The sequence below is a fragment of the Dendrobates tinctorius genome, unplaced genomic scaffold (assembly GCF_039654945.1).
Source record: "Dendrobates tinctorius isolate UK_male_01 unplaced genomic scaffold, ASM3965494v1 ptg000157l, whole genome shotgun sequence".
NCBI lineage: Eukaryota > Metazoa > Chordata > Amphibia > Anura > Dendrobatidae > Dendrobates > Dendrobates tinctorius.
The window spans coordinates 15,816,365-15,888,453 of record NW_027361824.1 but is presented as its reverse complement, the minus strand read 5'-3'; the positions used below and the strand labels follow the sequence as shown (position 1 = coordinate 15,888,453).

Sequence of the window (72,089 nt, the reverse complement as noted above, 5' to 3'; positions counted from 1 at the left end):
ATGACCAAGTATTCATAATGGCCGTCCCGGGTATTGAAGGCCGTCTTCCACTCGTCCCCCGCTCGGATTCGGATTAAGTTGTAAGCTCCCCGCAGATCCAACTTCGTGAAGATTCTGGCCCCCCTCAGGCGGTCTAAGAGCTCAGGAATCAGCGGGAGCGGGTACCGGTTTTTGACCGTGATGTTGTTCAGACCCCGGTAGTCAATACAGGGTCGCAGGGACCCATCTTTCTTCCGGACGAAGAAGAAACCTGCGCCCGCAGGGGACGAGGACTTTCGGATGAACCCCTTGGCCAGATTTTCCTGTATATATTCCGACATAGCCGAGGTCTCTGCTGGGGACAAAGGATATGTTCTCCCTCTGGGAGGAGTGGCACCAGGAACTAGGTCGATAGGGCAGTCATAGGAGCGATGAGGGGGTAAGGAATCCGCCTCCTTCTTGCTGAACACGTCGGCAAACGTGTGATAGGGTGCGGGTAAGCCCGGGAGGTCGGCAGGCTTCGAGCATGGACGAGGACGCGTGAGGGCCCGTAGGCAGTGCTCCTGGCAGGAGTGCCCCCAACGGAGAACTTCCCCAGAGCGCCAGTCAATCACAGGTTCGTGCCGTCTGAGCCAGGGCAGTCCTAGGAGAACCGCATGGGCTAATTGTGGCAGGACATAAAAGGCTATCTTTTCGAGGTGGAGAGCTCCGATTTGAAGATCTACTTCGACGGTAATCATGGTGATGAGTCCGGGTAAAGGTTTACCATCAACGGAGGAAATAGCGCGAGGGTTCTTCAATACCAACACCGGAATCTGGAGTTTGTCAACCTCCTCCTGGCGGATGAAATTACCGGCAGCACCCGAGTCCACATACGCCTCCACAGACCCGCGCCCCCGACCTGTAATTAGCAAAGCTGAAAGAGTAAGGGGAAGAGAGTAATTTTGATCACCTAGGGGGTCCTCTCTTACCTGACCTAGGTGGAGGCATTTCCCGACCTCTCTGGCTTCTCTGGACAGGAACGCACAAAATGGTTGGCCCCTCCACAGTACAGGCAGAGGCCCTTGGTCATCCTCTCCCTGCGGCGTTGCTCGGACAGTCTGACCCGATCAACCTGCATAGGTTCAGGAGCGGCGCTAACAGGAGATACAGGGAAACGGGGGACAGGAGCCTGATACAACCTAAAGGACCTTCTCTCTCCGACTGCCTCTCTAGCGCGCTCCTGAAAGCGTAGGTCTATGCGAGTGGCCAGCGAAATAAGGTCCTCCAGAGTGGTGGGGGTGTCTCGCCCGGCAAGCTCATCCTTGATCTTGCTGGAGAGGCCTCTCCAAAAGGCTCCCACTAGAGCCTCATTGTTCCACCCTAACTCAGAAGAGAGGGTCCGGAAGCGGATGGCGTATTGCCCCACTGTGAGGGAACCCTGGCGGAGGTTAAAAAGGGCCTCAGTGGAGGATGCTAAGCGACCCGGTTCATCGAATACCTTGCGAAAGGTTTCTAAGAAGGTCTGTAAATTTAGCACTACGGGGTCATCTCTCTCCCACAAGGGGTTCACCCAGGACAGGGCCTCACCCTCAAGATGGGACACAACGAATGCCACCTTGGCGCGGTCAGTAGGATACTGAAGGGGGGCAAGCTCAAAATGTAGCCTGCATTGATTTAAAAAACCCCGGCATAACTTGGGATCTCCGCCGTACCTGGGGGGTTTACCCAGACGGGGAGCCGGAGTAGGGGCTACATCCGGGGAGGAAGTTGCAGCGGCAGCAGAGGATTGCAGGGCCAGCAATCGGTCATCCACGGATGCCATGTAACCCAAGATGTGGGATTGGGCGTCGCGCTGCTGCGCGAGCTCCTGTTGAAGGCTGACTAAGAGAGGAGCGTGCCCGGGGTCAGAGGTCTGCAGGGCGGACAACCGGGTGTCCATAGACTTCATAAAGGACATTATCCGGTTCTGATTTTCACGAAGGAACAGCAATTCCTTTTGTGTGGCGGCTGCGGCACCGGCGGGATCCATGGCCTGATGATACTGTGACGCCTCTGGCTATTACGTCCAAGAGTGGACCCTCTGGATCGCGGATCCGGAGCCCCTGGGCCGAGCACACCTGGTGAAGACCGACCCCTATACAGGGATCGTTAGGGGCAAGACCGCAGGGGGCGGAACCGCGACAGCCGGAGCCAGCAGGGACGACTCGGAGGACAGGCAGACAGAGCAGGAGTAGCGAAGTGGAGGCCAGTAGAAAGAGGCTGGAAGCCCACAGGAAAGGTACAGCGAGGACCACAGGAAGGAGGCAGGCAGACAGACACGGACCAGGAACAGGGCAGACAAAGGAACAGCAAGGGTAGGCAGGGTACACAGAAGAAGGTAGGGCCGATGGGTGCTGCGAGTCACAAACAATCATCAGGCGCCCTCAGAATAGAGCGGACGCCTGATATATGCGGAGACCGGAAGTGCGCCCTACAGACCCTCCCCTAGCGACGCCCCCTGCCAACGGAAGAAGCCGGGGGAACGCGCGTGCGCGGCCTAAGGCCGCCGCGGTCACCCGCAGCAGAGCGGCAAGCAGCGCGGAGGAACGCGCGAACCGGAGGGCGCAGGTGAGAGGAAGCTGCGGCGGGCGCCGTCGCTAAAGGGGCATCGGCGGGCACGGCCGCCGATGTCACAGATTGCACGTCATTACAGAAAGGTTAGAAGGGGTACCGTATCCCTGGATAACATGTATGGATAGCGTACACATTCAAAATATATGTCTATACAGCATGAGGCAGGCTCAGACGGTGTTATGCCCAGTATGGATTGCACGTCATTGCACAAAGGTTAGAAAGGGTACCGTATCCCTGGATAACATGTATGGATAGCGTACACATTCAAAATATATGTCTATACAGCATGAGGCAGGCTCAGACGGTGTTAGGCCCAGTATGGATTGCACGTGATTGCACAAAGGTTAGAAAGGGTACCGTATCCCTGGATAACATGTATGGATAGCGTACACATTCAAAATATATGTCTATACAGCATGAGGCAGGCTCAGACGGTGTTAGGCCCAGTATGGATTGCACGTCATTGCACAAAGGTTAGAAGGGGTACCGTATCCCCGGATAACATGTATGGATAGCGTACACATTCAAAATATATGTCTATACAGCATGAGGCAGGCTCAGACGGTGTTAGGCCCAGTATGGATTGCACGTCATTGCACAAAGGTTAGAAGGGGTACCGTATCCCCGGATAACATGTATGGATAGCGTACACATTCAAAATATATGTCTATACAGCATGAGGCAGGCTCAGACTGTGTTAGGCCCAGTATGGATTGCACGTCATTGCACAAAGGTTAGAAAGGGTACCGTATCCCCGGATAACATGTATGGATAGCGTACACATTCAAAATATATGTCTATACAGCATGAGGCAGGCTCAGACGGTGTTAGGCCCAGTATGGATTGCACGTCATTGCACAAAGGTTAGAAAGGGTACCGTATCCCCGGATAACATGTATGTATAGCGTACACATTCAAAATATATGTCTATACAGCATGAGGCAGGCTCAGACGGTGTTAGGCCCAGTATGGATTGCACGTCATTGCACAAAGGTTAGAAAGGGTACCGTATCCCTGGATAACATGTATGGATAGCGTACACATTCAAAATATATGTCTATACAGCATGAGGCAGGCTCAGACGGTGTTAGGCCCAGTATGGATTGCACGTCATTGCACAAAGGTTAGAAAGGGTACCGTATCCCCGGATAACATGTATGGATAGCGTACACATTCAAAATATATGTCTATACAGCATGAGGCAGGCTCAGACGGTGTTAGGCCCAGTATGGATTGCACGTCATTGCACAAAGGTTAGAAGGGGTACCGTATCCCCGGATAACATGTATGGATAGCGTACACATTCAAAATATATGTCTATACAGCATGAGGCAGGCTCAGACGGTGTTAGGCCCAGTATGGATTGCACGTCATTGCACAAAGGTTAGAAAGGGTACCGTATCCCTGGATAACATGTATGGATAGCGTACACATTCAAAATATATGTCTATACAGCATGAGGCAGGCTCAGACGGTGTTAGGCCCAGTATGGATTTGACGGCCCAGATTACACAGCGGAGGAGCAGGGAGAGGTAAAGATTGCAAATGCTGGGGCCCTGGCCAAGCAAGGGGGGCCCACTCGTGGGCGTCGGTACTGGCACTGGGCCCCTCATAGTACAGCGGTGTGTCTGACGGCGGGTGTGCACCACCACCGTCAGAGACACTTGATTGCACTATGAGGGACCCTGTGCCAGTGCCCGCGCCCAAGAGTCGGCCTACCCACCTGTCCAGGGCAACGGCACTCGCACGGTGTCGTGCGCTAGGTGGTGACCCCGGCCATGGGGGGGGAGGCAGCACAGTTAGGGAGTTTTAGAAAGTGGCATATGTTGATGTTGGACATTCAACTGATGCAAAAGGCGAAATAGGTGAAGTACCAGGAAGAGGTGGACCAAAGCAAGCCATTTTTCTGTCACCCTATGTGTCATCAGGGGAAGGTGGGACAAAATCCTTGGAAACCCATGCGTGGTTCATTTTAATGAAGGTTAGATCATCCACATTTTGGGTTGACAGACGGGTCCTTTTTTCTGTCAGGATTGATCCAGCTGCACTGAAGACTCTTTCCGATAGCACACTTGCAGCTGGGCAAGCGAGCTCCTGTAAGGCATATTGGGCCAATTCAGGCCAGGTGTCCAGTTTAGCGGCCCAATAGTCAAAGGGGAATGACCTGTGTGGGAGAACATCGATATGGGAGGAAAAGTAGTTTGTAACCATAGTTGACAACTGCTGTCTCCTGTCACTTTCCATCGATGCAGTATTACCAGTTGTGTGAGCGGTATTTGAAAAATCAGTCCACAACATTGTCATGAAACCCCTGTCTCCAACGCCACTTCTGCTGTGTGCACCACGAACACCTCTGCCAAGCTGCCCCCGGCCCGTACGGCTCGTGTTAGAACCATCACCGCTGCTGTGTGCTGGGAATGCCTCAAGCAACCGATTTACCAGAGTTGCTTGTTTATTAGCCAATATTAGGTCAAGGTTCTCCTGTGGCATGATGTTTTGTAATTTGCCTTTATAGCGTGGATTCAGGATGCTGGCCAACCAGTAGTCGTCATCGTTCATCATTTTGGCAATGCGGGGGGTCCCTTTTTAGGATCCGCAAGGCATAATCTGACATGTGGGCCAATGTTCCCGGTGTCAATGATGCACTGCGAGTGCTGGGTGGAGGAGCACTTTCTGGCAAATCCACATCCCTCCAGTCACGCACAAACCCTGTACCAGACCTTGCCACGCCAACATTTTCACTTGCCCCACGAGATGCATCCTCCTCCCCTAAGTAATCATCCCCATCATCCTCCTCCTCCTCTTCTTCCTCCACCTCGTCCAGGAGAGGTCCCTGAGCAGACAATGGCTGAATGTCATCAAGGATTCCCTCCTCCTCTTCCTCCTCATCAACATTGGCTGCAGACGCCTGCTCCTTAAGGTGCGTCAAAGTTTGCATGAGCAGACGCATAAGTGGGATGCTCATGCTTAGGATGGCGTCGTCTGCGCTTACCAGCCGTGTGCATTCCTCAAAACACTGAAGGACTTTACAAAGGTCTTTCAGCTTCGACCACTGCATGCCTGTCAACTCCATGTCTGCTCTCAAAGTGCCTGGCCGTGTATCCTCCCACAAATGCATTATGGCCTGCCTCTGCTCGCACAGCCGCTCCACCATGTGCAGGGTGGAGTTCCACCTTGTTGCAATGTCGATAATGAGGCGGTGGTTGGGAAGGTGGAGCAATCGCGGCAGCTTCTGCATACGAACGGAGTGTACAGGCGACCGGCGGATGTGCACGCACAGTCTTCGCACCTTCTGGAGCAGGGCTGTTAACTCCGGATAATTTTTGAGGAAGCACTGCACCACCAGGTTCAAGGTGTGAGCCAAGCAAGGTATGTGGCTGAGTTTTGGAAGGGCTATGGCTGCCACAAAATTACGGCCGTTATCACTAACTACCTTGCCTGCCTCAAGATGTACACTGCCCAGCCATGACTCAGTTTGTCGCTTCAAGTACTCGGCCAGCACCTCGGCGGTGTGTCTGTCGCCCAAACACATCATCTGCAACACAGCCTGCTGACGCTTTCCACTAGCTGCTCGATAGGGGGACACATCGTGTGCAACAGTGGCAGCTGCAGATGGAGTGCTCGTACGACTGCGCTCTGTGGACGAGCTTTCGCTTCTGGAGGAGGAGGAGGAGGAGGAGGGTCGAACGCCTACAGCCAACTGTTTCCTATACCGTGGGCTAGGCAGCACTGTCCCACCACCGCTGTCCCCTGTGGACCCTGCATCCACCACATTAACCCAGTGCGCAGTGATGGACACGTAACGGCCCTGGCCATGCCGACTGGACCATGCATCAGTTGTGAGGTGCACCTTTCCGCTCACTGACTGCTTGAGTGCATGGACAATGCGGTCTTTCACATGATGGTGGAGGGCTGGGATGGCTTTGCGAGAGAAGAAGTGGCGACTGGGTAGGTCATAGCTTGGTACTGCATAGGCCATGAGTTCGCGGAAAGCTGTGCTTTCCACCAACCGAAAGGGCATCATCTCAAACGAGATTAGTTTGGCAATGTGGGCGTTCAAACCCAGTGTACGCGGATGAGAGACTGAGTACTTTCTTGACCTACTCACTCATAGTGTCTGGGAGGGTGAGCTGGACTTGAGAGCTGCATATGGTGGAAGTAGCAGTGGACAGGGCGGACTGAGAGAGGGTTGATGATGGTGATGGAGTTGGTGTTCTTTCTGATGGCCTAGAATCAGTCTTTCGTTGATATAACAGTGGGATTCCCTGACTGCTGTGGCCTTGCAACGACACCTCAACATTTGCTGCTGTGCTAACCGGTGTGCTTACAGTGGGGGAAACAATGTAGCGTTGCTGACTACCTTCGTTGTGATCAGTTGCACATGTGGCACTTGAGGTTTGGTGTTGTGTCCACGCTTGCAAGTGCATGCTGGTTAAATGTCTAAGCATGCAACTGGTATTCAAATTTTTCAGATTTTTCCCTCGGCTAAAGGTCTTTGCGCACTTCTTACAGATAACCTTGGCCTGATCATGAGGATTTTGTTCAAAAAAGTGCCACACTGCACTCTTCCTACTTTGGCAGACATTTTGCGGCCTAGCACGCTGTGATCTTTTGACCCTCTGGACAAGCTGTCCAGCAACTCTTTTGATGTTTGGAACCTGTCTTTGGAGTGCTCCGGGCCTGCCAGATAACAGCTGTTGCGATGTCGATGTCTGCTGTGGATGCTCCTCATCTGAGCTATTGGAAGCAGCACCCTCTTCCCCCAATGGATGCCAATCTGGGTCAACAACTGGGTCATCCATCACCTCCTCTTCTATGTCATGTGCACCTTTCTCTGTGTCACCGTGTATGGTGGTATAGTGTGCGGGAAGGGGCACCTGAGTCTCATCAGGGTCAGAATCTGGCTCTGTACACTGCGAGGACAATGTAGTGCTCTGAGTGAATGTACCAGCAGAATCATCCATCAGCGGCTGTGCATCAGTGCACTCCATGTCAGATTCATCTTGGCCTGGGTAATTCACCATTTGACTTGATAATCCAGGCATGGTATGTGAAAACAGCTCCATGGAGTAATCAGTAGTATGGCCTGCGTCATCCTTCAATCTTGGTTGGGGTGAAGGACACAAGGAAAGGTGTGGTTCATGAACATGAGCCTCCAATGACGACTCAGTGCTTTTACTTTTTACAACTGAAGAAGAGGAGGCGATAGAGCTGGAGGCTGAGTCAGCAATGTAAGACAAAACTTTTTCCTGATGCTCTGCCTTTAAAAGCGGTTTGCCAACTCCTAGAAAACTAAGCGTTCGAGGCCTTATGTAGACAGACGATGACGCAGGGTCAGCACCTCCTGCATTTGGTCCTATTTTGCTCTTGCCACTACCATCAGATCCACCACCAACACCATCATTACCAGCTGCCAACCCCCGCCCAATTCCACTGCCTCTTCCACCAGCCTTCCTCATTTTTGGTAGAAATGTAGACAAAATCCAACAAACTATATAGTAATGTAAAACAAGGTACAAGGTGTCTATAGGACAGGGGAGTTTTAGAATTTCTGCACACACTTGTGGACAGTGGACACTTGTGGATTGTGTGCGGCCCACTGATATCTGAGCGCTATGTGACACGCTCGATGGCACAGCTGCCTGTGACCAAAGTGACGAGAGGATAATGGAGATTTTGAATCTCTGCGTACACTTTTGGACACTGGACACTTGTGGATTGTGTGCGGCCCACTGATATCTGAGCGCTATGTGACACGCTCGATGGCACAGCTGCCTGTGACCAAAGTGACGAGAGGATAATGGAGATTTTGAATCTCTGCGTACACTTGTGGACAGTGGACAATTGTGGATTGTGTGCGGCCCACTGATATCTGAGCGCTATGTGACACGCTCGATGGCACAGCTGCCTGTGACCAAAGTGACGAGAGGATAATGGAGATTTTGAATCTCTGCGTACACTTGTGGACACTGGACACTTGTGGATTGTGTGCGGCCCACTGATATCTGAGCGCTATGTGACACGCTCGATGGCACAGCTGCCTGTGACCAAAGTGACGAGAGGATAATGGAGATTTTGAATCTCTGCGTACACTTTTGGACACTGGACACTTGTGGATTGTGTGCGGCCCACTGATATCTGAGCGCTATGTGACACGCTCGATGGCACAGCTGCCTGTGACCAAAGTGACGAGAGGATAATGGAGATTTTGAATCTATGCGTACACTTGTGGACAGTGGACACTTGTGGATTGTGTGCGGCCCACTGATATCTGAGCGCTATGTGACACGCTCGATGGCACAGCTGCCTGTGACCAAAGTGACGAGAGGATAATGGAGATTTTGAATCTCTGCGTACACTTTTGGACACTGGACACTTGTGGATTGTGTGCGGCCCACTGATATCTGAGCGCTATGTGACACGCTCGATGGCACAGCTGCCTGTGACCAAAGTGACGAGAGGATAATGGAGATTTTGAATCTCTGCGTACACTTTTGGAAACTGGACACTTGTGGATTGTGTGCGGCCCACTGATATCTGAGCGCTATGTGACACGCTCGATGGCACAGCTGCCTGTGACCAAAGTGACGAGAGGATAATGGAGATTTTGAATCTCTGCGTACACTTTTGGACACTGGACACTTGTGGATTGTGTGCGGCCCACTGATATCTGAGCGCTATGTGACACGCTCGATGGCACAGCTGCCTGTGACCAAAGTGACGAGAGGATAAGGGAGATTGGATTGCTTTTAAAAAAGCAGTTTGCGGAGCAGTGGGTAAACAGCAATGCCAGCGTGTCAGGAAGCCTTAGAAGGCAGCCCAACAACCAACACCACTGATACACCACAATATAGCCTCCCCTTGCACTGCACACACAGTGACTTGTGTGTTGTGCAGGCCAAATCGCTAGCAGCAGAAGCAGTTTTTTTGTCTTCTTCCCTGCCTAACGCTCTCCCTACAGAATCAGCAGCAACCTCTCCCTATACTAAGATCGGCAGAAGTAAGATGGCGGTCGGCGTGCACGCCCTTTTATACCCCCTGTGACGCCCACCAAAGCAAGCCAATCACTTGTATGCCCTTCTGAAAGATGGTGGTGACCCGTGCCTATGTCATCACGTTGCCCACAGTGTCCGTGGATCCTGATTGGCTGAAAAAGAGCGCAAAACAAACTTTTGAAACGCGACTTTGGCGCGTAAGTCGCCGACCTCGTGGCCGACCTCATCCTAGGGTCGGGTTTCGTTTCATGAAACCCGACTTTGCCAAAAGTTGGCGACTTTTGAATTTTTTCGACCCGTTTCGCTCAACTCTAAAGACCACCAATTGTGTGGTAAAACGCGCTAATATCGTGTCTTAATTATGTAGCAGGGGTTGGGGTAGTCCCTTCATAGAATATAATGTAGCCTCCCTCATGGAAAATAATGCACACCCCTCATAGAATATAATGCAAATCCCTCATAAGGTATAATGTAGCCCTCAAGGAATATAATGTAGCACCCTCATAGGGTATAATACAGCCACTCCACAGAATATAATGTAGCCCCCTCAGAGTATAATTCAACCCCCCTCATAAGGCTGCCCCCCATAGAATATACGGTAGTCCTCTCATATGACATAATGCAGCCCACCTCATATAATATGATGTAGCCCACTGAGAGAATAATGCAGCCCCCCACAGAATATAATGTAGCCCCCTCATAGGGTATAATGCAGCCCCCTCATAGGGTATAATGCAGCCCCCCTCATCGGGTATAATACAGTCCCCCTCCACCTCCATAATTGTTCTCCCCCTCCACCCCATCATTGTCCTCATCACCACCTCCATCATTGCTTTCTCACCCACCACCCCTATCATTGCCTTTTCCACTACTTTCATCATTGCTCATTCCACCATCTCCATCATTGCCTTCTTCCCCACCACCATTGTCCTTTCCACCACAACCATCATTGCTTTCTCACTCACCACCCCCATCATTGCCCATTCCAACACTTCATCATTGGCTCCCCCCACCACCATCGCTGCCCTATCCACCACAACCATCATTGCCTTCTCCCTCACCACCCCATCATTACCCATTCCACCACCTCCATTATTGCTTCCTCCCCCACGACCCTATCGTCCTTTCCACCACCAACATTGCCTTCTCCCCCACCACCCCATCACTGCTCTCTCCATCACCCACATCATTGCCAATCTCCAATACACACATTCAGCAACTCTCTCACACACACAGCACAACACCACTCTCTCTCACACTCACACAAAGCACCGCACTGCACGCAGCCAGATAGACACACGCACACAGGACCACTCACCTCTCCACACGTTCCCTGCAGCCCCCGCACATCCCGGCAGCTTTCTCTCTGAAACAGCCGCACTGAATGATGATGTCATTCAGCTGCACTATGTCAGACAGGAAGTGCCGGACAGGAAGCAGGACTACATCGGATCCCTGAAGCTCCACTCTGCTGCTAAGCTGCAGGGATCACTCCCTGCCCGGCGATTGTCCTCAAGGTTAGCCGCTCTGCAGGGGCCCACCTCCGGGGTATATCACATGCGGTATGTCCGCTCCTGGGGGCAGTGATAGCCTCAGCCTGTGGCTAACACTACCTGCTATTAAAGTGATATGGTATTTAATCCTCTCCATGCCCATAGGGGTGTGGGGAAGCGTGAATATTAATTTATCTTTAGCAGCGGGGACAGACTCCTGTCTCCAGCTGCTACTCTGCTGGCACCGGGAGGGACCCCCTTACTTAGGGGCCCCATAGCAGCTGGGTGTGCAACACGTCACTGGCTAGGGGCCCCTGGAGCAATGGGGGCCATAGGCAAATGCTGGCCAGTATGCCAGTAGGTGTCCAACCCTGCTTCCAGTACCATCTTTACACTGATGACACTCAGAGCTACTTCTCCGGCCCAGACATCACCTCTCTGCTGTCCAGAATCCCAGAGCATCCATCAGCCATATCCTCCGTCTTCTCCTCTCACTACCTAATTCTCATTGTGGACTAAACAGAACTTACCATCTTTCCTCCATCTCACCTAGTCCCCTACCTAATCTATCACAATCAATGACATAATGCTTTCATCTGTAACTCAAGTCCACTGCCTCAGAGTAACCCTCTCGCCACCTCCTGCCGCCTCCAACTCAAAAATATTTCCAGAATGCATCCTTTCCTCAACCCTGAATCATCTCCCGAGGCAGCAGCATCCTCCTCTGTGACCTCCTTGCTAACACTCTCACACCTCGCAATTCCATCCTTAACTCTGCTGCCTGACTTATCCAACTCTCTCCTCGCTACTCCTTTGCTTCTCCCCTCTGCAAATCCCTTCATTGTCTCCCATTTCCTCTACTAATCCTACACTGCTTAAAAAAATAAAGGGAACACTTGCATTGTGTTGTTTAACTCCAAGTCAATCACACTTTCAATTTCTCCTGCTGTTCTGCAAATGGAGCAGACAGCAGGTAGAAATGATAGACAAATAGCAAGACAACCCCTATAAAGGAGTGGTTCTGCAGGGGCTGACCACAGACCATTTCTCTGTTCTCATCCTTTTTGGCTGTTTTGGTCATTTTTGCTTTTTGTCTTTGTTCCTACCCCTAGAGGTACTGTACAGTAGGATGAGGCGGTATCTACAACCCACAGAAGTGGCTCAGGTAGTGCAGCTCATCCAGGATGGCACATCAATGGGAGCTATGGCATGAAGGGTAGCTGTGTCTGTCAGCAGTGTCCAGAGCATGGAGCAGATACCAGGAGACGTGGAGGGGGTCATAGGTGGGCAACAACCCAGCAGTTGGGCCACTACCTCACCACTATCAGAGCTGCCGCAACCACCCAACTGCTGTTTCCTTCCCCATTATCTTGTAGTCTGTAATCCCCAGAGGGCAGGAGCCTCTTCCCTCTGTACCAGTCTGTCACTATCAGTTTGTTCACCGTACAGCACCATGGAATCAATGCTGCTCTAAAAATAAATAATAATAATATCCATACATAGAATACTACAACCCCCAACATGACAGATCAGAAGTGTCCATGTGACGGCCTCACCAGCCCTGCTGGGTGTAGAGCGAATATCTCACATATCTGCCCTAATCTGTTTCTGTATAAAGATGAGCACATAATTGAGGAACAGAGAGCGGGCGATCTCCTGATGCATCGCTGACCGCAGAATAAAGATGGCGGCAGGAAACATAAGAATGGAACTAAAAGAGATGAACGTCATCCGATTATCTGCAGATATCCAGAAATGTTTGGATCAGTGAATATTATACACTTGTATCAACAGGAATTACAAATAAATTACATATGGTCAAATCGCTGCCGTGTCACAGCGATGCGTCCTTGATACTTTACACTGCAGGCTGTATCCAGAAAACAGTGCAAAATAGAAACAATGTTTATCTTACAATGTTTGGGTTTGGGGTTTTTTTTTACCAATTTTATGATGAGCAGCTTTACTTTTTTTGGGGGGGGGCCACAAGAATGAAGTAAAACTATGTGAGTTTAAAAAAAATATATTATTTTGTCGGAAAAGGATGAAAATCTTAATGAAGTTCAGGAGTTGATACATGAAATCATTGGTTAGGAAGTCACAGGGGACCGGTGCTGAGGTCACGCTTCCAGTAACTAAGTGCTGATTACCAGACATACTGGGGGAAGAAATCTGTAAAATGAGTCATGAGGGACCCCACCGGGGGAGGAAATCAAGTCTGGAGCCCCAAATACCACGCAGCGAGCTATAGGAGCTTGTTCACACGGAGAATTTTGGCAGCATTTTTCCTTGCTCTTTGCAGAGTTGTCATGGACATTGCAGCCACAAGATGCCTCATTGTAGTTCCCATATTGTAGCAGTGACTGCAGAGCGCACAGGGGTACACGGTGCAGGTGAGGGGTCTCCATTATTACAGCAGAGCCCCCACATGTATCAGATCTCACACAACATATAATCACCGCACACAAGAAATGCTTTGCCGCTGTTTATTACTGCTGTGCTATTCCCGCTGCTCATCTACACCCGGAGGTCCCGCGGGAAGATCAGGAAATCCACCGGGTCCAGATTTCTGGTGCAGGTCTTCACCGGTGTCCATCAGCGACTAATGATTGTCAGCAGCGGGTTCTGTGCATCTATCCCAGCACTCTAGTAATAGTAGACACGTTGTCTCCTCCCTGCAAAAAATAAGACAATGTCCAGTGAGAGATGTAGCAGAGCCGGATATGTGATAAGGCCGTAGGCTTCCTTGCAGTCCTATGTAAAAGTGACACATGATGACGTGATAATGACTAACGCCAGATACATTGAGAATAGTTATCTGTAGACAAGAGGCGGCCGTATAAGACTCATATCATACTGTATTAAGGGAAAGTGGGAGCCATTGTACTGTATAGAAGGAACAGCGGGGTGCATAATACTGTATATAAGGAACAGTGGGGACCATCATACTGTATATAGGGAATAGTGGGGACCATCATACTGTATATAGGGAATAGTGGGGACCATCATACTGTATATGGGGAACAGTGGGGACCATTATACTGTATATAGGGAACAGTGGGGACCATCATACTGTATATAGGGAACAGTGGGGACCATCATACTGTATATGGGGAACAGTGGGGACCATTATACTGTATATAGGGAACAGTGGGGACCATCATACTGTATATAGGGAACAGTGGGGACCATCATACTGTATATGGGGAACAGTGGGGACCATCATACTGTATATGGGGAACAGTGGGGACCATTATACTGTATATAGGGAACAGTGGGGACCATCATACTGTATATAGGGAACAGTGGGGACCTTCATACTGTATATGAGGAACAGTGGGGACCATCATACTGTATATGGGGAACAGTGGGGACCATTATACTGTATATAGGGAACAGTGGGGACCATCATACTGTATATGGGGAACAGTGGGGACCATCATACTGTATATGGGGAACAGTGGGGACCATTATACTGTATATAGGGAACAGTGGGGACCATCATACTGTATATGGGGAACAGTGGGGACCTTCATACTGTATATAGGGAACAGTGGGGACCATCATACTGTATATGGGGAACAGTGGGGACCATCATACTGTATATGGGGAACAGTGGGGACCATCATACTGTATATGGGGAACAGTGGGGACCATTATACTGTATATGGGGAACAGTGGGGACCATCATACTGTATATAGGGAACAGTGGGGACCATTATACTGTATATAGGGAACAGTGGGGACCATCATACTGTATATAGGGAACAGTGGGGACCATCATACTGTATATGGGGAACAGTGGGGACCATCATACTGTATATGGGGAACAGTGGGGACCATTATACTGTATATAGGGAACAGTGGGGACCATTATACTGTATATAGGGAACAGTGGGGACCATCATACTGTATATAAGGAACAGTGGGGACCATCATACTGTATATAGGGAATAATGGGGACCATTATACTGTATATAGGGAACAGTGGGGACCATCATACTGTATATGGGGAACAGTGGGGACCATTATACTGTATATAGGGAACAGTGGGGACCATCATACTGTATATGGGGAACAGTGGGGACCATCATACTGTATATAGGGACCAGTGGGGACCATCATACTGTATATGGGGAACAGTGGGGACCATTATACTGTATATAGGGAACAGTGGGGACCATCATACTGTATATAGGGAACAGTGGGGACCATCATACTGTATATGGGGAACAGTGGGGACCATCATACTGTATATGGGGAACAGTGGGGACCATTATACTGTATATAGGGAACAGTGGGGACCATCATACTATATATAGGGAACAGTGGGGACCTTCATACTGTATATGAGGAACAGTGGGGACCATCATACTGTATATGGGGAACAGTGGGGACCATTATACTGTATATAGGGAACAGTGGGGACCATCATACTGTATATGGGGAACAGTGGGGACCATCATACTGTATATGGGGAACAGTGGGGACCATTATACTGTATATAGGGAACAGTGGGGACCATCATACTGTATATGGGGAACAGTGGGGACCATCATACTGTATATGGGGAACAGTGGGGACCATTATACTGTATATAGGGAACAGTGGGGACCATCATACTGTATATAAGGAACAGTGGGGACCATCATACTGTATATAGGGAATAGTGGGGACCATTATACTGTATATAGGGAACAGTGGGGACCATCATACTGTATCGGGAACAGTGGGGACCATTATACTGTATATAGGGAACAGTGGGGACCATCATACTGTATATGGGGAACAGTGGGGACCATCATACTATATATAGGGAACAGTGGGGACTATCATACTGTATATAGGGAACAGTGGGGACCATCATACTATATATAGGGAACAGTGGGGACTATCATACTGTATAGAAGGAACAGTGGGGACTATCATACTGTATATGGGGAACAGTGGGGACCATCATACTATATATAGGGAACAGTGGGGACCATAATACAGTATATAGGGAACAGTGGGGACTATCATACTGTATATAGGGAATAGTGGGGACCATAATACAGTATATAGGGAACAGTGGGTGTGGGGAAGGTGATTTGACAGACAGACGTGACTGGTAGAAGGAGGGGACGGTTTGTGCACTAGTGACAGAGATTGACAGGTTAGAAAGGTAACAGCAGGGAAAGACAGAAAAGGGAGTGCAGTACTGTGAAATGACCACAAGATGGCAGGGGAGAGTAGTACGGGACTAAACATCAGCTTAGGGCTTAGGAATTCGCTTAGTCATGGGGGGCGGGGAGATAGGAGCCCGGGTGGGAAATTCCCCTGTGAGAGAGGGGATAAATAGAAGAAGGCGGGGCTCCAAGAGAGTTTTAGTCCCGGGAGGAGCTCAGAAGAAGATGGAGAAAGTGAGAAGAGCTCGGCCAGAGGGACGGACAAAGGAGAGCCAGTCAGGGGGGTGGCCCTGACCCGACGGACTGCAGGACAGGCAAGGAGAAGAGGCAGCCAGGGGGGAGACACTGACTCGACATACCGCAAGACAGACGAGGCCCCGGGGGTACCGATTGGAAGACGACCTCGGGCAGGTGAAGCGCTGGGGGTAGATTGGTCTAGGACAGACCCCAGTGAAAGATCCGCGAGGTGCGTTACTGCAACTGGAGCTGAAGAATAGGTAGCCGGGCCTGGCGATACAGTGGTGTAAAGAAGCTGCGGTGCGTGTTTGGTGGTCGTCAGGAGGACGAGAAATAAATCTGGAACTGTTACAAGTGGAAGCTGTCTCCGTCTCGTCTTTGCCTCGTCTGGTAAGCAGTGGTCCACCCCCCTAGCCCGGCCCCCTACCACATGGGGACCATCGGACTATATATAGGGAACAGTAAATTAATGTGTATGCACAATGTAAGTGCATATTAACACATGTCCATTAACCAGAGAAAACAAAAAGCAAAAAACACAAATAAAAAGTAAAAACTAAACTGCAAATAATGCATAAAGGTAATAATAATAATAATAAGGGCATTTAGTAAACATAATTTTGATCAAAATAATGTTCAAGCCATCCCGCCATGTCACGGCAACCCTTGTGGGACAGTCCTACTCTAGTATTTAAAACCTTTTCACTTGCCAAGTGACGTGAATGTGAACAAGGATCGAGGGACTGACCCACTAGTAAAAGCATAGGCCAGACAGGATGGTTTTCCCAGCTCAGAAAGAGGGCGGTCACACCCATATATGCACTGAATGCACAATGAAATAGATAAAAAAAAAACCTGAAGTCTGAACTGAGAAAAATGCTTTTACTAGTGGGTCAGTCCCTCGATCCTTGTTCACATTCACGTCAATTGGCAAGTGATAAGGTTTTAAACACTAGAGTAGGGACTGTCCCACAAGGGTTGCCGTGACGTGGCGGGATGGCTTGTACATTTATTTTGTATATTATTAGACTTAGGGGAGACCTAATATATATGTACAAGTATATCAGAGGGCAATACAGAGATCTCTCCAATGAACTGTTTGTACCAAGGACTGTGACAAGAACAAGGGGGCAGTCTCTTCGCTTGGAGGAAAGACAATTTCTGCACCAGCATAGAAGAGGGTTCTTCACGGTAAGAGCAGTGAGGCTCTGGAATTCTCTTCCTGAGGAAGTGGTGATGGCCAACTCACTGAATGAATTTAAGAAAGGAATGGATGCTTTTCTTGTGAGTAACAGTATAGAAGGTTACGAATAACAGAATATTATAGGTAGATGGTTGACCCAGCTTAGGGGAAGGAATTTTTTTCCCTATGGAGAAAATTGGCTTCTACTCTGCGGATTTTTTGCCTTCCCCAGGATCAACAATGCAGAACAGCTGCACTAAAAATAGGCTGAACTAGATGGACCTAAGGTCTTCCTTCAGCCTTCAAAACTATGTTACTATGTTGATCAAAATTATGTTTACTAAATACCCTTATTATTATTACCTTTATGCATTATTTGCAGTTTAGTTTTTACTTTTTATTTGTGTTTTTTGCTTTTTGCTTTTTATATAGGGAACAGTGGGGACCATCATACTGTATATAGGGAACAGTGGGGACCATAATTTAAATTTATGTCTTTGGGGTGAGATGCTAATTGCATTAAAGTCCCCTCACACGGTTCAGGTTCTGTCCCTTAGATTGACCTGAAGCCAAAATGGGATTTATCAGAACCTTTGTTCTCAGGTCATTCTGTCTGGAGATAAGCGGACAGCAGTTGGTTACCTCTCCTCCAGTGTACTCTGTGTTCTCGCCTCCTCCTGGTTGGAGATCTCCTTCTGCGTTCTTGTCCATGTCTTCTCTGCCTGCGGGCCATTCTAGAGATGGTACTGGCCAACACGAAAGAGCGGGGAGAAATGACTGATGGGGCCTCACCACTGACTGATAGGTTCTAGGGCTCTGTGACGTCATCGTATGATATCATCAGTGTTCTAAATTCCATCATTATATATCCAATATATTTTTTTTTCTTTATTTTTTCATGTTTTAAAGCCATTTTACATTTTGTGCAAATTCTTTTCAGTTGCTCCTACTTTAAAGTCCGTTTCCCACTTGTTTGTTCTTTACATTCTTCATCGTAGCTGAGATTTTTGTAATCCAGATAATTACAACATATCTGCTGTATCCCCCACCCCAGCCGTGTATAGGTCAGAGGAGTGATATACTGCAGCCAGGGACTGTATATACTGTATGTTGTATGGATTGTAGACGAATGTTAGAGGTCTGTGCAATATTTTAATGGATCATCCAAGTTATCCTCTAAAAAGGTTTAAAGTGAAAATGAAGAAATTTTTTTTGTTTCACCCAAAATTCATGAACACGTGTGCAGTGCACCATTCTGGAGAATTTGGCTGTAAAATTGAGAATGAATTCCACAAAATAAAAAGAAAATTAAAGATTAAAAAATCCTGCAAATGATGGAACATCCGGCCCCATGGCCCTTAGTGAATAACATCAGGTTCCACTGCCCGCGGTGTATAATATCTGGCCCTCCACACCTCCCAAATGTAAATCATTCAGCCCCATTGCCCCCGAGTGTATAACATTCAGCCCCATTGCCCCAGGAGTATCACATCTGACCCCATTGTCCCCGGTATAGAACATCTGACCCCATTGTCCCCGGTATAGAACATCTGACCCCATTGTCCCCGGTGTAGAACATCTGACCCCATTGTCCCTGGTATAGAACATCTGACCCCATTGTCCCCGGTATAGAACATCTGACCCCATTGTCCCCGGTGTAGAACATCTGACCCCATTGTCCCCTGGTTTATAACATCTAGCCCCTCACCCCCAGTGTATATCATCTTTCTCTATTACCCTCAGTGTATAACATCCGACCCCTGTTACCCTCGGTGTATAATATCCGACCCCTTGATCCTGGTGTAGAAGATACGGCTCCATCCAGTGTGAGACATGTAGATCAGTACTGGTAACTCTCCCTATAATTTGTAATAATCTTTGGAGGCAGATTAGCGCCATTTCTAGCAGTGATGGCCATATGTTAATTTCAATCCCTGACCAAATGGTGAAAATCTCCCTCTTCACAGACCTAAATGGCTCCGATGAATGAGTCCTGTAAGACAAGTGGAGGGTTTTCTCACTGTAAGGAAAAGTGTCTCCCCCTTGTGTTCAGTAGTGGTGAAGTACAGAGAACGTGCTCCATATTCTGGATATATGGTGTCACCTCTCTCCATATTCTGGATACTCTGTGTCACTTCTCTCCATATTCTGGATACACTGTGTTACTTCTCTCCATATTCTGAATACAGTGTCACCTCTCTCCATATTCTGGATACACTGTGTCACTTCTCTCCATATTCTGGATAGTGTCACCTCTCTCCATATTCTGGATACACGGTATCACTTCTCTCCATATTCTGCATACATTGTGTCACTTCTCTCCATATTCTGGATACACAGTGTCACCTCTCTCCATATTCTGGATACACAGTGTCACCTCTCTCCATATTCTGGATGCACAGTGTCACTTTTCACCATATTCTGGATACACGGTGTCACTTTTCACCATATTCTGGATACACGGTGTCACTTTTCACCATATTCTGGATACACGGTGTCACTTTTCACCATATTCTGGATACACGGTGTCACTTTTCACCATATTCTGGATACACGGTGTCACTTTTCACCATATTCTGGATACACGGTGTCACTTTTCACCATATTCTGGATACACGGTGTCACTTTTCACCATATTTTGGATACACGGTGTCACTTTTCACCATATTTTGGATACACGGTGTCACTTCTCTCCATATTCTGGATACACGGTGTCAAATCTCCATATTCTGGATACACGGTGTCACTTCTCTCCATATTCTGGATACACGGTGTAACGTCTCTCCATATCCTGGACACATTGTGTCACTTCTCTCCATATTCTGGATACACAGTGTCACCTCTCTCCATATTCTGGATACACGGCGTCACTTCTCTCCATATTCTGAATACACGGTGTCACCTCTCCATATTCTGGATTGTGTCACTTCTCTCCATATTCTGGATGCACGGTGTCACCTCTCTCCATATTCTGGATACACGGTGTCAAATCTCCATATTCTGGATACACAGTGTCACTTCTCTCCATATTCTGGATGCACGGTGTCACCTCTCTCCATATTCTGGATACACTGTGTCACCTCTCTCCATATTCTGGATACACTGTGTCACCTCTCTCCATATTCTGGATGCACGGTGTCACTTTTCACCATATTCTGGATGCACAGTGTCACTTTTCACCATATTCTGGATGCACGGTGTCACTTTTCACCATATTCTGGATACACGGTGTCACTTTTCACCATATTCTGGATACACGGTGTCACCTCTCTCCATATTCTGGATACACGGTGTCAAATCTCCATATTCTGGATACACGGTGTCACTTCTCTCCATATTCTGGATACACGGTGTAACTTCTCTCCATATCCTGGACACATTGTGTCACTTCTCTCCATATTCTGGATACACAGTGTCACCTCTCTCCATATTCTGGATACACGGCGTCACTTCTCTCTATATTCTGAATACACGGTGTCACCTCTCCATATTCTGGATTCTGTCACTTCTCTCCATATTCTGGATGCACGGTGTCACCTCTCTCCATATTCTGGATACACGGTGTCAAATCTCCATATTCTGGATACACAGTGTCACTTCTCTCCATATTCTGGATGCACGGTGTCACCTCTCTCCATATTCTGGATACACTGTGTCACTTTTCTCCATATTCTGGATGCACGGTGTCACTTTTCACCATATTCTGGATGCACAGTGTCACGTTTCACCATATTCTGGATACACGGTGTCACCTCTCTCCATATTCTGGATACAAAGTGTCACCTCTCTCCATATTCTGGATGCACGGTGTCACTTTTCTCCATATTCTGGATACATTGTGTCACCTCTCTCCATATTCTGGATACAAGGTGTCACCTCTCTCCATATTCTGGATACATTGTGTCACTTCTCTCCATATTCTGGATGCACGGTGTCACCTCTCTCCATATTCTGGATACACGGTGTCACTTTTCTCCATATTCTGGATACACAGTGTCACTTCTCTCCATATCCTGGACACATTGTGTCACTTCTCTCCATATTCTGGATACACGGTGTCACCTCTCTCCATATTCTGGATACGCAGTGTCACTTCTCTCCATATTCTGCATACATTGTGTCACTTCTCTCCATATTCTGGATGCACGGTGTCACCTCTATCCATATTCTGGATACACGGTGTCAAATCTCCATATTCTGGATACACGGTGTCACTTCTCTCCATATTCTGGATACACAGTGTAACTTCTCTCCATATCCTGGACACATTGTGTCACTTCTCTCCATATTCTGGATACACGGTGTCACCTCTCTCCATATTCTGGATACACGGCGTCACTTCTCTCCATATTCTGAATACACGGTGTCACTTCTCTCCATATTCTGGATTGTGTCACTTCTCTCCATATTCTGGATGCACGGTGTCACCTCTCTCCATATTCTGGATACACGGTGTCAAATCTCCATATTCTGGATACACGGTGTCACTTCTCTCCATATTCTGGATGCACGGTGTCACCTCTCTCCATATTCTGGATACTGTGTCACCTCTCTCCATATTCTGGATGCACAGTGTCACTTTTCACCATATTCTGGATGCAGTGTGTCACTTTTCACCATATTCTGAATGCACAGTGTCACTTTTCACCATATTCTGGATGCACAGTGTCACTTTTCACCATATTCTGGATGCACAGTGTCACTTTTCACCATATTCTGGATGCACAGTGTCACTTTTCACCATATTCTGGATGCACAGTGTCACTTTTCACCATATTCTGGATGCACAGTGTCACTTTTCACCATATTCTGGATGCACAGTGTCACTTCTCTCCATATTCTGGATACACGGTGTCACATCTCCATATTCTGGATACACGGCGTTACTTCTCTCCATATTCTGGATACATTTTGTCTCTTCTTAGGAAACATTTTCCAGAATCATGTGTCATGTAAGCCCCCTGACCCCGTTGTATACTGGTCTTATGTAGCTGCCTCTCCTCTATTATTATTCTCAATGTATCGGGCGTTTGTCATTATCATGTCACCATGACTCAATTTTACATAGGACTGCAGGGAAACCTACGGTCTTATCACATATCCACCTCTGCTACATCTCTCTCCGGACTTTGTCTTATTTTTTTCAGAGAGAGGTTTCCACTATTACTACAGAGTGTTGGGATAGATGCACAGAACCCGCTGCTGACAATCATTAGTCGCTGATGGACACCGGTGAAGACCTGCACCAGAAAACTGGACCTGGTGGATTTCCTGATCTTCTCGTGGGACCACCGGGTGTAGATGAGCAGCTGGAATAACACAGCAGTAATAAACAGCGGCGATTATATTGGGTGAGGCTTGATATATGTGGGGGCTCTGCTGTAATATTGGAGACCCCTCACCTGCACCGTGTCCCCCTGTGCGCTCTGCAGTCACTTCTACAATATGGGATCTACAACGTAGCAACTCGTGGCTGCAATGTCTGTGACATCCCTGTTCCCGCAGGAGCAAATAGTTGTCAGACTTTACTCGCTCGTGTCTCCCGGATGATCGGTCGCTGCACAGAAAATTAAATAAAGTCACCCCTCACAACTAATTCATTTCCACAGGTCTTGATGAAAAATCTACCGTTTCGGGTTTACAGTTCCCATTCAAAATTCTATATCTCCATGGAAACAAATAAACCCAATGTGGCCTGATCCCTACAGTCATGTTCCCTTCTGTCTGACCCAGACATACAATGGGTGTGGTAAGAAAAGGCGGAAGGCAAGTGGAACCGCGGGATCTGACTACACAGAGGCTGGCTGTAGTCTGTTACCATGGAGACACAAATCTAAATGGGAGCTGCAGCCAGTAAACGCTTGGAGTATTTTTGTAAGGAGTAACATAAAAAAAAATGAATAAAAAAAATAAAATACTACGAGGGTAGACTTTTAAAAATTATATATAATAAAGGATCTTGTTCACATCCAATTGCTTAAAATCCATCCTAATCCATTACTTCTCACTGCTAAATTAGTTTCATATATTCCAGGTAAGTAGGCGACCGATTTCCTCCCTCCCCGATAGTAACATTATACATAGAATGTCTAGAACGAATGCAACTGTAACGAAGCAAAAGCTGTGAGTAGTTCAGTACAGATTACCATCCTCTACTCCATCGAGGTCTAAGTGCAAAATTAGACAAACTAAAAAATAAATAAATGTATACTCAAGACAGAAAAAAAAGTAATAAAGACAGCATCATTTCTTTTATGGTGACGGATCTTTAATATTCTGCATCCACAATGGTTTTCCGGGGTTTGGGATGTGATGATGGATTCCGTCTCTAGGAGGAAATCGTAGCAAGTTCTTCTCTTCTCCGGCTCTTGTGCTCAGGTACCGGTGGGGAGGGGGATGTGGATGGGGAGGGTCTGACCTATATACAGATAATATACAATACAAAGCTCCGCGAGCGATCAGGAAACCGTTATTTATAATCTCTGTACAAAAACAGCTGCAAAAAAAACGGCAGTCCACATATATATTATATACACGCACACGCTAAAAACGGAATTAAATAGTCGCACCGCCTCAATGGTTGGTTTTAAAAAGTCTCAAGAAAGTTCAGAGAAGTTTCAGCAGCCGGGAACAAAGCGGAAAAAAAAAAAAAATACAAAAGTTTTTGAAATGTCCGACTGTCGCCTTAATTAGTAACGTCCATTTACTTCCTTGTAGAAATACAAGTTCTGCACCTAAAGCCGATTGTGAATCCAAACATTTCCAACCAATCAGATGAGCCGCAAAATACAGATTCCAGAAGTTTCCCTTCACACTAACAAAGCGAAATTGCGATGATTTTTGTTTTGTTTTTTTTGCTGATTCCAATATGACGCTGTCACCACAAACATCTCTCTGCCTTCATGAATGACAATTCTGCAGCATCTTTCTAGTCCTGGGGACCCTGTTTAACCCTTTCCAGATCTCAAGACCGAGCAATATTTTTAGCTTCCCCCAACCTATTTAAAATTATATGTCTATCCACAACTTATGTAAAAAAAATTTTTATATATATATATATATATATATATATATATACACACACACACACACACACATATACATACACACTTTTTTTTTTTTTTACAGTTGCAGATATTTTGATTTTTTTTTTTATAGAGGATTTCTCTGCCCTTAAGGAAAAACTATTTTTCTTACACTTGCAAAATTTAATTTTAACCAAGAATATATTTTTTAATTGGGTTATATTACAAATTTTGCATTATTGGGAGTTCTGCACCATCTCTGTTCTGATATCTAATCTCTTGTTGCATGATGAGTTAACTGAGAATCTGTCAGTGACCGCCTCCTTCTAGTTTTTCTGAGCTCCTCTCACAGCCGATTTATGACCACATCAACATTTTTAACAAAGGCCAATAGCAAAAATTATTTTAGCCCCAAATACATTCATTTAAATAAAAAAAAAAGTGCCCAAAAGGTGGACAGCCCGCTACTCCATATACCGATACTTGTCTTCAGATCTTTCACTGTTCCTTCCTTCTGGCAGTGCCCTCTCTAGTCTCCACTTTCCATGTGGTCTGTGTGTGTGTGTGACCACTGCAGTCAATCAGTGGTTGGCAGTGATTGGCTGCAGCTATCAAACTTGAAGACCCAGAGGGGGACAGGAGATCAGAGGGGATACAGCCAAAGAAAACATAAGAGTGGTGGAGGATAGGCGGAAGGTAAGCATTTTCTATGTCTTATTTTTTACATCACTGCTGCCATATGTAGGTTTTAAAAGGCAGAAAACGCCTTTATATTATTTGTAAAATTGCATTGTATGGTCTTGCTCTGCCATGAATTTATTTTTATTTTAAGAATTATTGCCTGCTAGGCCAGTTTCATGGGTCAGTTCTTCTGGTACATGTGCCATCTATTATTTAACAGACAAACAAGTTATTCTTTTTTTTCTTTTTGTGTCCGCAAAAAATAAAGACAAGAAAAAAAAAAGAAAAAAAAAAAAAAAAGAATAAGAAAAAAAAGAAAAGGAAAATAAAAAAAGGGGGAAAAAAAAAAAAGGAAAAAGGCATAAAGAGAAAAAAAAAAAAAAAAAGTTTAACCGGTAGAAGCTATAAATGTATTTTTCTTTGTCCAAAAAGAACATAAACAAAAATTGCAAAAAAATTGACAAAAAGCGGGTCCAGCATGCTGAGAAAACAGCCGGACTGCTTTTCATGTACGAGAAAAAATACTGATGCGTGAAAGCGGCCTTAAGCATCACACTCCCCGTAGATACCACTGAACGCAACACCTAACGGGGTTAATTGATCGGTGGCCAATTTACAGCGATATGGGACAATGAGACTCGGCAGCGCAAAGGACCCTTAACTGCGGCGGCTATAAAATCTCTGTACAGCGGTGATAAAAAGGTGAAGACGATCACAATGGATCCTGTTTGATCAGCTGTAATCTATAAAAGAACCCGGATGCAAAAGCCCAATTTCCCTGCAGCGCTCCCTACAGGCAAAAAAAAAAATAAAAAAAATGGAGCATGACACAACTCATCAGTCCACATGATGAACAGCCCAGGGTGGGTAATGGTTACATGGTACAGATACCTGGCGCCCGCTCCTGTCACAAATGGCGGCTAAAAGCAATATTTGTGAATCTGCACGGCCGCCGTCACAATGCAGAAGTCGGCATCATGATTTTCGGACACAGGGCTGTCCAACCTCATGTGACGTCTGGGAGCGAATAAGACGTCTGTTAGGCAGGTTGCACCTTAGCGCTTTTTTGCGCAGCGCATACGTCATGCGCCCCTATGTTTAACATGGGGGGGCGTATGGTCTTGCGTTTGCAGGCGTTCGTATGAGTTTTTGTGCGCATGCGTTTTTTTGTGTGCACCTAGGCGCGCCAGACGCAACCTGTCGCATTTTTGGGTTTGCCGAAAGGCGTCAAAAAACGCATGCGGCATGCTTGCGCATGGAATGCGTCAAAATAACGCATTACAGGCTATGGGAACACAGGCGAATGGACATGCGCTCATCTGCGTTTTAGTGCTCATGCGTTTTTGGCGTAAAAATGTGTAGACACTGGTTATGACCCCTAGAGAACAACAAATGTGCATAAAAACCGCAAAACGACGCGTTTTGGCGCACGATGCGCTGTGCAAAAAAGAGCTAATGTGAAAGTAGCCTAAGGAGAGAAAAAAAACTCAAAAAACGGACATTTCTGATGATGACAGGACTGAGCTGCAGTACCGGCCACAACCCACAGACTGATGTGGAGCTGTTTCTGCAATAAATAAAAAAATAAGCAAGCATAATTTCCTAATACTCAGCCCCTTTTTATTACAGTTGTCCTTTAAGGTGATATTAATAAAGTTTATTGAAGCAACAGGACGTGCTCAAAATTTGCGTTGTGTGAACTGACGCAGTTTGGGTGTCAAATCTCTTATCCGAGAGACTGATGAATATTGGTACGAACGCGGAAACAAATATGGCGGCTCTCATAACTCCGCCTCTTACGGGCGCGGCACTTGAGCGCGTCCTGCATTGACCTCAATAAAACTATTCTAATTCGGATTTGGGCTTCTTTTTTCAGATTCTGCTGGAACATAAAGAAAAATAAGATTTCCAATACGTAACTAGGATATGTTCGCATTACATGAGACCCGAGACGCCATGATGGCTGCGGGCTCGGCCCCTACCACTGGCTCTGATCTGCTCTCAGTTTAGGATTTCTCTAGACGGCCCGTTGCTACAGACTCAGTAATCACTATAAAATATTTCTGCTTTCACCACATTTTTTTTCTTGCACTGTAAAAACCCTCCTCACTAGGCTTCATTGAAAATGAAGGCCTCGTTGCCCATAGCAACCAATCACAGCACAGCTTTCATTTCAAAATCTTCAGTGAAAACAGGAAAGCGGAGCTCTGATTGGTCATTTGGATGAAGATGCCGGGTTCATGTTGGTTGCTATGACCAACACGGTCTACATGTCTGAAGTAATTCAGGCAAACAAGGCCCAAGAAGCTGCACTGTAAATAAGACACGGAAGACAGAACTTGTTCCCTTGATATTCACTCCAAGCCTCCGCATCTATCAGGGGTAACACCCGCGTGGACTGGAGGCAGCCATTATGGATTTTACTCTGATTGGATAAAATATTTCAAAGAAAAATGGTTCCTGTGAAATGTGCGGATCCCGATGCCTTTCCATGATCAGTCGGGGTGGATCTTGGTCAAAAGAGTTTCCTCACTGGCATAAAGAAAAATACTGTGCTCATAGAGAAAGTAGTCCTGCGGCGTGAAACGTGACGGTGTCCTGGTGTCCCCACATAGGTGGCGGCATGTCGCTATGCATGCTCAATATTCCGGGATGGTTTACACTGTGTCCTCTCATCCGTGATGTCGTCATGTATGATCACCGTGTCTTCATCTCCGAGCCGCTGGCTGGTGAAGTTATTCATCTCTAAGAGGCCGCTCGGCTCCACCACCACATTAGAGCTGGAGTGACAGGGGATGGGATACTGCGGGATGGTCTGCAAGGAAAACCATGGACGGAAATGTAACACAGAAGGTACTAGACTCATAGTAAACAAACTACACAGATATCTCTGTACACCGGGGCAGTATTATAGTAGTTATATTCCTGTATATAGGGAGCAGTATTATAGTAGTTATATTCTTGTACATAGGGGCAGTATTATAGTAGTTATATTCTTGTACATAGGAGCAGTATTATAGTAGTTATATTCTTGTATATAGGGGCAGTATTATAGTAGTTATATTCTTGTACATAGGAGCAGTATTATAGTAGTTATATTCTTGTATATAGGGGCAGTATTATAGTACTTATATTCTTGTACATAGGGGGCAGTATTATAGTAGTTATATTCTTGTACATGGGGGCAGTATTATAGTAGTTATATTCTTGTACATAGGAGCAGTATTATAGTAGTTATATTCTTGTACATAGGGGCAGTATTATAGTAGTTATATTCTTGTACATAGGGGGCAGTATTATAGTAGTTATATTCTTGTACATAGGAGGCAGTATTATAGTAGTTATATTCTTGAATATAGGGGCAGTATTATAGTAGTTATATTCTTGTACATAGGAGCAGTATTATAGTAGTTATATTCTTGTACATAGGAGGCAGTATTATAGTAGTTATATTCTTGAATATAGGGGCAGTATTATAGTAGTTATATTCTTGTGCATAGGGGGCAGTATTATAGTAGTTATATTCTTGTACATAGGAGCAGTATTATAGTAGTTATATTCTTGTACATAGGGGCAGTATTATAGTAGTTATATTCTTGTACATAGGGGGCAGTATTATAGTAGTTATATTCTTGCATAAAGGAAGCAGTATTATAGTAGTTATATTCTTGTACATAGGAGCAGTATTATAGTAGTTTTATTCTTGTACATAGGGAGCAGTATTATAGTAGTTATATTCTTGTACATAGGAGCAGTATTATAGTAGTTATATTCTTGTATATAGGGGACAGTATTATAGTAGTTATATTCTTGTACATAGGAGCAGTATTATAGTAGTTATATTCTTGTACATAGGGGCAGTATTATAGTAGTTATATTCTTGTACATAGGGGCAGTATTATAGTAGTTATATTCTTGTACATAGGGGCAGTATTATAGTAGTTATATTCTTGTACATAGGAGCAGTATTATAGTAGTTATATTCTTGTACATAGAGGCAGTATTATAGTAGTTATATTCTTGTACATAGGGGCAGTATTATAGTAGTTATATTCTTGTACATAGGGGCAGTATTATAGTAGTTATATTCTTGTACATAGGAGCAGTATTATAGTAGTTATATTCTTGTACATAGGGGGCAGTATTATAGTAGTTATATTCTTGTACATAGGAGCAGTATTATAGTAGTTATATTCTTGTACATAGAGGCAGTATTATAGTAGTTATATTCTTGTACATAGGGGCAGTATTATAGTAGTTATATTCTTGTACATAGGGAGCAGTATTATAGTAGTTATATTCTTGTACATAGGGGCAGTATTATAGTAGTTACCGTATATTCTTGTACATAGGGGACAGTATTATAGTAGTTATATTCTTGTACATAGGAGCAGTATTATAGTAGTTATATTCTTGTACATAGGGGGGCAATATTATAGTAGTTATATTCTTGTACATAGGGAGCAGTATTATAGTAGTTACCGTATATTCTTGTACATAGGGGACAGTATTATAGTAGTTATATTCTTGTACATAGGGGCAGTATTATAGTAGTTATATTCTTGTACATAGGGGCAGTATTATAGTAGTTACCATATATTCTTGTACATAGGGGGTCAATATTATAGTAGTTATATTCTTGTACATAGAGGCAGTATTCTAGTAGTTACATTCCGATACATAGGGGGCAGTATTATAGTAGTTATATTCCTGTACATAGGGGGCAGTATTATAGTAGTTATATTCCTGTACATAGGGGGAAGTATTATAGTAGTTATATTCTTGTACATAGGGGCACTATTATAGTCGTTATATTCTTGTACATAGGGAGCAGTATTATAGTAGTTATATTCTTGTACATAGAGAGCAGTATTATAGTAGTTATATTCTTGTACATAGAGGCAGTATTATAGTAGTTATATTCTTGTACATGGGGGCAGTATTATAGTAGTTATATTCTTGTACATAGGGAGCAGTATTATAGTAGCTATATTCCTGTATATAGGGAGCAGTATTAAAGTAGTTATATTCTTGTACATAGGGAGCAGTATTATAGTAGTTACCATATATTCTTGTACATAGGGGGGCAATATTATAGTAGTTATATTCTTGTACATAGGGGCAGTATTATAGTAGTTACCATATATTCTTGTACATAGGGGGTCAATATTATAGTAGTTATATTCTTGTACATAGGAGCAGTATTATAGTAGTTATATTCTTGTACATAGGGGCAGTATTATAGTAGTTATATTCTTGTACATAGGAGCAGTATTAGTAGTTATATTCTTATACATAGGAGCAGCATTATAGTAGTTATATTCCGATACATAGGGGGCAGTATTATAGTAGTTATATTCCTGTACATAGGGGGCAGTATTATAGTAGTTATATTCCTGTACATAGGGGGCAGTATTATAGTAGTTATATTCTTGTACATAGGGGGCAGTATTATAGTAGTTATATTCTTGTACATAGGAGCAGTATTATAGTAGTTATATTCTTGTACATAGGAGCAGTATTATAGTAGTTACATTCTTGTACAAAGGAGCAGTATTATAGTAGTTATATTCTTGTACATAGGAGCAGTATTATAGTAGTTATATTCTTGTACATAGGAGCAGTATTATAGTAGTTACATTCTTGTACAAAGGAGCAGTATTATAGTAGTTATATTCTTGTACATAGAGGGCAGTATTATAGTAGTTATATTCTTGTACATAGGGGCAGTATTATAGTAGCTATATTCTTGTACATAGAGGGCAGTATTATAGTAGTTATATTCTTGTACATAGGAGCAGTATTATAGTAGTTATATTCTTGTACATAGCGGCAGTATTATAGTAGTTATATTCTTGTTCATAGGGGCAGTATTACAGTAGTTATATTCTTGTACATAGGGGCAGTATTTTAGTAGTTATATTCTTGTACATAGGAGCAGTATTATAGTAGTTATATTCTTGTACATAGGGAGCAGTATTATAGTAGTTATATTCTTGTACATAGGGGCAGTATTATAGTAGTTATTCTTGTACATAGGGGGCAGTATTATAGTAGTTATATTCTTGTACATAGGGGGCAGTATTATAGTAGTTATATTCCTGTACATAGGGGCAGTATAGTAGTTATAGTTATGTTTACCTGTATGATGATTTCAGAAGGCATTTCTTCCACTCTCTTTGTGGGCTGTGGGACATTCTGGATCTGTATAATCTGACTGGCAACTGGAACATCTACCTTTCTTGTAAGCGGAGGTGGCGGTGGCAATGGTACTGGTAGAGCAGTGGAAGATGTTGCGGTAATGATGGGAGCTGGGAAGCATTTAGGAAGTGGTGGTACGGTTGAAGTCACTGAACTTGGTATACATAGCCTCTGCACCTGAGGGGGTATGGCCGCTTCTGTCAACACTGGCATAGGTTTAATAAGAGGAGTTACTTTAATTGGGGGATCCACAATCATGGGTTCAATGTTCGGATCTATGTCAGCTTCCATCATGGACATTTTTAATATATCCGCAACAGCCTTGTCTGTCACTGACATGCTGGGGACGATATTGGTCAAAGCAGGAGTGAGTTTCGGCAGACATTCACTTAATGTTGCTTTTGAAACAATGGGCGGCTGATGGCCCTCAAATGTGATCTTCGTAACCGCTGAACCCGACGTTACAAGGGGCTGCGACAAAGAAGAAGAGGAAAAAAAACAAGTGTAAGTGATGTAGCATGAGGAAAAAAAAGCACACAAGCCCTATATAACTCATGCTATACTTGAGTAGAATAGTGAGTGCAGCTCTGAAGTATAATACAGGATCAATACAGGATCAGTAACGTATGTACACAGTGACTGCACCAGCAGAATAGTGAGTGCCGCTCTGGGGTATAATACAGGATCAGCACAGGATCAGTAAAGTGTGTACAGAGTGACTGCACCAGCAGAATAGTGAGTGCAGCTCTGGAGTATAATACAGGATGTAACTCGGGATCAGTAATGTAATGTATGTACACAGTGACTGCACCAGCAGAATAGTGAGTGCAGCTCTGGAGTATAATACAGGATGTAACTCGGGATCAGTAATGTAATGTATGTACACAGAGACTGCACCAGCAGAATAGTGAGAGCAGCTCTGGAGTGTAATACAGGAGGTAACTCAGGATCAGTAATGTAATATATGTACACTGTGACTGCACCAGCAGAATAGTGAGTGCAGCTCTGGAATATAATACAGGATGTAACTAAGGATCAGTAATGTAATGTATGTACACTGTGACTGCACCAGCAGAATAGTGAGTGCAGCTCTGGAATATAATACAGGATGTAACTCAGGATCAGTAATGTAATGTATGTACACTGTGACTGCACCAGCAGAATAGTGAGTGAAGCTCAGGGGTATAATACAGGATGTAAGTCAGGATCAGTATTGTAATGTATGTACACAGTGGCTGCACCAACAGAATAGTGAGTGCAGCTCTGGAGTATAATACAGGATGTAACTCAGGATCAGTAATGTATGTACACAGTGACTGCACCAGCAGAATAGTGAGTGCAGCTCTGGAGTATAACACAGGATGTAACTCAGGATCAGTAAAGTAATGTATGTACACTGTGACTGCACCAGCAGAATAGTGAGTGCCGCTCTGGGGTATAATACAGGATGTAAGTCAGGATCAGTAATGTAATGTATGTACACAGTGGCTGCACCAGCAGAATAGTGAGTGCAGCTCTGGAGTATAATACAGGATGTAACTCAGGATCAGTAATGTATGTACACAGTGACTGCACCAGCAGAATAGTGAGTGCAGCTCTGGGGTATAATACAGGATGTAACTCAGGATCAGGAATGTAATGTATGTACACAGTGACTGCACCAGCAGAATAATGAGTGCAGCTCTGGAGTATAATACAGGATGTAACTCAGGATCTGTAATGTAATGTATGTACACAGTGACTGCACCAGCAGAATAGTGAGTGCAGCTCTGGGGTATAATACAGGATCAGTACAGGATCAGTAATGTAATGTATGTACACAGTAACTCCACCAGCAGAACAGAGAGTGTCGTTCTGGAGTAAGATGAAGCATATTTCCCAAGCATTTACTGAATCTATTTAAAACTGTATAAAAGATACATGTAAATATCAGCGGTCACTTAACACTAGAATTGAGCCCACCCTTTCCGGCATGCTTACCTGGCTGATGGTCTGCTTCTCAGAGATTGGGATGTGTATTGGGGTCTGGGAGAGCTGGGACTGCATGTAGATCTTCTGCTGACTCGGTACCTGCTGCAGTTTGGGTAGCTGCTGGGTTGTTTTCACGGCCAGCACCTGCACCACTGTCTGTTGCGGCTGAGACATTAGTGACGGGATGTGGCGCTCTTTCACCAGCATGTGGCGCTGTGTGTGCTGCTGGAGGTTCTCTTGCTGCAGGGGAGTGATTTTCTGCTGTCTGATTGACAGCTGGGCCGTCTGCTGAATCTTGTGCTGGATCTGCTCCGGCTGGAGCTGGATGATCTGCTTCTGTTTGGTCTGCAGGGACTGGACCGTCTTCACTTGGAGGTGCGCCCCCTCCTGGTGCAGGTGGATCTGTTTCTGCTGCCTTTGAGCCAAAGCAGATCTGTAAAAAAGACCAGTCTGGGGGTCCAACGTGTCCATTTCTTCCACTTCGCCCTCTTCCGTCACGGTCTCCTCTGTTCTCTTGAACGCAGTGTGGCTGCTCAACGCCTGCAAGTTTATCATCAAAAGGGGTCAAAATGCCTGTGCGAGTAGCTGTATGGGGGTGTAAGCCCCCCATACAGCCCGGGCTACCATGCACATACGCCAAGGTAATGGCGGGCCAAGCTCTGGTGAACATACCTGATGCATTAGGTGAGTAATCGCCCCGCTGGAGGACATGGGGAGCGACTTTACCACCACGGATGTCTGTGCCGCGCTCTGAGACTGGGAGACGTGCTGCAGCAGAGCGCGAGAGGACTGCGATGTCTGCAGCTGGTGGTGCTGCTGCGACGGGTGGCTGACCTGGAGGAGAGAAGTGAGGGGGACGTCGCCAGAACCCACGGTGGTGGAAGATGCCACGGGCCTCGCTTTACCTGTAGAGACAGAAAAAAAACTAAATAAAATGGCAACCCTTCTTGATAGAACCAGACTTTTACGTACGAGGTGATACCAAATAAGTTTGTTTCGTTTGCTACTTCTATAATTTCATTAAAAAAAAATTTTTACTTAATGAAATAATATGTAATTATAAAATAAAGTTATAAAAAATATATACTGCTCAAAAAAAATAAACAAATAAAAGGAACACATTACAGGCTGACCCAACTTTTAGTGTTCCCTTTATTGTTTTCAGCTGTATATACACAGTGGGTACGGAAAGTATTCAGACCCCTTTAAATTTTTCACTCTTGGTTATATTGCAGCCATTTGGTAAATTTAAAAAAAAAAGTTCATTTTTTTTCTCATCAATGTACACTCTGCCCCCCATCTTGACTGAAAAAAAAAAAAAAAACAGAAATGTAAAAATTTTGCAAATTTATTGAAAAATAAAAACTGAAATATCACATGGTGATAAGTATTCAGACCAGCGTCCAACTGGTCTGTAGGAGCCAGAACTGTTAAGGCTGCGTTGACACGTTGCGTCTTTTTCGCGTTTTCTAACGCGCGATTTTGCCGCAAAAACGCAAAAAACAGCATCCCATGCCTTCCTATGGGATTCCGCAATGCTGTGCTAATGCTGCGGATTTTCCCGCAGGGGAATCGCATCGAGGAAAAATACGCAGCAGGCTCATTAATTTGCGGAATCGCGGCGATCCCGCACCCATAGGAATGCATTGTTCTGCTTACTTTCCGCAAGTGGCTGTGCACACCATACAAAAAGTAAGCAGAACATTTACGGATGGTACCCACGGTCCGGAGGAGAGGAGACTGTCCTCCGGGTACCATATCCCTGTAAAAAATAGAATTAAAATAAAAAAATCGTCATATTCTCACCTTCCGACGTCCCTCGCAGCGTCACCAGGCTTTAGTGATGCTCCGGCTGGTCCCGTTCCCGTGGGACGTCGGAAGGTGAGAAAAATACGATTTTTTATTTTTTAATTATTTTTAACATTAGATCTTTTTACTACTGATGCCGCATAGGCGGCCTCAATAGTAAAAAGGTGGTCACACTCGTCAAACACTATGAGTGTGACCTACCTGTCAATCAGTTTTCCAAGCGATGCTACAGATCGCTAGTTTTTCCGCGGGAAATTCGCGGGAATTTAAAATGCGGTTTTCCCACGGAATGGAATTGCTGAATTCCCGAGGTCACTTCCGCAGGAATTCCGCAACGTGTGCACATAGCCTAATGGTTGGTGGGAGATCAAATACTTATTTCCTTCACTGTACACTCACTGGCCACTTTATTAGGTACACCATGCTAGTAAGGGGTTGGACCCCCTTTTGCCTTCAGAACTGCCTCAATTCTTCGTGGCAGAGATTCAACAAGGTGCTGGAAGCATTCCTCAGAGATTTTGGACCATATTGACATGATGGCATCACACAGTTGGCGCAGATTTGTCGGCTGCACATCCCTGATGCGAATCTCCCGTTCCACCACATCCCAAAGATGCTCTATTGGATTGAGATCTGGTGACTGAGGAGGCCATTTGAGTACAGTAAACTCATTGTCATGTTCAAGAAACCAATCTGAGATGATTCGAGCTTTATGACATGGCGCATTATCCTGCTGAAAGTAGCCATCAGATGTTGGGTACATTGTGGTCATAAAGGGATGGACATGGTCAGCAACAATACTCAGGTAGGCTGTGGCGTTGCAACGATGCTCAATTGGTACCAAGGGGCCCAAAGAGTGCCCAGAAAAAATTCCCCACACCATGACACCACCACCACCAGCCTGAACCGTTGATACAAGGCAGGATGGATCCATGCTTTCATGTTGTTTACGCCAAATTCTGACCCTACCATCCGAATGTCGCAGCAGAAATCGAGACTCATCAGACCAGGCAACGTTTTTCCAATCTTCTACTGTCCAATTTCGATGAGCTTGTGCAAATTGTAGCCTCAGTTTCCTGTTCTTAGCTGAGAGGAGTGGTACCCAGTGTGGTCTTCTGCTGCTGTAGCCCATCTGCCTCAAAGTTCGACGCACTGTGCGTTCAGAGATGCTCTTCTGCCTACCTTGGTTGTAACGGGTGGCAATTTGAGTCACTGTTGCCTTTCTATCAGCTCGAACCAGTCTGCCCATTCTCCTCTGACCTCTGGCATCAACAAGGCATTTCCGGCCACAGAACTGCCGCTCACTGGATTTTTTTTCTTTTTCGGACCATTCTCTGTAAACCCTAGAGATGGTTGTGCGTGAAAATCCCAGTAGATCAGCAGTTTCTGAAATTCTCAGACCAGCCCTTCTGGCACCAACAATCATGCCACGTTCAAAGGCACTCAAATCACCTTTCTTCCCCATACTGATGCTCGGTTTGAACTGCAGGAGATTGTCTTGACCATGTCTACATGCCTAAATGCACTGAGTTGCCGCCATGTGATTGGCTGATTAGAAATTAAGTCTTAACACACAGTTGGACAGGTGTACCTAATAAAGTGGCCAGTGAGTGTATATTACATATAGTAAGAATATAGACTTAATCTTAACCTCCTTTAGGGAACGTGAATACGTCATTATCTGATCGCCGATAATACTGTCAGTAATACCAGAGTATTGCAATATAAGCTCTCATAATAAACCCAGCACGTGGCAGAGCTCCACAGGAGGACCAAGATGGCAGTGAAGATGCCTCCGAGCAACGACAACCACGCCATTTAAGCACCCCTGTCTTTGTCAGCTGCATTTCTATCGTTCACAGCAGCGTTCGGAGCTCTGCACCAGCCGCCAGGGTCTAGCACATAGAGAGGGCAGCGTGGGTCCTCTCCACACACGGGTACCTAGAAATCACGGACGTTTACAACAATTTGCATTTAGAAGTTAGAGCAGTTCTGCACTTTGGACAATCAATACTTGTTAGAAGGGTCACCTACACAAAGGTCAATCACAAAGTATCACCCTAGTGTGACCTCCCGCAATCAGCGGTGGTTGGTAGGGAAACCTGGTATTAAGTCTTCCTTTTCCACACAGCGCCTCTGCAGGAGAAATGAAGCATTACACGGTATCCATTCAGATTAATAGGCAGTGTACGGAACATAAGGCTGCTCCGAAAAACATGCTTTATGATCGCTCTACACTCAGAATCCCCCTCCTATTCATTAACTCCTGTCATAGGATAAATGAATTTGAATTTTAGAAACCAGATAAAGCACAAATTCTGAAAGAACCATAAATCACTGTCTATTCCAATAAATAAGAGAAATAAAAAACACATTTCCCACTGACTAATTTCACTGAGTTATAAATCTAGAAATGGGGAAAGTGCAACCACAGGAATGAGCCAAGTCTGAAGTCACAGCACCACAGTCACGGGATGTGGGCAGGTTATATGGGAAGACGGCAACATAACCCAGCCAAGACTTCACAGCTACCCAGAAGGGTGCAATCACCGGGTACAGACATTACTCATCCTAGGCTGTGTGCGCATGTTGCGGATTTGCTTGTGGAAATTTCTGCGCAGTTTCTGCCTCTCTTGGCAGAAAACGCAGTTGAAATCCCACGAGGTTTTGATGCGGATTTTCAAGTGGATTTGTATGCGTTTTGGAAGCTAAATAAAGATATATTTAAAAAAAAAAAGAAAGAATTGTGATGTAATTTCCTTGTTCAACCTCTTCCTTTTCATTCTCCATTGAAGACCATAATATCATTACATACCATGTTCAAATATATATTATATATATATATATATATACACGAGAATATATAATAAAATGGTATATAAAGAGTTAAAGATAGACACCCACACAATATGTTAATTTTTAAAGTAAATAAAAACAAAATAAAAAATTGCGTGGGCTCCTGTGTATTTTTCATAACCAGCAGAGGGAAAGTCGATGGCTGGGGACTGATGTTAATATTCTGGGAAGGAGCTAATAGCCATAAAGGTTTGCAGGCTATTAATATCAGCCCACAGATGTTTGCTTAGCCTTTACTGGCTAGTTTACAGGTGAACCCCAGAAAAAAATAAAATGACATTGGGTCCCCCTATAAAATTGAATCAGCAAAGACTAGGCAGACAGCTGCGGGCTGATATTAATAGCCTCCGAAGAGGTCATGGATATTGGCACCCCCCAGGCTAAAAACATTAGCTCTCAGCCGCCCCAGAAATGGCACATCTTATAGATGGGCGAATTCTGGCATTTAGCCTCGCTCTTCTCACTTGCCCTGTAGCGGTGGCAAGTGTGGTAATATTTGTAGAGTTGACAATACCAAGGTGACAACAAGCCCACGGCTTAGTAACGGAGAGACGTCTGTAAGACACCTATCCATTACTAATTATATAGTTTTAAGGTAAATAAAGACACAGCCAGAATAAAGTCTTTTATTAGAAATAATCACACAAGCTCCCTTTATTGAATCTTAATTAATCATACTTACTGAACGCCTAATCCTCAACGCCCTCGTCTCCTGCAACAAAAATAAACCATACAATACTCCCTATCCACCGTAGTCCATTTACAGAGTGTCCCACGGCGATCTCACGTGTAGAACAGTCACATGGGGAGATGTGACTGCTCTACCCGGCAACTGGTGATACACTGACAGGAAGTAATTGCTTCCACAGCGCTGCTGCCGTCAGAGTTCTCCGGAGTTCATGAGCTCCTGTGCTCTCATTTAAAGTACTACTGCTGTGTGAGAACTTTCCCACGCAGCAGTGCCAAAAGTGAGAGCACCGGGGCTGATCAGCTGATGTACTCTGAATTCTCACGGCGGCTCAGTGATTACCTCCTGTCAGTGTATCACTGGCGGCCGGGTGACATCAACGTGGGACACTCGGTATAAATGGACTATGTTGTTTTATTATTTTTGATTGCTTGGAGGAGACGCAGGCGTCGGGGATTAGGTGTTTGGCGAGTTTGTATATCTTATGTGATTATGGCAATGTTTTTTTTTTTTTTACAATTGAACTCAGGCGCCGGATGATGAGACGACTCTCCCATCATCGGCTCATGCTGTCACTGTTATTTGCGACAGCAGACATAGCCGGATGGGAGTAGTAGTCCCATCATATGACGCCTAAGTACAATCACTATGTCACTATCGTAGCATGGGTACACACGCATACAGACATCCGCAGACAGACACACGCACACTCTCTGCCCACACTCTTCCTCTTTCTGACATCATTTCCTTTTCTGCAACGTTTTTGGCAGCAAATCCGCAAACCTTTTGACACCTGTGGTTTTGCTGCGGATTTGACTGACTGCTGGTGCAGTCACTGTGTACATACATTACATTACTGATCCTGAGTTACCTCCTGTATTATACTCCAGAGCTGCACTCACTATTCTGCTGGTGCAGTCACTGTGTACATACATTACATTACTGATCCTGAGTTACCTCCTGTATTATACTCCAGAGCTGCACTCACTATTCTGCTGGTGCAGTCACTGTGTACATACATTACTGATCCTGAGTTACATCCTGTATTATACTCCAGAGCTGCACTCACTATTCTGCTGGTGCAGTCACTATGTACATACAGTTATGGCCAAAAGTATTGACACCCCTGCAATTCTGTCAGATAATACTCAGTTTCTTCCTGAAAATGATTGCAAACACAAATTCTTTGGTATTATTATCTTCATTTAATTTGTCTTAAATGAAAAAACACAAAAAGAATTGTCCTAAAGCCAAATTGGATATAATTCCACACCAAACATAAAAAAAGAGGGTGGACAAAAGTATTGGCACTGTTTAAAAAATCACGTGATGCTTCTCTAATTTGTGTAATTAACAGCACCTGTAACTTACCTGTGGCACCTAACAGGTGTTGGCAATAACTAAATCACACTTGCAGCCAGTTGACATGGATTAAAGTTGACTCAACCTCTGTCCTGTGTCCTTGTGTGGACCACATTGAGCATGGAGAAAAGAAATGAGACCAAAGAACTGTCTGAGGACTTGAGAAACCAAATTGTGAGGAAGCATGAGCAATCTCAAGGCTACAAGTCCATCTCCAAAGACCTGAATGTTCCTGGGTCTACCGTGTGCAGTGTCATCAAGAAGTGTAAAGCCCATGGCACTGTGGCTAACCTCCCTAGATGTGGACAGAAAAGAAAAATTGACAAGAGATTTCAACGCAAGATTGTGCGGATGTTGGATAAAGAACCTCGACGGCAAATCAGCAAAAAGAGAAAAAATATAAAACATAACTTTTAATGTTGTGTAAAAGCTACCAAACGATAAAGTGCAATTAAAATAAACCACTAAATCGATTGCCACAGACTATACGATAGAGTGTCTGTCTATGTTAGCACCACAGATCACCCAAGGTACATACATGTGGCTAATTCCATGTCCAAAAAGTAACATACCTGGACAGACCAATACAAGACAATGTAAATAACAACTGTAGTCTTGTCACAAATGGTTATTTAAGGGGAGGCATATGTAGCCCCTATCATATTTAGCTAAAATAAATAACTCATTCATGTATAAAGGAGGGGCATCAAAATATCAGAACAGTGGTCCAAAAAAAGTGCTCAATAAAGGAAGGATCTCACCCAAATGTCTGAAAGATGCCAATAATCAGATGTCCATCGGAGTTGAGACGAGTCAGGAAGAGGGAATAACCCTAATCAAACCCTGTAAGGGCTAACAAACCTGACACCCATAGCTCCCGCCCTAACAAGGGCAGTCCACATCTGACCCTCACAAAAATAGCCCTGCAATGTCCCTATTTGTTATCAAATTACTTCGATTCTGCCTTACTAGGAATTTTTTCATATTTGACCGGAAGATCTACCACCAGCTCAGGGGCACCGCCATGGGGAGCCCGTGTGCCCCGGCGTATGCAAACTTGTTCCTGGGCTGGTGGGAGGAGACTATTATCTTTAGGAGCGGCATTGAGGCCATGGGTTGCATTGAACTATGGGTTCGATATATAGACGATATCCTGATATTATGGAGGGGCTCCACCGACAGTTTTCTGGAATTTGTCAGTTTATTGAACCACAATGATTGCGGTCTTTTCTTTACCTCAGTGTTTGATTCGTGTTCTTTATCTTTTCTTGACATCTTGATTGAGAGGGGCAATGATGGTATTATCTCGACACGTACTTATAGGAAACCCACTGCTACAAATGCTCTCTTGAAGTGGGACAGTAGTCATCCGGTGCATCTTAAACGTGGTGTACCGAAAGGTCAATATCTAAGAATTCGCAGAAACTGTTCCACAGAAGAATCTTTTGAGAGGCAGGCGAAGGAGCTGAGAGATAGATTTCTGGATAGGGGTTACCCACTTGAGGTTTTGAAACGAGCATATAAAAATGCGAAGGGTAGAAATAGATTAGAACTCCTGAAATCTAGACCACTGACTTAGAATAAAAGTGAAATGAGACTAATTACTACTTTTGACAACGGGTCCGAGGAAGTACGGGCCATCCTTGCTAAGCATTGGCCTATCTTGCTGATGGATAAAGATATTGGAAGAGAACTGTCTACACGACCTTTAATTACATATAGAAAAGGCCGCTCATTGAAAGACCGTCTGGTCAACAGTCATTTCTCCAGACCCACTAATACTACCTGGCTGTCTACGAATGTTAAAGGCTGTTATAGATGTGGTCATTGTGTTGTTTGTCCTCACATTGCTATTGGCAGTGACTTTGTTGGTAATGTCACAGGACAGCAATTTGAAATCAGAGAATTTATTAACTGTAGCAGCAAAGGAGTTATATATAAAGCCACCTGTTTGTGTGGTAAGGAATATGTGGGTAAAACTATCAGGGAGTTTAAACGTAGGGTGGGGGAACATATTGGGGACATTACCCATAAAAGAGATACCCCCATTTCGCGTCACATTCATCAGTGCCAGGGTGGAAACATTAACTCTATTCAGTTTTTGGGTATCGAAAGAGTTAAAAAACAACCTAGAGGCGGTAATTGGGATCGTATTGTGTTACAAAAGGAGACAAAATGGATTTTTTGCCTAGACACCATGACCCCAAGGGGGCTTAATGATCAACTTAATTATAGCTGCTATATCTAGGATGTATACATATACGTGTGGATTGTGTGATTTTATCTTCTTTGTATATACTGTGAAATACCCTTTAAATCTTTGTTTGGCTACTGAAATATTCTATGTTTGAAGGTTTAATCCTCCCACTTCAAATCGCTTTACCCTTTATTCTGCCGCACTGTTATTTGTTTAGCAGGTTTGCGCATAATAGAATCATAGAATCGTAGAGTTGGAAGGGACCTCCTGGGCCATCTGGTCCAACCCCCTGCTCAAAGCAGGATTCGCTAAATCATCCCAGTCAGATGTCTGTCCAGCCTCTGTTTGAAGACTTCCATTGAAGGAGAACTCACCACTTCTCGTGGCAGCCTGTTCCACTCATTGATCACTCTGTCAAAAAGTTTTTTCTAATATCTAATCTGTGTCTCCTCCCATTCAGTTTCATCCCATTGCTTCTAGTCTTTCCTTGTGCAAATGAGAATAAAGTTGATCCTTCTACAATGTGACAGCCCTTTAGATATTTGTAGACAGCTATTAAGTCTCCTCTCAGTCTTCTCTTTTGCAAACTAAACATTCCCAAATCCTGCAACCTTTCCTCATAAGACAGGGTTTGCAGACCGGTCACCATTCTGGTCGCTCTTTTCTGAACTTGCTCCAGTTTGTTGATGTCTTTTTTAAAATGTGGTGCCCAAAACTGGACACAATATTCCAGATGAGGTCTGACCAAAGAGGAGTAGAGGGAAATAATGACTTCACGTGATCTAGACTGTATGCTTCTGTTAATACATCCTAGAACTGCATTTGCCTTTTTTGCTGCTGCATCACACTGTTGACTCATATTCAGTCTGTGATCTATTAGTATACCCAAGTCTTTTTCACATGTGCTGTCACTCTACGATCCTATTCACATTAAATATGATGGATATATTCTATGTCCATCTTATTGCGCATGACCAGAGGTCCGGCGGCCATCTTAGTTCCGGGCATAATGAGTGGACCGGAAGGATGATGGCGTAATATGTAGTTCATGGAACTGCACATGACCGGAAGTCCCCGCGGCCATTTTGGTCTCGGGTGTAGTGTGTAGACCGGAAGTGTGGCAGCTGGGACTACGGCGTCCATGATGTTGTGCACCATGAGTGAAGTAGGTGCCCATGTGATTGCGCATGACCGGAATTCCCCGCGGCCATTTTGGTTTTGGGTATAGCGTGCAAACCGGAAGTATGGCAGCTGGGACCGCGGCGTCTGTGATGGTATACACGCCATGAGTGGAACAGATATGGCAGTCGTGGCGTCTAATATCAGCTACCACAGGTGGCGTTTTGAGGTTGAGTGATTTTCGGGTGGGTGTGTTTTATCCTGATTAACAGGCTATATTTAGCCCATTGTTACAAGCTGTCTCACTCCACTGTCACCTAGGAGGGAGCCTAGTTACTATGTCTTAAGTCCAGCATTTGCAGTTAGATCCCCTGAAGAGTCAGTAAATGACGAAACGCGTTGGGATGCATAGGGACATTGCAGGGCTATCTTTGTGAGGGTCAGATGTGGACTGCCCTTGTTAGGGCGGGAGCTATGGGTGTCAGGTTTGTTAGCCCTTACAGGGTTTGATTAGGGTTATTCCCTCTTCCTGACTCGTCTCCACTCCGTTGGACATCTGATTATTGGCATCTTTCAGACATTTGGGTGAGATCCTTCCTTTATTGAGCACTTTTTTTGGACCACTGTTCTGATATTTTGATGCCCCTCCTTTATACATGAATGAGTTATTTGTTTTAGCTAAATATGATAGGGGCTACATATGCCTCCCCTTAAATAACCATTTGTGACAAGACTACAGTTGTTATTTACATTGTCTTGTATTGGTCTGTCCAGGTATGTTACTTTTTGGACATGGAATTAGCCACATGTATGTACCTTGGGTGATCTGTGGTGCCAACATAGACAGACACTCTATCGTATAGTCTGTGGCAATCGATTTAGTGGTTTATTTTAATTGCACTTTATCGTTTGGTAGCTTTTACACAACATTAAAAGTTATGTTTTATATTTTTTCTCTTTTTGCTGATTTGCCATTTATGTTATGAGAGATTGTGGATTTGTATTCCACTAGATGCTGTTTTTTCTCTTAATAAAGAACCTCGACTAACATCCAAACAAGTTCAAGCTGCCCTGCAGTCCGAGGGTACAACAGTGTCAACCCGTACTATCCGTCGGCGTCTGAATGAAAAGGGACTGTATGGTAGGAGACCCAGGAAGACCCCACTTCTTACCCCGAGACATAAAAAAGCCAGGCTGGAGTTTGCCAAAACTTACCTGAAAAAGCCTAAAACGTTTTGGAAGAATGTTCTCTGGTCAGATGAGACAAAAGTAGAGCTTTTTGGGCAAAGGCATCAACATAGAGTTTACAGGAGAAAAAAAGAGGCATTCAAAGAAAAGAACATGGTCCCTACAGTCAAACATGGCGGAGGTTCCCTGATGTTTTGGGGTTGCTTTGCTGCCTCTGGCAGTGGACTGCTTGACTGTGTGCATGGCATTATGAAGTCTGAAGACTACCAACAAATTTTGCAGCATAATGTAGGGCCCAGTGTGAGAAAGCTGGGTCTCCCTCAGAGGTCATGGGTCTTCCAGCAGGACAATGACCCAAAACACACTTCAAAAAGCACTAGAAAATGGTTTGAGAGAAAGCACTGGAGACTTCTAAGGTGGCCAGCAATGAGTCCAGACCTGAATCCCATAGAACACCTGTGGAGAGATCTAAAAATGGCAGTTTGGAGAAGGCACCCTTCTAATATCAGAGACCTGGAGCAGTTTGCCAAAGAAGAATGGTCTAAAATTCCAGCAGAGCATTGTAAGAAACTCATTGATGGTTACCGGAAGCGGTTGGTCAACCAAGTATTAGGCTGAGGGTGCCAATACTTTTGTCTGGCCCATTTTTGGAGTTGTGTGTGAAATGATCAATGTTTTGCTTTTTGCTTCATTCTCTTTTGTGTTTTTTCATTTAAGACAAATTAAATGAAGATAATAATACCAAAGAATTTGTGTTTGCAGTCATTTTCAGGAAGAAACTGAGTATTATCTGACAGAATTGCAGGGGTGTCAATACTTTTGGCCACAATTGTACATTACATTACTGATCCTGAGTTACATCCTGTATTATACTCCAGAGCTGCACTCACTATTCTGCTGGTGCAGTCACTGTGTACATACATTACATTACTGATCCTGAGTTACATCCTGTATTATACCCCAGAGCTGCACTCACTATTCTGCTGGTGCAGTCACTGTGTACAGACATTACATTACTGATCCTGAGTTACATCCTGTATAATACTCCAGAGCTGCACTCACTATTCTGCTGGTGCAGTCACTGTGTACATACATTACATTACTGATCCTGAGTTACATCCTGTATTATACCCCAGAGCTGCACTCACTATTCTGCTGGTGCAGTCACTGTGTACATACATTACTGATCCTGAGTTACATCCAGTATTATACTCCAGAGCTGCACTCACTATTCTGCTGGTGCAGTCACTGTGTACAGACATTACTGATCCTGAGTTACATCCTGTATTATACTCCAGAGCTGCACTCACTATTCTGCTGGTGCAGTCACTGTGTACATACATTACATTACTGATCCTGAGTTACATTCTGTATCATACTCCAGAGCCGAACGCACAAAATTATCAGTTTCTACTGCAAACAGTCACCAAGCTTGACGTCAGACACTCCCCCTAGTAAATTGGGTCATCAATATGAATGGACTTTGTGTAATGCTCTCATTGCCCTGTAGAGGCAGTGCAGGGGAGTTGAGAACAAGCTGTCACACTCCTGTAGATTAGCGCAGATTGCGGGGGCACAGGTATCTCCAATGCTGCAGTGGGATGAGCCCGTGAGTGATGAGGATGGCGGATGTTCATATTCCGCTGAAGCCTCTTTAAAGATATATGGCGCCGTGAACTTAAAGGGGATGTCATGTGCACATGGAGGTGGCATCAGACTGCGAAGATTAGTGATGGCGCCAGGAACCATTATCTATGTGGAAATGGTATAGAAAGCAGGATGATCCTATCAGGAGGTCGGGCCATGATGGGGGTGGTAGTGTCCTGTGAGTAAAGCATATAAGGATTGTATTGCGGTCATATCTAGAGGTCGGGCCATGCTGGGGGTTGTAGTGACCTATGAGTTAAGTATAAGGACTGTATTGTGGTCATATCCAGAGGTCGGGCCATGCTGGGGGTTGTAGTGACCTATGAGTAAAGTATAAGGACTGTATTGCGGTCATATCAAGAGGTCGGGCCATGCTGGAGGTTGTAGTGACCTATGAGTAAAGTATAAGGACTGTATTGCGGTCATATCCAGAGGTCGGGCCATGCTGGGGGTTGTAGTGACCTATAAGTTAAGTATAAGGACTGTATTGTGGTCATATCCAGAGGTCGGGCCATGCTGGGGGTTGTAGTGTCCTATGAGTAAAGTATAAGGACTGTATTGCGGTCATATCCAGAGGTCGGGCCATGCTGGAGGTTGTAGTGACCTATGAGTAAAGTATAAGGACTGTATTGCGGTCATATCCAGAGGTCGGGCCATGCTGGAGGTTGTAGTGACCTATGAGTAAAGTATAAGGACTGTATTGCGGTCATATCTAGAGGTCGGGCCATGCTGGGGGTTGTAGTGACCTATGAGTAAAGTATAAGGACTGTATTGCGGTCATATCCAGAGGTCAGGCCATGCTGGGGGTTGTAGTGACCTATGAGTAAAGTATAAGGACTGTATTGCGGTCATATCTAGAGGTCGGGCCATGCTGGGGGTTGTAGTGACCTATGAGTAAAGTATAAGGACTGTATTGCGGTCATATCCAGAGGTCGGGCCATGCTGGGGGTTGTAGTGACCTATGAGTAAAGTATAAGGACTGTATTGCGGTCATATCCAGAGGTCGGGCCATGCTGGGGGTTGTAGTGACCTATGAGTAAAGTATAAGGACTGTATTGCGGTCATATCTAGAGGTCGGGCCATGCTGGGGGTTGTAGTGACCTATGAGTAAAGTATAAGGACTGTATTGCGGTCATATCCAGAGGTCGGGCCATGCTGGGGATTGTAGTGACCTATGAGTAAAGTATAAGGACTGTATTGCGGTCATATCTAGAGGTCGGGCCATGCTGGGGATTGTAGTGACCTATGAGTAAAGTATAAGGACTGTATTGCGGTCATATCTAGAGGTCGGACCATGCTGGGGGTTGTAGTGACCTATGAGTAAAGTATAAGGATTGTATTGCGGTCATATCTAGAGGTCGGGCCATGCTGGGGGTTGTAGTGACCTATGAGTAAAGTATAAGGACTGTATTGCGGTCATATCTAGAGGTCGGGCCATGCTGGGGATTGTAGTGACCTATGAGTAAAGTATAAGGATTGTATTGCGGTCATATCTAGAGGTCGGGCCATGCTGGGGGTTGTAGTGTCCTATGAGTAAAGTATAAGGACTGTATTGCGGTCATATCCAGAGGTCGGGCCATGCTGGGGGTTGTAGTGTCCTATGAGTAAAGTATAAGGATTGTATTGCGGTCATATCTAGAGGTCGGGCCATGCTGGGGGTTGTAGTGTCCTATGAGTAAAGTATAAGGATTGTATTGCGGTCATATCCAGAGGTCGGGCCATGCTGGGGGTTGTAGTGTCCTATGAGTAAAGTATAAGGATTGTATTGTGGTCATATCTAGAGGTCGGGCCATGCTGGGGGTTGTAGTGACCTATGAGTAAAGTATAAGGACTGTATTGCGGTCATATCCAGAGGTCGGGCCATGCTGGGGATTGTAGTGACCTATGAGTAAAGTATAAGGACTGTATTGCGGTCATATCTAGAGGTCGGGCCATGCTGGGGGTTGTAGTGACCTATGAGTAAAGTATAAGGATTGTATTGCGGTCATATCTAGAGGTCGGGCCATGCTGGGGGTTGTAGTGACCTATGAGTAAAGTATAAGGACTGTATTGCGGTCATATCTAGAGGTCGGGCCATGCTGGGGGTTGTAGTGACCTATGAGTAAAGTATAAGGACTGTATTGCGGTCATATCTAAAGGTCGGGCCATGCTGGGGGTTGTAGTGGCAGCTAGATGTGGCTACTACCCCTGACAATCACATCAGTGGTCATAGGAGCGGTCGCTTTATTACAGGATGGTAACATATCTGCTTGCGCCCCCTACCTGTTGAAATGTATTCTGCCACCAATTCTGACTCCACCACAGCGATGGAAGCAGCTCCGGCCTGATGCTTATCTGGGGCCAGCTGGATGGGAACGGCCATCTGACTGAGGTCAATAGTCGCCTGTCGGGGCTTATACTCCACCTTCTCCTTCACTGAAGAATAAAAGGGCAATGATGAACAGAATGGCCGGCCCTAGGAACAGCTGGGGGGGTCCCTGAGGATCGCGGGGGGCTTGTATGTACAAAGAGGAATGTACAGGACTGATAACGACAGCCCGATTGTAAACTACGATGAGAAATGTATGGAAGTAGTGACATGCAGATCTGTGGACAGCAGCTCCACAACTGGGGGGTACGGATGCCCCCCAATCCCAGGAGGGTGAAAACTGACATGAAGAAGAAGAGGAGGAGGAGTGCCTGAGCATTACACTCCAGTCACATCCAGAGCTGCATCCAACTGCCTCAGTCTTCAACTCTGAGATTGGGCAGCACAACCTCCAAGAATACTGTCATCATCAAAGCAGTGTATGAAGGGGGCTAGCTTAGCTATATGAATGAGCAGCCACTCAGCCCCATCACACACAGAAGGGGGCTGGCTTAGCTATATGAATGAGAAGTCATTCAGGCCCATCACACACAGAAGGGGGCTGGCTTAGCTATACGAATGAGCAGCTAATCAGGCCCATCACACACAGAAGGGGGCTGGCTTACCTATATGAAAGAGCAGTCACTCAGCCCCATCACACACAGAAGGAGGCTGGCTTAGCTATATGAATGAGCAGCTACTCAGGTCGATCACACACAGAAGGGGGCTGGCTCTGTCCCATCACACACACAGAAGTCTGCAGGCTTAGCTATATGAATGAGCAGCTACTCAGGTCGATCACACACAGATGGAGGCAGGCTTAGATATATGAATGATCAGCCAAACAGCCCCATCACACACAGAAGGGGAGCTGGCTTCTTTCATTAGCTAAGTAAGCCCCCTTCTATGAGACTCCACTAATAAAATGATCACTCATCCCCCTTCACAGAGAAGGGGGCTGGCTTCAATATTAGAATTTACAAGCAGCCAGCCCCCTTCACATAAAGTTCTGATAACGTGGAAACACAGGAAACACAAATAGAATGCGGAGCTGTCCGGTGACAGAGGGCATATCTGGGATGATTGAAGCATAGCAGTAAGTTATATATATTACGGACAACCCCTTTAAATTCTTAATATCTACTGTATAACTGCCTGCGTCTACCGCTCCCTACAGAAACTGAATCAGCAGGAGATAGGAAAGGAGTGCTAGCTCAGAAACCAGCAAACGCTAGCCAAGTGTCTGTGCAGCACTGTCCAATCCAAACAGCAGAACTCGGAATGCAGCTCTGGATTTGAGTGAAGTCTATGAGCAGCAGACCATTACATGTTATAATGACTGACGAGCTTTATGTCGCCGCTCAGCACTCACCACTTGTTTGCTGCAGCTCCATCAGGGCCTTGATGGTGGACGTTGCAGACTGGGACTCCCCGACGAGGTCTTGGTAGATGATTGTGGGGGTGGTGTCCATCGCTAGTTCATGCTCTGACCAGTCTTGACCCCGAGATGCAATGACATGGACCACCGGCTGGGAATCTGAAGGGGCCAAGAAAAATGGAATAATTGTCAATCAACCCAAAACAGATGATCTAAGGGCAAAAGAAACCCCTCCATAATGGTGACAGTGGGGGATTTATCCATGATTAGATCTGGTGTGTAATACCCCAAATTTCCTCAAGTGGCCACTGCAGGGAAAACCTACGCTCTGCCCACTGATCGGAGCCAATCAGCAGATTTATGAAGCCGGACCTGTGGGTTTTCTTTTTTTAAAGATTACTCAAGTCTTCAGCCACTTAATTAAGGGTAGAGAATCGTCTAGAATCCCCCTTCAAGGAGGATTTAGGGGGGAGAATGTTGAAAGCGTGCTTTGTTTCTTGGCTTAACTTGACATGTAGACAACGGCACCTTGGGAGCTTTGGGAGGACTCAGTCGAGGACGAGCTGCTCTCAGTGTCTTCTTTCACTTCTTGGATGGTGGCACTCGAGGTCTCCACCACCCGAGACGCCTGCTGCAGGGTTTCCGTAACCAGTTGTCGGGTCTGTTCACTCATCACCGTGGCCTGAAACGTCACCGGCTTTGGCTTTATAAGGACCTAAAAAAGGAAGGAAACACAATCTTCAGCCAAAGACATGGCTGCTTCCTCCACACTCATCCATAGAAAGTGCGTGGTAACAACACCTCAGCTCTATTCACTTCATAAGTGAGTGCAGCTCTGGAGCATAATACAGGATGTAACTCAGGCTCAGTAATGTAATGTATGTACACAGTGACTGCACCAGCAGAATAGTGAGTGCAGCTCTGGGGTATAATACAGGATGTAACTCAGGATCAGTAATGTAATGTATGTACACAGTGACTGCACCAGCAGAATAGTGAGTGCAGCTCTGGAGGATAATACAGGAGGTAACTCAGGATCAGTAATGTAATGTATGTACACAGTGATTGCACCAGCAGAATAGTGAGTGCAGCTCTGGGGTAGAATACAGGATGTAACTCAGGATCAGTAATGTAATGTATGTACACAGTGACTGCACCAGCAGAACAGTGAGTGCAGCTCTGGAGTATAATACAGGATGTAACTCAGGCTCAGTAATGTAATGTATGTACACAGTGACTGCACCAGCAGAATAGTGAGTGCAGCTCTGGAGTATAATAGAGGATGTAACTCAGGATCAGTAATGTAATGTATGTACACAGTGACTGCACCAGCAGAATAGTGAGTGCAGCTCTGGAGTATAATAGAGGATGTAACTCAGGATCAGTAATGTAATGTATGTACACAGTGACTGCACCAGCAGAATAGTGAGTGCAGCTCTGGAGTATAATAGAGGATGTAACTCAGGATCAGTAATGTAATGTATGTACACAGTGACTGCACCAGCAGAATAGTGAGTGCAGCTCTGGGGTATAATACAGGAGGTAACTCAGGATCAGTAATGTAATGCATGCACACAGTGACTGCACCAGCAGAATAGTGAGTGCAGCTCTGGAGTATAATACAGGATGTAACTCAGGATCAGTAATGTAATGTATGCACACAGTGACTGCACCAGCAGAATAGTGAGTGCAGCTCTGGAGTATAATACAGGATGTAACTCAGGATCAGTAATGTAATGTATGTACACAGTGACTGCACCAGCAGAATAGTGAGTGCAGCTCTGGAGTATAATACAGGATGTAACTCAGGATCAGTAATGTAATGTATGCACACAGTGACTGCACCAGCAGAATAGTGAGTGCAGCTCTGGGGTATAATATAGAATATAACTCCAGATCAGATTTAATGATTGTAGGGACTTTTACCATACATGTGAGAAGGAGCAGATGATGAGCAGCTCTGTACCTGGGTTTTCCCCTGCTGCCCGTACACTATTTTGGTGGGGATGATCTTGGTTGTTGGCTGCACGGCCGAGCTGATGCCCTTGGGCTGTGTGACGATCATCTTGGTGATGGGCCGGGTGGCGGTAATGATTGCCGGCTTTGTGCCCGCTGGCATGGCCTGGAGAGCTTTTTCACCCTAGAACAGTAAAACAATCGTTTCCATTATGTACGGCACTTGCTTTCTTCCTTTGCTTTGGTGATGACGACAAGCAGAGAGCGGAACCACTTTCCCCAATTTTTCATCTGCTGTAGGACACTTAAGATCATTTTGGCAAATGATAAATTTTGTAAAATTGTCCAGGCCTTGTCCTGTTTGCACAGCTGAGATTTTGCAACAATGTGTTAGCATTGAACAGAGGAGCACAATCCTCTCTGCCCTCAGATCAACCATCTGCTCCATCTGGAAACAGTGAGCATGACACCCCGGTGCAAAATATACCCTCTGCTCCATTCTGGAGGCAGTGACGAGACCCCTGATGCAAGATAAATCCTCTGCTCCATCTGGAAGCAGTGACAACGAGACCCCCGATGCAAGATAAATCCTCTGCTCCATCTGGAAGCAGTGACAACGAGACCCCCGATGCAAGATAAATCCTCTGCTCCATCTGGAAGCCGTGACCACAAGACCCCAGTGCACTTACCCCTGCATTCAGCAGCGTTGTCACCACGTTTTTCCCCGGGATCCCTTGTATGGTTGTGCCTTTGCCGGTTGTTTTTTGCACCACGATGACATTCGGTTTAGAAGTCATAGGGATGGTGGTGATCTTTGTGGTTGTACCTGTAAGAAAAAAAAGTGACAGGTTACCACATGTGAGTCGCCTGGCTATGTATTATATTACTAGATCAGGCGAGGATCCCATCACTGACACTTTATAATGGGGATGCAGAGGATTTACAGGGACCCCACAAAACTGACCGGAGCAAAGGTTTGTGCCACTGATATGTTTACCCTAATGGATTACGGTTGTAACAAACTGTCTGCCCCCGCAGACCAACACGTGCCCCCCCCTCCCTCCCCCGCAGACCAACACGTGCCCCCCCCTCCCTCCCCCGCAGACCAACACGTGCCCCCCCTCCCTCCCCCGCAGACCAACACGAGCCCCCCTCCTCTCCCCCGCAGACCAACACGAGCCCCCCTCCTCTCCCCCGCAGACCAACACGAGCCCCTCTCCCTCCTCTCCCCCGCAGACCAACACGAGCCCCCCTCCCCTCCCCTCCCCCGCGGACCTACACGAGCCCCCCTCCCTCCCCCACAGACCAACACGAGCCCCTCTCCCTCCTCTCCCCCGCAGACCAACACGAGCCCCCCTCCCTCCCCTCCCCCGCGGACCAACACGAGCCCCTCTCCCTCCCTGGACCAACACGAGCACCCCTCCTCCCCTCCCCCCGCGGACTAACACAAGCCCCTCTCCCTCCCCTGACCAACACGAGCACCCCCTCCTCTGCGGACCAACACGAGCCCCCCACCCCCCGCGGACCTACACGAGCCCCCCTCCCCTTAGCCCCCTCATGGACCTACACGAGCCCGCTCCTCCCCCTGCACACATACACGAGCCCTCTCCTTTCCTTGCACATACCTGAGACCCGGCGCGCACCCTCCTCCACACAAGCGAGCAAAAAACAGACAGACACACTCACTCCCAATACTCACCAGATACAATGTTGCTGCTGATGATCTTCCCTCCCAGTGTAGCCAGCGACTTTGGCACCACGGTGATAATACTTCCACTGGTGGTCTTCACATACGTGGCACCTGGCGTAGCCGCCATACGAGCCCCGAGAGCTGAGCTGACAGCCGGACGCGTGTATGTGGCCTGTGTCCCTGCAGATAGAAGGTATACAGAGTAGAGTGCAGCATTTCCAGTTCTAGGGGATCTATCAGCCGCTCCTTGTGCAAGACCACACCTGGTGGGCTCCCAACATATGTACACGCAGCTTAGTGCGAGAGCGGTCTAATAAGCCAAATTCCGGCTTCTATCACGAGCTCACAGGTGCTCAAACTCATCATAAACCTGCTCCGGGGAGTCACACTCCAGATCTCACACACACGCCATGGTGTCCCAGGACAGTTATCTCGTGTAGCCCTCCCGTGATCCATTCAGGGCCAGACTTTACCAGACCTGGGGGTGTCCTAATTATCATGACCTCTGCAAAGGAGAAGTGGACACTTACCGCTGGGGGTGGTGACCAGCTTGGTGGTCATTATCGCCCCATTGCTGCTGACCACCATGATCGGGGTGTTGCTGCTGTTCGGCAGCGAGGCAGACATTGGTTTAGGGAGGATCTTACTGGGCTGGACTTGTTGTGTGATTATTTTGACACCTAAAGAAGAATAAAAAAAGAAAAGTAAAATTAAAAATGTCTGTTGAGTAGGCGGCCATCACTGGTACAGAGCCCGGAGATAAGATCCTTCCTTTTGCTGAAACGCCAATATACTGCAATTTCATCCCTCTCTTCTCCCCTCCCATGAACACGTTTCATCCCCCCCTTCCCCCCCCACCATTTACTCGTTTCATTCCCCTTTTCCCCCCCCTACCATGTACTGGTTTCATCCCCCTCTTCTCCCCTACCATGTACTGGTTTCATCCCCCTCTTCTCCCCTCCCATGTACTCATTTCATCCCCATCTTCTCCCCTCCCATGTACTCGTTTCATCCCCCTCTTCCCCCTCCCATGTACTCGTTTCATCCCCCTCTTCCCCCCACTCATGTACTCGTTTCATCCCCCTCTTCCCCCCCATTTACTCATTTCATCCCCCTACCATTTACTCGCTTCATCCCCCTCTTCTCCCCTACCATGTACTGGTTTCATCCCCCTCTTCTCCCCTCCCATGTACACGTTCCATCCCCTTCTTCTCCCCACTCATGTACTCGTTCATCCCCCTCTATCCCCCTACCATTTACTCGTTTCATCGCCCTCTTCTCCCCTACCATGTACTCGTTTCATCCCCCTCTTCTCCCCTACCATGTACTCGTTTCATCCCCCTCTTCTCCCCTACCATGTACTCGTTTCATCCCCCTCTTCTCCCCTACCATGTACACGTTTCATCCCCCTCTTCTCCCCTACCATGTACACGTTTCATCCTCCTCTTCTCCCCTACCATGTACACGTTTCATCCTCCTCTTCTCCCCTACCATGTACACGTTTCATCCCCCTCTTCTCCCCTTCCATGTACACGTTTCATCCCCCTCTTCTCCCCTACCATGTACACGTTTCATCCCCCTCTTCTCCCCTACCATGTACACGTTTCATCCCCCTCTTCTCCCCTACCATGTACACGTTTCATCCCCCTCTTCTCCCCTACCATGTACACGTTTCATCCCCCTCTTCTCCCCTACCATGTACACGTTTCATCCCCCTCTTCCCCCCCCTACCATGTACACGTTTCATCCCCCTCTTCCCCCCCCTACCATGTACACGTTTCATCCCCCTCTTCCCCCCCCTACCATGTACACGTTTCATCCCCCTCTTCTCCCCTACCATGTACACGTTTCATCCCCCTCTTCTCCCCTACCATGTACACGTTTCATCCCCCTCTTCTCCACTACCATGTACACGTTTCATCCCCCTCTTCTCCACTACCATGTACACGTTTCATCCCCCTCTTCTCCCCTACCATGTACACGTTTCATCCCCCTCTTCCCCCCCTACCATGTACACGTTTCATCCCCCTCTTCTCCCCTACCATGTACACGTTTCATCCCCCTCTTCTCCCCTACCATGTACACGTTTCATCCTCCTCTTCTCCCCTACCATGTACACGTTTCATCCTCCTCTTCTCCCCTACCATGTACAAGTTTCATCCCCCTCTTCTCCCCTACCATGTACTCGTTTCATCCTCCTCTTCTCCCCTACCATGTACACGTTTCATCCCCCTCTTCTCCCCTACCATGTACACGTTTCATCCCCCTCTTCTCCCCACCCATGTACTCGTTTCATCCCCTTCTTCTCCCCTACCATGGACACGTTTCATCCCCCTCTTCTCCCCTATCATGAACTCGTTTCATCCCCCTCTTCTCCCCCAATTTACTGCAATTTAATCCTCCTCCTCACCCCATTTTAATGCAGTTCAATCCCCCTCTTCTCCCCTCCCATTTACTGCAGCTGTACCCCCCCACTACTCTGCTTCTCCCCTATTTGCTGTAGTTACATCCACCGTAATGTAGCCGAATCCCTCCCACCAGTTGGCTGCAGCTCCATCCCCTTCCTCTCCCCTCCTTTATCATGTACTATTTTACACCACATGTTTTTGCTGACCGAGGAAGTTTCCATGTAGCACAAGATGAATTAGTACTCACCGGACTCCTGCTTAATCTGTATAGTGGGTTTGAGCCCCGGGGGCATCTGCTGCTGTGAGGATGGAGCCGGGTGGGACAAGGCGGATGGCTGTGCCAGCGGAGGAGCCTGCTGTGATATCTGATGGATCTGGTGTTTTGGCGACTGCTGGTATTGCTTGGGAAACTGTGCAAGGATTTGGCCGGGAGCCGCTATCAGGCTCTTTGGGGAGGGAAGTCTGTTGGACGCGGCTTTTACTGTGGACGTTGAGACACCTGATCCATAAAGGTAACATGTCAGTGGTCGTATTGCGTCCATGTCCGCCAGTTTAGATACAGGACAATATCCCGCCGGCCTTACAAGCTGCTGATAACGAACTCTAATAATTCTGCGATCTACAAGTAACTCAGGTCCTTCTCTACAAGTAACTCTCCCAGTGTTACTATGTCTGCCGAGCACCGAATGCCTGCAGAGACAGTTATTCGATACATTTCTGATCCTCAGCAGTCAACACTAGAGGGCGCTCCGGAGATTTCTGCACAATATTATATCAAGGTCACTTGGGGTCCTGGTTGCAGTGCTCGCCCCCCGCCCCCCCGACATATCCGGCTGCTACCCATCTACTGTGAACCACCTGACCTAACAAGTTCTACTACATCGCTGTATTCTGCTCCATTGCTAGTGACCCCCCAGATCTACTCAACTCTGCTGAATCTTTGGGCACTGTACATTGCTACAATGAAGTCTCCTGACCTACGCAGCTCTGCTACATCACTACAGTCAAGTCTCCTACCCTACTAAGCTCTGCTACATCTCTTCAGTGATGTCTCCTGACCTTCCCAGTTCTGATACATCCCTAAAGTGAAGTCTACTACCCTACTAAGCTCTGCTACTTCACTAGTGAGGTCTCCTGACCTACCCATACCTGCTACATCACTACAGTAAGGTCTCCCGACCTAATCAGTTTTGCTATATCACTACCGTGAAGTCTCCTGACCTACCCATCTCTACTAAATCGCTACAGTGAAGTCTCCCGACCTATGCAGCTCTGCTATGTTGCTACAGTGAAGTCCCCTATCTCACTAAGCTTAACTATATCAAAACATTAAGGCCTCCAGACCTACTCAGTTACGCTACATCCCTACAGTGAAGTCTCCTGACCTACCCAGCTCTGCTATGTTGCTACAGTGAAGTCTCCTATCCTACTAAGCTCGTCTGCATCACTACAGTGAGGCCTCCTGATCTACTCAACTCTGCTACATTGCCATCTTCTGACCTGCCCAACTTCGCTACATCTCTACAGTGAGGTCTTGTAACGTACTCAGCTCTGCTACATTACTGGACAGTACTACTCAAGACCTGCTCATCCCTGCTATATCAACACAGCGAGTCTCCAGACCTACTCCATTTTGCTACATTGCCGTTCAGTGCTACTCAGAACTCTTGACATATTCCGCCCTGCTACACCACCGAGTCTTCTCTGCTGTGCTGTTCACTTGACTCTGCGTCATCTGTCTCACTTTGCTGGGCCTCTGAGGTCACATTTCCATTGCCGTTCAGTCACTACAGCCTCCCCTCTGCTTCCACCTATTAGCCTCATCTAGACTGGGGGCTTCCAGGATCCACCCCACCAGGCGAGACATAGCAATAACCCGTCTGCAGCCAGCGCCCCCTAGTGGCGGCTGCAGGGAACCAAATCTTAGCATGTCACTATAATTATGTAGGCGAGACGTCAGCTCCTAGAAGGACGCATTTCTAAGCGAGTCAGCAGAGAACGACAGCCGGTCGGGGTGGACGGTCACATCTAGGAGCAGAGGTAACGGTGCCTCGTACCTTGCGCCATGGTGGACATGACGAGGGATGGGGTTGAAGACACCACGGTGGTGACGGCGATGCTTCCTGTGGACGCCGCTGTGGAGGTGCCACCGCTGCTGCTGGTGGTGCTGGTGAGAGCCGAGAAATGGGCCGCGGTGGCCACCACCGCCGGCTTCTGCGTGGTGGAGGTGATGACGGAGGTGGGGACCAGTTTTGTGACCGCCGCGTAGTTGTGAGACTTGGATAAAATGTTCGGGACAAACGTGGAGCTGGGGGAGGTTGTAACGATGATCACCTGTCATGGAGGGAAAGAAGAACGGTCAGAAGAGCAAGAAGCGCCAACATCTCTGCTCGCTGTCAGCGCCTTTCCTTATTGCATAAAGAGAAATCATACATCTCACTGCTGAAGGTTCGTTACAATTGTATCCACCGCAGAAGAACCATCTGTCACAAGGGCTGATCGTTTCCTACAATGTGTCGGTCTGATCCGTTACTGGACAATTTTGAGGTCCTAGTCAGGGAGGGTCTTAGCCTTTATTCTATTCACTGCCACGTAACAGCACACAGACTTAACCCCTTGGAAACGTGGCCTTTTTCCATTCAAGAGCCATAACGCTGCACTTCACAGGTGTGCCCTGTCAGGTTTAGTAAGTGGGATTTCTTGCCTTATCAATGGGGTTGGGACCATCAGTTGTTGTGCAGAAGTCTGGTGGATACACAGCTGAGAGTCCTACTGAATAGACTGTTAGAATTTGTATTATGGCAAGAAAAAAGCAGCTGAGTAAAGAAAAACAAGTGGCCTTCATTACTTTAAGAAATTAAGGTTAGTCAGTCCGAAAAATTGGGAAAACTTTGAAAGTGTCCCCAAGTGCAGTGGCAAAAACCATCAAGCACTACAAAGAAACTGGCTCACATGAGGACCGGCCCAGAAAAGGAAGACCAAGAGTCACCTCTGCTGCGGAGGATAAGTTCATCCGAGTCACCAGCCTCAGAAATCGCAGGTTAACGGCAGCTCAGATTAGAGACCAGGTCAATGCCACACAGAGTTCTAGCAGCAGACACATCTCTACAACAACTGTTAAGAGGAGACTTTGTCCAGCAGGCCTTCATGGTAAAATAGCTGCTAGGAAACCACTACTAAGGACAGGCAACAAGCAGAAGAGACTTGTTTGGGCTAGAGAACACAAGGAATGGACATTAGACCAGTGGAAATCTGTGCTTTGGTCTGATGAGTCCAAATTTGAGATCTTTGGTTCCAACCACCATGTCTTTGTGCGACACAGAAAAGGTGAACGGATGGACTCTACATGCCTGGTTCCCACCGTGAAGCATGGAGGAGGAGGTGAGATGGTGTGGAGGTGCTTTTCTGGTGACACTGTTGGGGATTTATTCAAAATTGAAGGCATACTGAACCAGCATGGCTACGGCCGGTTTCACATTTGCGCTTCAGGGCGCAGCGACGGCCTGCGCACGGCCGCCGCTAAGCCCCGCCTCCACCGGTAGCTTCGCCTCCGGGCGCATGACGCTGCATGCGTCCCCTATCTTTATCACTGAGGACGCAGGCCGTGCGCAGTATGCGTTTGGCGGCGCCTGCGTCCTTTTGACGGTGCGCCGAGCGCAACCAAATTGCAACAAGTTGCGTTTGGCGCTGGTCGCACACCGTCAAAAGGACGCAGGCGCCGCCAAACGCATACTGCGCACGGCCTGCTACCTCAGTGATAAAGATAGGGGACGCATGCAGCATCATGCGCCCGGAGGCGGAGCTACCGGTGGAGGCGCGGCAGGGGGCGGGGCTTAGCTGTGGCCGTGCGCAGGCCGTCGCTGCGCCCTGAAGCGCAAATGTGAAACCGGCCTACCACAGCATCTTGCAGCGGCATGCTATTCCGTCCGGTTTGTGTTTAGTTGGACCATCATTTATTTTTCTACAGGACAATGACCCCAAACACACCTCCAGGCTGTGTAAGGGCTACTTGACCAAGAAGGAGAGTGATGGGGTGCTACGCCAGATGACCTGGCCTCCACAGTCACAAGACCTGAACCCAATCGAGATGGGTTTGGGGTGAGCTGGACCGCAGAGTGAAGGCAAAAGGGCCAACAAGCGCTAAGCATCTCTGAGAACTCCTTCAACAATGTTGGAAGACCATTTCCGGTGACTACCTCTTGAAGCTCATCAAGAGAATGCCAAGAGTGTGCAAAGCAGTAATCAAAGCAAAAGGTGGCTACTTTGAAGAACCTAGAATGTAAGACCTATTTTCAGTTGTTTCACACTTTAATTATATAATTCCACAAGTGTTATTTCATAGTTTTGATGCCTTCAGAGCGAATCTACAATTTTCATAGTCATGAAAATAAAGAAAACTCTTTGAATGAGGTGTGTCCAAACTTTTGGTCTATATATATATATATATATATATTAATATATATATATATATATATATATATATATATATATTATATTTCAGAGCAATTTACAAATAAAAACATGGATAAAAATTGGTTTTAGCTGATTGGGTTTTTTTTTCATTTTTATGCAGCCCATGCAGTACGAGCGTCATACATGATGCCAAGGGGTGAATGAAAATTTCTAAATTAGAAGGAGAAAAAAATAAAATAAAAAAAAAATAAATAAAATCGCTAAACTTTGCCCAATAAGATCCACAGAACTGCAAGATGGTTCCCTCTCCAGACATCAGGCGAGGCCCCTGCATCCATCAGGCAGTCGGCCAATGGGCATCTAATGTGGACCCCTGGCCTGACTTCAGGTCTCAGGGTTCACGTCTCACCGCTGCCCTCTCCTGGTACAGTGTGGTAATACATGCAATTGCATTTTTGGGAGAAATTCATCAAGAGTCTTTCTTTTTGCATATCTTTAGGTTGTCTTTTAAGCCAGAAAAAAAACAAACACAAAAACAAAGTGTCTGGTCAATTCATGCCCCTAAGAAACTGCGCTTAGTATGCACTACAAGGCATTTTGTGGAAAGGACCGATGCGGTGGGCAACACTCACCTTCTGCGTGGACGTGTTTGTGGTCTGCGTGGCAGGTTTGGAGAATGTGATTTTAACCGGGGACATGTGAGGAGGTAAGGAGTTAGCGATGCTCTGCATGATGCTCATTTTCGGGCTGCCGGTGACCGGCACGGTGATGGTTTTTGAGACCGGCGTTGAAGGTTTGGGAACATCTTTTAGGACCACCGGCGAGGAGCTGCTGGAGTTGGTTCGCCGTCGCTTGCGTGGCTTCTCGTCGTCGTCCGAACAGTTGACGCCTGTTGAGAGATTCAGGAAGGATGCAATGCAATGGTGTAGCAATTATAGGTGATTGGTGGGGTCTGACTGCTGGGACCCTCAAAAACACCAGTCTGGGGGTTCAGCACATGTGCAGGGCTTCATCAGTCTCAGGCTTTGAATGGAGCAGCAGCCACTGCACTTATATAGATGAAAAGGGGTCTGCTGATGGGTGGGCCTCTCTGAGGTCGGACCCCCATCCTCTCATTGATCTAGCAATTACAAGAGGTGACTGATTAGGCAATTGTTAGATCAGTGCGGGGTCCATTAAGGTTCTCAGTGGCCAGACCCCCCACTAATAATCCAGTAATCATCACCTAACCAGAGGCTAGGCAATAAGTCAGGATAAGTTATGATCAAAACAACCCAACAAACAGGGTTGTACAAAACACTGCTACTTTCTTCTACAAACAGCTCCACTCTTGTCCACAGGCCGTGCCTGGTACTGCAGCTACACATACAGCAGCGATGCAGTGTGGAGAAGGAAGAAGCAGGCTTCCCCATAAAGTTACAGAACTAAAATGAAGTCGAGGTCTCTCACTTTTTACGTAGACGGTGCTGCCGCTGGGCAGAACGACCACATTGGACGCAGGACTAGCGGGTCGGGGCGACTTCACGGTGGCGACGCTCCCACTGGGGACCGGTGTGGATGTCGGGGTAGACGTTGTACTCGTGTAGGAGTAGCAGACGACCACTAGATAAAACGACAGGAAGGTCAGGATTCAAAACCGGGGAGCGACATATGGTGCCACACCACGATGTACAACTACAGGGGTATCACAGCTAGAGAGGGAGCCCCCCCAAATCCACCCACCTTCCTTGTTCCCAGTCTCGGCCGGGTCAGGCAGAGAAGAGTTGTGTTGTCCTGCGGAGTTGGCGATGGCGTTGGCGGCAGCCGTGAACGCAGTCTGTGGGACCAGGCGAGGCATGAGCGGGATTAACCTCCGTCCTTCGATCGACCACTCGGAAGAACTGTTCGGACCGGACATACTGAAGAAGGAACAATAAGAGACAAAAGTGATTAAGATACATCCGTTCAGAAGACCACCTGCTAGAGAAGAGCGCCCCCTACGGAGGACACAAAGAAATCTGTGTATGAGTCTGATATGCCCAAAAAAGCGGAGTTCTCCAGAGCTGCATTCACAATTCTGCAAGCTTCAGAGCTGCCGCTGGTGCGCAGCTGTCAGGATGTACATGTCTTTTGACAAGCATGCTGTCTGTTTCCATCAAAACCAGGCAGAATACTGAATGCTGCTCTGGAGTATAATGAAGGCAGTAACCCCCAGTGATTACCCCCAACTCTGCTTTCTGGACCGGATGACGAACCACCTGAAACCACACCTCAACCAGTCAACGGTGTGTGAGCGGACCATGAGGGGAAGAGCAAGGTGAAAGCCTACTCACTTGTGAGCGATGGTAGTGAGGCGCTCATCGTTCACCGCTCGGCGGACCTCCGCCCGATGCCGCTCAGTGGAAATGCTGCAGATAAATAAGATGGTTCATTTAATGGTCAAGGAAAGTGGTATTTAAAGTCAGGACGACTCCTTAAGGTTTGTTCTCTTTTTGTAAAATCGCATTGTGACGTCTTGCTTCCACCAGGGGGCAGCACTTTACAAGGATGGAAACATTGCTCCGGCCCTCCGTACAGAGGAAGAAACGGCTACGGGCAGCAATAGAGGACGAGTCACTCACCTCAACACTTTGGAAAGTTCTCCAAGAAGGTCCTTCTTCTCCTTACTGAGGTCACCCTGTGCACGGAGGGCACTGATAACACCCGCATAGGCCTCCAGCTCTGACGGCAAAAGGAGAAACGCAAAAAACCATCAACAGGAGAATATGAGGATCGCGTCACAGAGGTTGTGCTCACATGTCACTCCAGAGCAGCATTTACAATGCTGCTCATCAGCGCCGAAGAGAAAGTGTTTCCCAGAATCTCCAGGATTTGACGCTGAATAGAAGCAGAGAGTGCTGGGAGATTTCAGCTCTGGTCTCTGCACTGTCCCATCCCTCACTGACGATCACTACAATCAGCTGATAAAGGGACAACGGGTGAAATAATGGTGGACAAGAAGAGACGCTGCAGGCGAGCGCAGAGCCATGGATTATCAGATATATTAGGAGCTGCGTACAGACCAGGCGCTCACAATCCCAGAACATGGCGACCGCCTAGGACAAGGAATGGATGCTGATTGAATCCTGGTTTCACATTCAGTCCCGCTCCCTCCCCATTGACCCTGATGTATACAATCCGGCCCCTTGCACCGCGGTGTATAACCTCCGACCCCTCACCCCTGGTGTACAACATCTGGACCCCCGCCATGCCGTCTGCCTTTACTACCATGTGACAGAGCAGCGGACGGTGCAGAGCTCCTGATACCAGCGCAGTCCTGGAATAGGATCCACCGGGGTAACAAGTCCGTCCATGACATTTATTCCTCCTGAATCTTCCCCATCACCTGTGAGTGATATTACTGAGAAGTGGAAGGAGCCGCAGAAACTCAGCCACAAAGTGGAGACCCCGTAATGTTACAGAGCAGGGGCCGAGTGCTGAGGAGCAGAGGGCAGAAAAGTCACCACCACTCTGCTGTCCCCATAACTGCAGGGTCCAGACCTCCTCTGGTATCAGCACAAACACTGCGCCCCCGCCGGGAGCTTCAGGGCTGAGCAGCTGCATGCAGCCGTACATCACCAAGCACAATGCTGAGAGTCGGATGGAGTGGTGTAAAGCCGCCACCTCTGGACTCTGGAGGATACGTGTTCTGTGCAGTGACGGATCGCACTTCTCTATCTGCGTCTGATGGAGGATCTGGGTTTGGTGAATTCAGGAGGACGTTACCCCCTGACTGCATTGTGCCCCCTGTACAGATGGTGGAGGAGGATAATGCTATGGGCTATCAGGGGGCGGAAGACCCTTTTCTGTCCCCCATGACTGTGTCCAGTGCAAAAGCTCCATAAAGACATGGAAGGGAGAACATGAATGGCCGCACAGAGCCCGGACCCCAAACGCATCCTAAATCTACAATGGAGACTGTGAGCCTGGCCTCCCCCCCAACATCATCCGGAAGAGCGGTCAGACCCTGATGGCTGCAGAGGGGCGACTCCATATTAACGTCTATGGATGCAGGATGGGAGGTCAGACAAGATTCTGTAGGCGTGATGTGCAGGGGGCACATATTTTTCTCCATATACTCCATGCATAGAGGACTATTACTTGTCCCTATACTTCCCTTCCCCTTCATAAAAATTATGAGACACAAAGCAAATTCCAGCAACCATTAAAAAAAAAATGAGTGTAAAAAAAAAACAAGGGGTGAAGACAAATTGATTGCAATCCACTGCGGCTGATAACAGCGAGCAGCAGCAGACAGGAGGCACCAATGTATCAGCCCTGGCTGTGAGGCTGCACACGCGCGCCCTCTGCTGGAGCAGCGTCCGCACTGCAGACGAAATGTTTACAATCACAGGCTGAGCACTGACGTCACAAGGGGGCGTGGCCTATACAATACACACACAAAAAACCAAGCCGCGCATGCGCAGTGATAAACAGCGAGAAATAACGGCACAAACGAGAGGAAAATGTACCGAGTTTCCGGAGGATCCTTTTACATTCATCTCGGCTGAAGTCCAGGAGAGTGGGCCACACCACTGGCATGCTGTCCTCCTGCAGTCACAGAGCCCTGCCGGGGAGAACACTGGAAGGCATCACTCCCTGCAGCGCCTCACACGCAGTGAAGGCCTCCTGCTGAGTCCTGTCACCGCGGCCTTTCCTCCAGCTGTATAATACAAGGCACACGGAGCGCTCCGGCCAGCACAGATCCGGTGGGTTTGACTGCGGCTCCCGCTGTCAAGATGGCGCGCCGGTGACATTGCGCATGCGCGGAGAACGCCGGGAATTGTAGTCTTCGTATCTGATTGGCTGATTTCGCCGATGACGTAATCGTATCATAAACAAAGGAGAAATCGGCGCCGGATAAGCTTCCTACGGCGGCTGTGAGGGGACAAACAGCAGAATGAGAACAGCGCCACCTGGCGAGTTTTGCCAGCTTTGGAGGACTGAATAGTAAACAATGTAGGGAAACAAAGAGTGATGACCTTAACCCCTTAGTGACCAGGCCAAATGTCACAATTCTGACCACTGTCCCTTTATGAGGTCATAACTCTGGAAGCTTCCATGGATCCCGGTGATTCTGACATTGTTTTCTCGTGACATATTGCACTTCATGAGAGTGGTAACATTTCTTAGATATGACTTGTGTGTATTTGTGAAAATGTTAGAAATTTGACAAAAACCCCAATTATTATTATTTTTTTTTTATTTTCACAAGGGTATCAGGAGAAAACGGACCCCAAAATTTATTTTTGCAATTTCTCCTGAGCACGCCGGCCGATACCTTTATTTGTGGGGGGGGGGGGAAACTACTGTTTAGGAGCACAGCAAGGCTCAGATGGGGAAGGAGCGCCATATGACTTGTGAAATATTTATCCGACGCCATGTCACGTTTGGAGAGCCCCTGATGTGCCTAAACAGTGGAAACCCCCCACAAGTGACCCCAGTTTGGAAACTAGACCCCCCCAAGGATTTTATCGAGGGGTATAGTGAGGATTTTGAACCCACAGGTACGACACAGAATTTGATAACATTAGGTCGTCATATTGAATCTGTCGTCCCAGGAAGATGAGGCGGAGGGCCGGGGAATGGAGCAGGAGGGTTCGGGGATGGCGGAGGTACTGGGGGGTCTCGGGGGACCCCATTTCTCTGTTCTCTGATATCATCTAACGTATCAGAGAGAAATGTATTTTAAATCAGATTTTTTTTTTCTTTTTTGTGTCCGACCCGGATCGTGTTTTCCAAGGTCTCAGCCAACCCTCCCCCCCCCCGTAGCCTTGACCACGGAGATTTTCTGACGCTGGGGGGCGCTCCAGCCTTATTTCTCAGTGCCGTTAAAAAAGCGTATCGGCGGTCGTTAAGGGTTTACAGGGGGAAGTGTAGAAAAAGAGTAAAAAAAATTAAACAAAGTGATAAAATGTCCCATCCAGCCCAAACCGCGGTGCCAACTAACCTATGGGAATAGGGGAGACAAACCAGTCCGCCATTAACCCCTTCACGGCTCGGCCAGTTTCCGTTTTTGTGCTTCCGTTTTTTCCTCTTTTCTTCCCAGACCCATAGCGCTTTCATTTTTCTGTCCATGCAGCAGACATACAAGGGCTTGGAGTTATTTTTGCCGGACAAGTTGTACTTTTGAATGACGCCCAGTCATTTTACCACATAGTGCACCGGAAAGCTGGAAAACAATTCTAAATGGGGAGAAACTTTGGGGGAATTGTTTATAAAGTCTGCATTTAGTGGTAAAAATGAGATTCCCGCTTATCAGTGCGGTTTCGGCGATTCACGGCATGTCCGCTATTTTTATTTTTTTATTAGTGTAAGAAAAAAAATCAGAAGTTTGAAAAAAAAAACTTTTTATGTTCTGTCGCCAACTTCCGAGACCCGTAACGTTTTTATTTTTTGGGCAGTGGAGCTGTGTGCCGGCTCATTTTCTGCGGGGCCAAGCAACATTTTTAATCGACACCATTTTGCTATAGATATGACATCTTGACTGCTTGAAAATCGCGATTCTCCAATGAGCTTCACGGGAGTACCAAGATGGCGGCTACGGCGAGGGCAGTGACAACCCGTTGTCAGAGATTCACAGTGGCATCTATGTGGCTGAACAGCAGAGATTGGAGCTAACCCTGGTTGCTGCTGTTACAAGCAGCTGCCCGATAAACGATATTTAACCATTTAGATGCTACTATCATCACTTACAGTGGCATTTAAACAAGAGTGATTGCCTCATCCCCCAATCCCAAAGAATGATAGTGGGAAGCCAAGGGACCCGCTAACGGCCCCCATCTTGGTTCTTCTGTGAAGCACTGTCACAGATCATTCTTCATAGGAGAACTATGAAATGTGAACTGTGAAATGCGTTATGGTGTTGTATTCTGCGCAGAAACAGGTAGTTGACAGAGGCAGTTAGAGTTAATGGTTGGGACTAGCCCAGAGTGGGAGGGGCTAAGCTGAAGGAACAGAGACAGTTTCCTGTAAGAATGTCAGAAATGGCTCAGTGTGCAAACAGAAGGACTAAGGTCTGATGTGAGCAGTGACGCATGACGTGGGTGTCCTAAACCAGAGAGGAGATAGAGGATAGCACGAACCCCAGCGGAGAATAAGAGACCAACAGAAGAGAACGAATGATTGGGGACGAGTTAATCACTGAACTCTGGCCAGTCGGATCAGTTTATAGTAGGGCCACATAGGGGTGGTCTTTGTTGAACGGGGCACCATATCGTTTAATACCTCCGCGGCTAGGAAGGGAACTGTGGAGAGCGAACATAGTTCTGATCCCCCTTTTTTGACCTTATTGCTAATGTGTAAACATGTATGGGGCAAGGCCAGCCCCAATATGGCCCCTACCCCCATATGTACAGGCGCTTTGCTTATACATATATATAGTGCTCTTGCTTATGCCGTGCTCCAGTTGCCCCCCCAGGCGGGTCGCAGCCATTATACCCCAATTTTATCAATAAATAATCCCATTTTTCCATATTGGTTTATATGGCATGAGAGATGAGGATCAGATCTAGGACTCATGGCGGACGCGTCATCACCCAGAATCTTCTGCCCTACTGACAGCGGTGATACCTCCGTCACCCCAGGACCCTGTAATAGAGACGTCCCAGCATTTACTAAGCCCCGCAGACCCCCTCTTGGGGGGACGTGATCGTCTGCAGAACCTTTATAAACTGTAAAGAAGTGCCGGGAACATTTGGCATTCCCTGTCCAAATCAAACATTTTCAATCTGTTTTATTTTTTTCCTCCCGGTATCAAATTTTCTCAATAAAACAAAAAAAAAAAAAAAATCAATATATTCTGGATCTCCCAGACGGGAATCTGTCTGCTAATCAGTTACCATCTCTTCAGGTGAGAGCCTATAAGAATCTGCTTCCCGGGTAATAAAAACTGTAACATTTGGAGGAAATGTCAATGAAATGGAATGTCGTAAATCCGAAGCAACACTTTCCTTCTTGTCTGCAGGTACCTAGACGTCCAGCTGTTTCTGACATCCAGCCAGAAAAGCGGGGGACGGAGTGAGGCTTTCTATATGCCGGCTGGGAGTATAGGAGAAAGATGGGAGTCTTATAAAAATCTGGGGAAGATGCACGGACACAAATTATATGATGAACACGAAATGTTAGGGGGAAAAGACTGTCAGCAGCAAAAAGTCACTCGGTTAATAGACAAGCATGATAACACCTTATCCAAGCACGCTCGCTATTGATTTACTTAGTGCAGGATCCCACCTGCCCTTTATATTTGCACCATTGAGCCCGGGAGGGACGCATCTGATAAATATTAGGTTTGGGGTCACCTTGTCATGGCTGGTGGGTTCTCATGAATTGGCCAAATTGTGCACCGAGTACTTTCACTTTACAAACATATTCTATATAGCAATAATACATCCAAATGTCACATATTCAATGTTTTCAAATCTTACACAGCTCTGGCAAAAATTAAGAGACCACTGCACAATGTTCATTTTGTCTGATTTTTCTCTTTATATTTTTGCGTAAAGTGTAAATTGCTCTTTTATTTTATAAACTACTGACCACATGTCTCCGAATTTCCAAGCACTACATTTTTTATTTATTTTCAGAAAATGAGAAATGGTCAAAATAACCAAAAATTGCAGACCTCAAATAATGCTAAGAAAACAAGTTCATAATCATTTAGACACAACAATACTAATGTTTTAACTCAGGAAGAGTTCAGAAATCAATATTTTGTGGAATAACCATGATTATTAATCCCAGCTTTCATGCGTCTTGGCTGCTTTCCACCAGTCTCTCACACGGCTTCTGGGTGACCTTATGCCTCTCCTGGTACACATATGTAAGCAGTTCTTCTTTGTTTGATGGCTTGTGACAATCCATCTTCCTCTTCATTACATTCCAGAGGTTTTCAGTGGGGATCAGGTCTGGAGATTGGGCTGGCCATGACAGGGATTTGATGTGGTGGTCCTTCCTCCACACATTGATTGACCTAGCTGTGTGGCATGGTGCATTGTCCTGCTGGAAAAACCGGTCCTCAGTGTTGGGGAACATTGCCTGAGCAGAAGGAATCAACTGTTTATCCAGGATAACCTTGTATGCGGCTTGATTCATACGTCCTTCACAAAAATTAACCTGCCCAATTCCAGCCTTGCTGAAGCATCCCCAGATCATCACCGATCCTCCACCAAATTTCACAGTGGGTGCAAGATACTGTGGCTTGTACGCCTCTCCAGGTCTCCGTCTAACCATTAGACGACCAGGTGTTGGGCAAAGCTGAAAATTAGACTCATCAGAGAAGATTACCTTACTCCAGTCCTCTATGGTCCAATCCTTTGTCACGTCAGACACTGTTCGCACCAGGGTGTCCGGCAGACAGCGGTAATACCCCATCCTACCACATGGTTCTCAGCGGCGCTGGTTGGTCTTCTGATCCGGCTTGGATTGGGTTAACCAGGCTGTCATTCTGGCTGAGGGCTTAGCCACGCCCTGTCTTTAAATTGCCCTGTGTGACTATGGGCGTCGCCGACTATAGCTCTTGCCTTGTGCTAAGCGATACCGGTCTGGAGTGGTGGTCTAAGGAGCATACGGTTTCTGGTGTAGTATATTCCATTGTTGCCATTTTGCCTCCCTGTGTTGTATTATTTGGTTGCCCTTGCAGATTACTGTATTCTCCTGTGTGTACGCGGTGTGGTGCATTTCCGTTATCCCTGTCCATACTTATTTGTGGGGTCTGGTGCTTGGTCTCCTCACTGGGTGGAGGGTGGTGGGTTCAGCTTAGGGCTGGACAGGAGACAAGGACAGGGTGGAGGCCCAGGCAGGCACACCTTCAGTGTAAACCCTGGGTTGAGGGACAGACAGGGTTTCCCCTAGTCTGAGGGACACCGCAGGGGCTCCGGGGTTTCAGCCTAAAGTTACCTAGGCTTCCCATGACATCCTTATGGTCTTTGGCAAACTTCAGCCTGGCTCTCCTTTGCTTCTCATTGATGAATGGCTTTTTTCTAGCTTTACATGACTTGAGCCCTGCCTCTAGGAGCCTGTTACGAACTATTCTTGCCGTGCACATCACTCCAGCTACCATTTGCCATTCCTTTTGTAGGTGACTTGATGTCATCCTGCGGTTGCTGAGTGACATTAGATTAAGATGACGGTCATCCCGGTCCGTGGAGAGTCGTTTTCGCCCTCTGCTGGTCTGTAGCTTGGTTGTCCCCAATATCTACTGAATGACATTGTTGTAATGAACTGCCATCTTAGAAATTTTAAGGATGAAGGCAACATGACGCTCACTGTATCCCTCTGCTAGTAAAGCCAGAATTGAGCCCTTCTTTTCCTCACTCAAGACTTTTTTCTTTTCAACTCCTTTGGCATGGTTAAAAGTTATTTTTTCATTCCTATTACTTTTAGGATATTACTAGCACTTGTTTTGCCATCCAGCTTGTCCTATTGCAAGAGGATTGTGATCACCACAGCAGGGTTTATTATACTTTCCTTCATTAAATAAGATTTGGTTCAGGTGATCACCTAATCAGAAGCACATTGTAACGAATGGAAGCGGAGGCAGAGATGGTGAAGTTCACATTCGTTCTTATTTTTAAAGTGGAACCCCGGGACCATGGGGGCTCCGAAGGGAGCGTGACTAGTGAGCCCCGGGTACTCGTAGTAAAGCCCCTCAGACAGGGCCAGAATGGAATACCCGGAGGACACAGGTGCTACCTCCAGTTAGACCCCGAACACGTGGCAGCTGTCCCAGCAGCACCAAAAGGGATAACAGAAGTAATAGCAGAGTCCGTAATAAGCTGGGTCCTGGATCCGGGTAGATGGTAAGGAGTCGGTTCCAGTGACCTTCACACAGTCCTCAGACACGGATAGCTGTTGGCGGAACGGGATGGCTTTCGCCCAGGTGGTTGCAGATATAACCAGGAAACACAGGATACTGATATGCTGTGGAGACAGAGAGCATTAGAAAATGCACAGAGACTGCAGACGCAGCTCAGACAGGTTAGCATGAGAACCGGATGTAGCAATGATAGATACTCGTTGCTCCGGCGCTCTCCCTATGGAGAGGCCAGAAATAGCAGCCAGTGCGCTGCCATTGGTTAATTGCACTTTTTGAATAATGCACGTCGTCCCTTTAAGAAGGCAGGAGAGCGGGCGGGCCTTAATAGCCTTAGCTACAGATCTCACAGGATGCCAGGAGGAAGGAGGGAGGCCTGAATGCTGAGCAGCAGCATGAGATCCAGAGGAGGCCGGCTGCTGCCTAAGGACAGCATGTGAGGCTCGAGGTGAGTGCCCATAATGGAGGGCAGCGGCAGACCTGGACGCAGTGCCAGGACGGGGACCAGGTGTAACAGTGGCAGAACTGGGCGCTACGCCAGGACAGGGACCGGGTGTAACAGTATCCCCCTCTTTACACCCCCTCTTCTTCAAGCCTGCGTAGAACCGTTTAAGGAGAAGAGGAGCCTGGATGTTCTCCCTAGGCACCCAAGATCTCTCATCAGGACCAAAA

At 46.6% G+C, this 72,089-nt stretch overlaps 1 protein-coding gene across 3 annotated transcripts; it reads right to left on the bottom strand.

Moving 5' to 3' along the window:
* Nucleotides 1–23,896: 23,896 nt before the first annotated feature.
* EMSY (EMSY transcriptional repressor, BRCA2 interacting) lies at nt 23,897–65,337 on the bottom strand. Of its 3 annotated transcripts, none has more exons than XM_073548613.1 (19): nt 65,077–65,337; nt 63,187–63,286; nt 62,899–62,973; nt 62,309–62,484; nt 62,036–62,188; nt 61,219–61,475; nt 58,231–58,507; nt 56,421–56,672; nt 54,296–54,445; nt 53,775–53,945; nt 52,765–52,901; nt 52,086–52,259; nt 50,627–50,834; nt 50,114–50,278; nt 48,657–48,809; nt 34,201–34,433; nt 33,538–34,068; nt 31,498–32,028; nt 23,897–28,171 (listed from the first exon to the last, which is right to left on the bottom strand). In XM_073548613.1, the coding sequence occupies exons 1-19, from the start codon at nt 65,144–65,146 to the stop codon at nt 27,986–27,988; spliced, it is 3,999 nt and encodes a 1,332-aa protein (XP_073404714.1). In that variant the 5' UTR covers nt 65,147–65,337; the 3' UTR covers nt 23,897–27,985. The 3 variants fall into 3 exon arrangements, with proteins under 3 accessions (XP_073404714.1, XP_073404715.1, XP_073404716.1); XM_073548614.1 differs by having other exon boundaries at nt 50,648–50,834; XM_073548615.1 differs by lacking the exon at nt 48,657–48,809.
* Between the last annotated feature and the right edge of the window lie 6,752 nt (nt 65,338–72,089).

What these genes read in the sequence shown, in the direction of transcription:
- EMSY (XM_073548613.1), bottom strand. Translation starts at nt 65,146, where the DNA reads ATGCCAGTGGTGTGGCCCACTCTCCTGGACTTCAGCCGAGATGAATGT. An exon ending in CAGCACCGTCTACGTAAAAA is followed by an intron (nt 61,476 to 62,035) that starts GTGAGAGACCTC and finishes ATCTCTCAACAG; the next exon opens with GCGTCAACTGTTCGGACGAC. An exon ending in CAAACACGTCCACGCAGAAG is followed by an intron (nt 58,508 to 61,218) that starts GTGAGTGTTGCC and finishes CCTCCATGACAG; the next exon opens with GTGATCATCGTTACAACCTC.